This window comes from Centroberyx affinis, unplaced genomic scaffold (assembly GCF_046629955.1).
Source record: "Centroberyx affinis isolate AG114_WGS23_722 - 3 ecotype Tasmania unplaced genomic scaffold, CSIRO-AGI_Caff_v1 ptg004310l_1, whole genome shotgun sequence".
Taxonomy (NCBI): Eukaryota; Metazoa; Chordata; class Actinopteri; order Beryciformes; family Berycidae; genus Centroberyx; species Centroberyx affinis.
Genome location: NW_027282022.1, coordinates 41,373 through 113,461, shown reverse-complemented (window position 1 = coordinate 113,461; position 72,089 = coordinate 41,373). Strand labels below are relative to the sequence as shown.

General features: G+C 41.0%; 2 protein-coding genes across 2 annotated transcripts; one reads left to right on the top strand and one right to left on the bottom strand.

Annotated features, from left to right (window-relative positions):
• Window positions 1-30,746: 30,746 nt before the first annotated feature.
• On the bottom strand, window positions 30,747-36,236 carry atp23 (ATP23 metallopeptidase and ATP synthase assembly factor homolog). The gene is made up of 6 exons (XM_071543387.1): window positions 36,010-36,236; window positions 34,904-34,949; window positions 33,960-34,041; window positions 33,115-33,252; window positions 31,080-31,163; window positions 30,747-30,987 (listed from the first exon to the last, which is right to left on the bottom strand). The coding sequence occupies exons 1-6, from the start codon at window positions 36,155-36,157 to the stop codon at window positions 30,784-30,786; spliced, it is 702 nt and encodes a 233-aa protein (XP_071399488.1). The 5' UTR covers window positions 36,158-36,236; the 3' UTR covers window positions 30,747-30,783.
• Window positions 36,237-37,436: 1,200 nt separating this feature from the next.
• On the top strand, window positions 37,437-54,821 carry rpap3 (RNA polymerase II associated protein 3). The gene is made up of 17 exons (XM_071543389.1): window positions 37,437-37,939; window positions 39,370-39,507; window positions 40,138-40,248; window positions 40,754-40,881; window positions 42,338-42,459; window positions 43,744-43,814; window positions 43,960-44,082; window positions 45,417-45,544; window positions 47,004-47,125; window positions 48,199-48,269; window positions 48,949-49,044; window positions 50,200-50,247; window positions 50,299-50,369; window positions 51,166-51,376; window positions 52,153-52,250; window positions 53,526-53,626; window positions 53,738-54,821. Exons 1-17 carry the CDS (start codon window positions 37,757-37,759, stop codon window positions 53,821-53,823), a joined length of 1,908 nt encoding a protein of 635 aa, XP_071399490.1. The 5' UTR covers window positions 37,437-37,756; the 3' UTR covers window positions 53,824-54,821.
• The last annotated feature ends 17,268 nt before the right edge of the window (window positions 54,822-72,089 follow it).

Here is a 72,089-nt window from a genome sequence, read left to right as displayed (position 1 = left end):
AACTCATGAGACCCCACCAGACTTAATCAGACCCCATCAGACCCCACCAGAACTCACCAGAACCCATGAGACCCCACCAAACCCCACCATGGATGCCATCAGACCCCACCAGAACTTACCAGAACCTATCAGACCCCTTCAGACAGCACCAGACCCCACCAGAACCAATCAGACCCCATCAGACCCCATCACACCCCACCAGAACCCCTGCCCAAACCTCTATTCTCTCTCTCCAATCCGGCTCTTTTATATGATTAAAAGCAACACATACAAGAGTTTTGCGTCTTGCAGATGTTGCAATAAATCACCAGTTGGCCCTGCCTCTGCAACTGGCTGCCTGACAAATGTTCCACAATAACTTCAGCCCCCACCCCCACCCCCACCCCCACCCCCACTCCACCCCACCCTTCCAGTAAAAAAGAAAAGAGGTTTGAAAAAAAAAAAAAAAAAAAAGTCTGGAATTTCTACCCGGCTGCTTGTAACTCTTTCGGGCCAATTGTAAACTCTCAGCCGTGTCAGCACAGGTGGAAACCTGAGGGGTCGTAAATGAAAACATAAAAAAAAAAACGCCCACTGCAGGCTTTCTCTTTCCCAACAACATCTCAAACGCCCCGCCGTCCGGGCCAGCCCTCCACTGTGACTAATTCCACACAAAACGAGGGCTAAATCAGTCAGGCTGCCTGTGTCTGTGTGTGTGTGTGTGTGTGTGTGTGTGTGTGGACGGCGGTAACCGACACCCCCACGCCTATAAAAGACACAACCATAATGGCCGAGACGAAGACCGAGGCCGTGAATCACACTCTCCGAGGCTTTCAGAAGACGCTGCCTGGACAAGACCAAACTCTCTTCTCCTCTCCTGCTGCTTTTCACGCTGATACTGAAGTGTCTGGGGAGAGTCAGTCAGTGGTAGTTTGTTCCTCAGAACCTTTAAATGCAATTTTTACTATTTCTGTAGGTTATTTTAATCAGGAGAGACTGATTTTTAAGGATGAATGATGAGTTTTTATTGCATGATTGAGGTTACAGAAGAGTCTAGAAGTTACAGAAAAGGCTTTGGCCATTAGAAAGCATTATAAAATACACAACAAATAAATGTTATGATTTCTTACCTCACCTGGGAGTAGGGCTGGGCGATACGGTTGTAATCAATATCACAATATTTTAATGTTCACCCCATTGAACTGAATGGTAATGTTAGGTGTGATGCCAAATAAAAGTGAAATTTTCAAATAATATTCCTTAAAATGTTTCGTACCTCATTTTCTCAGAGTTTTACAATAAAATGAGCTTGTTATCATCAGTTCAGACAGCAGAATTGTGTGTCATGATTTCCCAAAATCACCATATCATCACCGTATGATCCCACTGAAAGACAATAAACAATACTTTTGAATTATCGCCCAACACTACCTGGGCAAAATCAATTCAATTCAATTCAGTTCAATTCGATCCAATTCATATACACACATAAAAGTTGGTAGATAGTTGAAGTCTTCCTGATTGGAATTTCGCTGAAGTTTCATTTCATATCTTGTTTGAATTTAGGGCAAAGAAATTTCTCTGCATCACACCATCAACCTCTATACAGTTTTGACCCTCAGTGCCATCCTTAGACTTACACTATATGAACATTATGTGATTAATAACCCTTATAGTCATCTAATTCTTCCTTTACTTAATTTGAAATTACCATTTCTAGTTCTGACAATCCTTATTTAAACCCAGTCAAGCTGACAGTGGAACGCCTCTCCATTCCCTGCCAGGTATGGAGGTTTGGGATATTTTCCGGTGTGTATTTTGAAGGACAGGACTGAAGGCATGAGGCTCACAGTGAGTCTGATTGTTGAGATTTATGAGGGAGACGGTCTTCCCCGCACCTGGGATGCCTGAGGAGTCTTTGTTTTGCTTTTACAGCTTTACAAAATGTCTTCTTGTTTCGCTACCGGACAGATCTGTGACACCAGGAGGCCGCAGAGGCGAAGTCAGATTCTGATGTTGTGTTTGTCAAAGAGAAAGTTTGGTCTCACCGTGGTAACGAGGTGTTTAATCCACAATACTTTATCATCTGTGCAAGTACTAGTGTATTTCCAGAATTGGCCAGCAACAGAACACTTGTAACAGTGTGAAATATTCTAAATACAACTAAATATAACTGTATTCTGAAAAAAAAAGAGAAAACAATGTTTCTGATTACAGATATTTGTTGGAAAATTATGGGATTACTTATGGGAAAACTTAAAGTGCAAGTGAGAAACTCTACATCTTTGCAAAATGTGGCACAGAAGAAATGTTGCGTTTGTTTGCAAATTTGTTAAACGGAATTTTTCCACTTTTTCTCATCTGTGCCGTTATATCTCAAATATGACAAAGCAATCTGGAAGTAGGCTAACTGAACATAATCAGAATAGATGAGTCTGGGTAATCCTTTGGATTGTGTTACAATTTTCTAAACCTAAGTCTAACCCTAGTAGCTGTAATAGAAAACATTTTTAAAGTAACCTACCCATCCCTGGATATTTCATATCTAACTATGAATTGCAATCAAAATTAATTGATTCCACAACTTCAATCAGTGCAAACAACATCTATTTCTGCATGGGGAATCATTAAAGTTTCCTCTCATATGTTTGCACAGTAGGCTACAACAGAGCAAACAGCACAACATTCAGAAACCTCAGGTATGCTCGCTAAATTTAGACACAGAGCCTGTGGTCCGGGTGTCAAACACCTCAGGAATAAATCTGCATTTAAGTGTTGTCAGATTTACAGTCTGAAGATGTTTCCAACATGAAGAGCCACAAAAAAAAATTCATACAATAAAGCCAAAAATGAACCACAAGAACAAATTTAAAATACCTGGATATTCCTTGATAACTATAGTGCTGTGGCATTCAATTTCCTGTGATATTTACATTCATAATCCCCTGAAATAGCTGAAGATTTCTTACTAGCTAGGCTATCGCTAGCTCGCTTGCTAACGTAGGAATAGCAAACAGCCTCGTTGGTACAGAAGGTAAGAAATTAAAACTGCCACACATATAGCAGACACTCGCCTCCATCTTTTCTCCAATTTTCCAACTGTAAACCAAGTGACGTAAAGTACGGCCTGACATCACTTGAATGCAGGGTAATCCCAAACAAATTGCCAATAAGAAGGTGGTCTGTGTTTAGCTAACTCATGCTAGCCTGGACGAGTCCGGGCCGGGGGGTGGAGGGGGGGCGCGTCTCCTGCCAGGGGAAACCCGAGGAGAGGTGAACTTGCCGGTTCAGTTTAAACTCCAGGTGGTTTCCGCTCATCCTGTCAACACTGCCGACGCTCCGGACGCTCCGCATTCCTGCACCGTACGCAAAGACTGCAACCGCTCCTGTGACACTGTGGAGGCCTGCAGTTATCATTTCAATTTGTCTGAACCTCTTTGATCCCCTTGACAGAGAATAACTACATCCACAGATAAATTAAGACATAGATAGATAGATAGATAGATAGATAGATAGATAGATAGATAGATAATATCCCTTGGCAGTACAAGTGTTGAATAAATTGAAGATACCACAGGATATAAAAACAGTCTAATTGCCTGCAGTTAGGGTCCAGATTTATCAGAGCCACATATACAAGATGTTGGGACACAGTGTCAATGTTCCAGGCTCGATGTGAAAGCACCAAAAACTTAAAGGGGCAATAATTAATATTATGAATTAGCGCTCTTCCTACTAACTGAAAAAAACATACAATCTAGCCATACTAAGTTATGTGACTAAATGAAAAGAGAAATCAATACTTTTATATTTATATTTATATATCTACATTTTGTACAGTAATATCTTTACTGTCAAAGGTCTTTATATTGTTCTGTTTCCTTTTGAATGTGGTTTGAATGTGAAGACCTCTATATTTGGGTTTTTCTGTATTTGTCAGTACTATTGTTTAATTAGGGTTAGGGTTAAACTATAGTGGTGGTTGGTTGGCTAATTGAGTTCCCTGCTCCGTCTCCTCTGTGTGTCACTGCCTCTGTCCTTTACTGATGAAGCTGAAGTAGCATCTTAGCTAGTCTTTGCACCTTCAATAAACTGTCTGTGTTCCAGTGAATCTTTATTTTTTTTCTTTAATTATATTTAAACTTAACATCTTTGTTGTTCAACCTTTTGTAAAATGTATAGTCCGCCTTCTTCAATGGTTGCTGTATCAGCTGGCCTATTAGACCCAGCTGTTTCCAATTGCTAATTGTCTTTAAGTAACTCCTCCCTGTAGAGAAGTAGAGAAAGCACTGATGACAGTCCAGGAGTCCAGAGGGGCTGAAACTTTTTCCTTTTTCACTTTGAGCACTTTTTTATTTATTTACCCATTTTAATATGATTAAGATCATCCTTTGCTTCCAGCCTTGCTGTGTTTTTGTTCCATTATTGTCATTTTATGCCTGTATCCAAGGTGTCTGTGTTCCTCCTACCTCACCTGAACTCCATTTTGACCAGTTTGCCAATAGAGCTTTTTCACAGCAGCCTTTTGATTTGTCATAGCAGGTAAACACAGGTGTAACTAATAACATTAATGATGGTTCCATTCCATTTAGGTGTTCCAGGGCCAGGGCCTGGTATTGTGCATGCTGGCTCATTGGACTGGCTGTGGAACACCTAAATGGAATGGAACCATCATTAATGTTATTAGTTACACCTGTGTTTACCCTGCTGTCTGTGACACATCAAAATGGCTGCTGTGAAAAAGGTCTATTAGCTAACTTGCGGTCCGAAAAAACTCTGGTTCTCTGCCCACTGATGTTTAACTTAACCAAATTATTTCTGCTTTTGAGAAATGTTTGTAGAACTAAAACTACAAGATACCAGCCCACTGAGGCCGGTCCCTGCAGCCTGACGGTCTCTGCACCAGGTTCACCAGTCTGACAGACAGACCAGAGCTTCATCAGCAGTCTCCTGCTCTGAAGCTTTAAACTCCTCATCACTCTCCTCTACCAGCGTTTCTTTTCATTAACTTTACTAACTGTGTTGATCAATCTGAAATTATTCACCACCTGTGAATTAATTTGTTAAAGCTAATTTAGAACTAGAGAAATTAATGACTGAAGTATTTGTGTCAAGTGCTTCATCGCTTTTTACACCAAGGAAAACTCTAGTTTTTCTCATCTGACCTCAAACAGCGCTCTCGCTTTATTTGCACTTACAGCTGTTTTTTGTAATTCAAACAGACAGAAATCTGGCCTTGAATACTGGATTTAGAGATAAGATAAAACTTTATCGATCTTCATTGGAAAACTGGGTCATTGCAGCAGCAAATGGTTTTGGATACAGCAAAGAAAAATAAAATGTAAATAAGAATAGAGCAAATGGGGAGGTACGAAATATAACACAAATAACCATTATAACACTAGAACGTATTAAGTAGAAATATATGAATGGAAAGAATGAAAATCTATCCTGTTCAGCTAAAAGTTAAGAGTTAAGAGTTTCCAGATGTATAAAGCCACAAAAGGATCCAAGGTGAAAATTAAAAAGCTTTTATTGATGATCCTGCTTTTTATATTTGTATTTTTGCCGTATCAATAAAGCCTTTTAATTATCACAAGTGTGTTTTTTTGTTTGCAACTGACCTCCCCTCTTTTTCCCAAAGAGCTCCTCTACAAGTTTTGAAGCCGTAGCGTTTCCTTTTTTTCTCTCTTCTTTGTATAAAGAAAACACATTTGAGTCCCAGTCTAAATAGAGCGATAGACCCACTGCCCATCAGTCTCCACCTGACCTTTGACCCCCTGGAGCACCAGCACTTCAGACACTCCTCAAACACAGTGTGTGCTTGCCAACCCCCCCACCCCCCCCCCCCCCCCCCAACCACACACACACACACACACACACACACACAGGCAAACTGTCCCTATTTACATTAACATTTGACTGATATGGGGTTTTGAAGGCCAATACCGATATTTTATGCCGATATTCATTATGTTTAAATTTGACTGTTTTCATCCCAAACAATTCCAAATATTCAGTGTTTCCTCACAAAATGTTCTTCTCATCAAGGTGGAAAAGCCTCTGAAACGACATTTAGACCATCATGGGACACTAAAACTCTCCACTGAAAGAAATATTAATTAAATTGTTGAGATCTTCACATGTAAACAGTAAAAACCTTCACAACATCAGCTATTTGATCCTTTTTTTTAATATATTCTAGCAGTTGTTTTTTGGTTTTTTTAAGCTCCCTGCCTGTATCTCCCCACCCAGCCGCCGGTCAGCCTGCACCTTCAAAAGGTGTGAGTGCCGCTCTCCAGGGGCATGATGGGAAAAGCCTTGTGCTGACAACGAGCAAACAAACACTAAAGGTTTGTAATTTCAGGCCGAGTCCGCCGCTGACAGCTCGAACAAATGAAAGCAAGCAAGGAAGGAATGAAGGAGGGGGAGGGGGCGGCCTGTCTCTTCAGGAAAAGAAAAGAAGAAATATCTCTTCTTTGTTGGTGCTAAGAGCTCTTTGTCGGAGCCAAATCTGATAGCAGGGTGTGAGTGTTTCGCTAAGTCGACCTCTCCACTGTTTACTGAAAGCTTCCAGACAAAAACCTTCATCTTGTTCTGATTATTCTCCTGCATCTCAATCAGATTTTCAATAGCTTCTCTGGGAAGGAACATTTGGACGGCCGCAGTTTATATGTTGGCTGGAATGTCTTAGCAATTAACTCATACTTTCTCTGTGTTTGCCAGTGATTAATGAGTCCAATATGGCCGTCCCTCCTCATGCGGCCCATCCAGACTCGGCTCCAGGGGGTTTTTGTGCATTTTCCTCCTGCGGGTCCAGGACTCTCGACTGTTCAGCACAGTGTACAGGCAGAATTGAAGGTTGGTCAGGTACAATAACATATATCATGGGTTCTCAAAGTGGGGGTCGGGACCACCCAGGGGTTCATGAGATACTTTTTTTCGGGGGGGATCATAAGATGATTTATGGGACAGGAAAAAGACATATTTCTTTTATGTAAATTTATTATGATGTCTGTTTCTGATTTTTCTCTGATTTTTTTTGTTTTTTTCCTTGTGAAATACTGACTCGTTCTCAGCCTCCAGGCCTCTGAATATTAATCAAATGAAACAGCCTGAAAAGCAAAAATCCTTCTTTGGCTGAACTGGACCAGAAAGGTTGAGATCCACTGCAAACTGCAATAACAAAGACACTGACTACGTTTCCCTGGACAGCAATAATCCGACTATTGGTCTTATTCTAAACAAGACAATATTCAGATTAAGTTGTTTCCATGTGTTGCTTATAGCACTCTTCCATTCATATTCCTGTCCATAGTCAGCAGGACAGAGGAGGATCACCGGAGACTCGGACAGTTTCAGACTTTACTGAAAACTTCATGATGTCCGTTTTCCTCTAAATCCTGAGCATGCTCAGTTTCAGCCTCTCCTTCTGTTTCCTGCTGTCAGTCGCTTTCTCCTGTGAAACTAGTTGGATTCAGGGGCCAGTTGCATAAAGATAGACCTGGTCTTAGACTTAAATGTTAGACTTGCTATAGACATTTATAGGTCTGTTCCTACTAGCCTACTTCTGGGTTGTTGTAGATCTCTAATGTTTCTGTCTCTAAAGACTCGCTCTCTTCTTCAGACTCTTCCCAAAAACCAAAGATTTGGCATCTTGTATGAAACAGCTTCAGTATTTAAACGTCCCACTCTGACAGTTAGGCCGACTCGTTGCCATAGCAACAAAGTTCTTAACTCAAGATTGGTGGCTAACATTCCTACCTCAAAATAAGTCAGTTGTAATATTAAAGTAACAGACAGTCTTAATGTGACTATTCCAACCTGAGAATCTAAGACCAGTCTAAGGCTTAGACTAGTCTTAAACTAGCTTTATGCAACTGGCCCCAGGTGTTTACAGTCTGAAATGCTTCAGTAATGAGACTGAGATCAGAAAACTGCACATGTCTTAATGTGATTCTGTTTACTCCACTATGACCTTACTGAGGTTCAGGGGATCAGAAAGAAAGATGCTGTTTACATGGCAGTTTCCTATTCAGACCAGAGGTGTGACCAAGTCAACTTTGCTCGAGTCCCAAGTCAGTCTCAAGTCTTGAGGCTCAAGTCTCAAGTCAAGTCCCAAGTCTAAATGTAGATTACCAAATCAAGTCCAAGTCATTAATGTCAAGTCTCAAGTCTAAATGTAGAACAGCAAGTCAAGTCAGAACAAATCAAGAGTCCAGTATCAATTTAATATCTTAAAGAAAACTAAATATCTAGGACTTTTCAATGCAATATGGTTTTAATAGGATAAAAACTTGGTAAGAGCATCATGAGTTTGATTTCTAGAATCAGTTTCAACTTCAATAAATTCAATCATTCCATACAAATTCAGAAAACAGAATTTAAATTCAGTCGTCTGCTGGAACAAATCTCATCACTTTCAATCTGAGTCATTTACACAAACACAAGATCTCAAGTCAAGACTTTAGAAACCTTTTCAAGTCATCAGAGTACAAGTCAGAGTCAAGTCCCAAGTCACCAGAACCCAAGTCAAGTCAAGTCTCAAGTTTTCTCTTCATGCATCAAGTCAAGTCTCAAGGTTCATATCAGATTATCGCTGTCCATGTAAACAGTCAGTGTGTGTTTACCAGACAGCAGAGACTCTCCTGTGTGTTTGAGTCTTGGAGCAGACTCAGAGCTGATTTCCACTGACAGTAGAAACAGTCGTCGTCACCCTGAGCGTGTTCTGGCAGGACAGGAGCTGTTGTGCAAACACTGCTGCTGTTAAAACAACCCGACCGTCTGATATTTATTGTTTGGTTCAGGTTTCACTGAGAAATGACGACATCAGCCGGCGGGACGGGGGCAGACCGGCGGGGGGATTTCCCACTTTCCCTCCGGAGAGATTCGGTCTGAGCCGATCGACGCACAGCGAATCGAAGCTGCCGATATGCCAATAAATAATCTTTAAATTTGACCGTTTTCATGGCCAAAAATTCCAAGTGTTCAGTTTTTCCCTCAGAGTTTTCTTCTCATCAGGGTGGAAAAGCCTCTGAAACATTTAGAGCAGTGATTCTCAACCTTTTTCATATCAAGGACCCCTAATTTAGTCCACATTAGAGCCACGGACCCCCATTTGATGAGATTTTGCCTATTGGACCTAAATCTGAGAATATTTTTTATTGTTAGAAATGATTTTGTCTAGAATTCCATGACTGTCTGTATTGCAGGTAGAGAGATAACAGAGAAACTATGATCAAAACAGTCATTCTTCTACATTCTCTAAAATTTTTGTAAATGAAGTAACGGTGAAGTTTAACAATTCATCAGTTTGCTGGGGACCCCCTGGAACCCCCTCAAGGACCCCTGCTGGTCCTCGGACCCCCCGTTGAGAACCACTGATTTAGAGCATCATGGGACACTAAAACTCGAAATCCCATGCTAATGAAATTCTTTTAGAGTTAGCCGCTCTTTAAAGATCTCCTATTATAGGAATTAAAAATTTTTTTCATTTATATACATATATGATCAACAATGTTTAGTGAAGACTAAGATTGTTAACATTTGATTTTGTTTGAGTTTAAAGAATTTAAAGTTATTTTCAAAACTCCATCCTTTTTCCCAGGCAGTTTCAGACTGACAAACAACGCATCACAACTGGACTTGGTCCTGATTGGCTCCCTCACTTAAGTGATTGAAATCCGTCCAATCAGGTGAGTTTGCAGCATTTGGACTGGAAAGCCTCCACTCGTTCAAACGTTTGGTCCCAGCGTTGTGAAACGTTTTGCAGCGGCGTTCGATCCTGTTCAGGATGATTCTGCATTTTCATTGGCTGCGTACAAACGGAGAGGAGCTGCTGCTGCTGCTGCTGTCGGCCAATCAGGGTTCACTACTGTGACGACTTAGTCCTCACATTTGTTCAGTTTAACTGCAAAATTTATCTACAAAGTTTATCTGCAAAACATCATGAAGAATATTATTGTGTGTCCTGAGACAGAGGAGATTTGAATAATATGGCACCTTTACACACACACACACACACACACACACACACACACACACACACACACCTATTCAGTAACTTTCCTGTGCAAGTTTTCCAGCCTGTTGTTACCTCCGCCAAGGAGGTTATGTTTTCAGTGCCGTTTGTTTGTTTGTCTGTTAGCAGGATTACGGGAAAAACTACTGGCCCGATTTTCATGAAACTTGGTGGAAGGGTGTAGCATGGGCCAAGGAAGAACCCATTAAATTTTGGAGCGGATCCGGATCCGACTCACGAACAAGCAATAATAGCACAAACCTCGGCGGAGGTCTGTGCTCTCCGAGTGCCTTTCTAGTTCTGTATCTGTGGTCAGGAGGAACCTGCATCAGACCAGAGGTGAACATCATGACCGGATGATATCTGACACTTCAGTATCGGCCTCATATCTGCTGTATACTGGTCTGACCCGCCTGAAACACTACAGAGAAACACAGTTAATCCGCCACAGGCTGAGTTAGTTGTGTCCATCTGGGCCCACCCAGGAGAGACTGCAGCCATTTGTGTTTTTCATAAGCTCTTCTGTCATCTGCTTTGAGACACACACACACACACACACACACACACACACACACACACACACACAGTACCCAGAAGATTCTGTGAAAAATTGTGATGGAAAATAATTGATACAATACATTATAATTTAAAGATGTTTTCTGATTTATTAACTTCAACTGAAAAGTAATTTCACATTTTACCTTTAAAATATTTCCGATTTTAACGATTAAAAATATTTTTACAGCTGGATGGAAATGGAGCTGCTGCCTTTATTTTCTTTATTTCTCTTTTTCTGTATTTCTCTTTCTCTGAAGACAAATAGACAAACAGTGTGTGTGTGTGTGTGTGTGTGTTTTGAGGTTTTAATGTCCTCGGTCATAAACCTCCTCATTCACTCTGTCTCTCTCTCCCTCTTCTTTTTGTCATCTGTATTCTGTATTTGTCTCTTATTTAATTTCTCCACTTGATCTCTCTCTTTTGTGCTTAGCTCAGCAATATGTCACACACACACACACACACACACACACACACACACACACACATACACACACACTCTCTCAGCGCGAAGACGAGGGCGGAGGCGGAGGGTCGGCATCATCGCTCTTTCTTCATAGCAGATCTTCAGATGTTCAGCAGACTGCAGGCTGGCAGGCGGGTCCAGCAGCAGTCTGGATCAGGTCTGGATCAGGTCTTGGCTCCGGCTCGGTTCCTCAGACAGAGATCCGGCTCTGCTCCCCGCCCTCCAGCGCCCCCCGCTGGGCAGGACAGGACAGTCACAGGCTCTTCAAGTCTGTTTAGAGTAGTTTGGGGGGAATGTGGTGAAGCTGGTGCTCTTAGTTTAGTTTATTTGTGCCAGAGGTGGGGACTCGAGTCACATGACTTGGACTTGAGCCAGACTGGAGCATGTTGAATTGCTTGAGACTTGACTTGAGGCATGAAGAGAAGACTTGACTTGACTTGAGGCATGAAGAGAAGACTTGACTTGACTTGGGTTCTGGTGACTTGGGACTTGACTTGACTTGGGTTCTGGTGACTGATGACTTGAAAAGGTTTCTAAAGTCTTGACTTGAGATCTTGTGTTTGTGTAAATGACTTAGATTGAAAGTGATGAGATTTGTTCCAGCAGACGACTGAATTTAAATTCTGTTTTGTGAATTTGTATGGAATGATTGAATTTATTGAAGTTGAAACTGATTCTAGAAATCAAACTCATGATGCTCTTACCAAGTTTTTATCCTATTAAAACCATATTGCATTGAAAAGTCCTAGATATTTAGTTTTCTTTAAGATATTAAATTGATACTGGACTCTCGATTTGTTCTGACTTGACTTGGTAATCTTCAGTTGGACCTGGGACTTGACTTGTGATTTATGCATCAAGTCTTGAGACTGACTTGGGACTCGAGCAAAGCTGACTTGGTCACAACTCTGCTGTTCTCACTCAATCTCCAACAGTTGAACCCAAAAAGCGATGAAAACACAACAGCAGCCACACTGCAGTGGCTCTACAGTGAGGAAAGTGATGGAATGATTGGACAGAAAGAAAGAAAGAAAGAAAGAAAGAAAGAGAGAGCGCTGTGTCTCTCTGGTCTGAATTACTATCATTACAGTAATGGCTCTGTAATGTTTTCTTTCCTGGACCGGTAATTGTCAGCGAGTCTCTGTTCAGAGCTGCAGGTGGACGAGTGGCTGCCCAGCCTCACTGTCCGGGACAGAGAGGGAACTGAATTGCTTTCTTTTCCCCAAACAAACACCTGGCTCCTGCAGCCGTCTGAGAAGATGCACTACACTAACAACACCGAGTCACATTTGACACATTTGAAACACATAAATAAAAACAGAAAAAAATCATCTTTTCTTCTTCGGACAACTATTGACCCTGGCAAGAACAAGAAAACACTGTAATATTCCTGTTGGGATTTATAGTGTGTCTCCGATATTCAAAACCAGTATTCAAGTCTCAAGTTAAGTCCCAAGTCTAAATGTAGATTACCAAGTCAAGTCCAAGTGAAGTCCATGTCATTAATGTCAAGTCTCAAGTCTAAATGTAGAACAGCAAGTTCTAAGCGAGGTGGAGCTAGTTTGAACTGCTTTATATACAGTTAGCTAGTTTGGTCCAGTGGTTCCCTAGGGGTCGGGCCCCTCCAAAGGGTCACCAGATAAATCTGAGGGGTCGTGAGATGATTAATGGGAGAGGAAAGAAGAAAAAACAAAGTTCTGATACACAAATCTGTTTTCAGTTTTTGGACTTTTTCTCTAATCTTTGATTTTTGCTGAAATATTGGATCATTTGAACATTTATTGAAATGAAAGCATGTGAGGTTTAGAGGGAAAAATCACTATTTGGTGGAGCTGTTAACAACTCATAGACATCTGAAATGTGACCCGACTACACACTGCTTTTTGTAAGACGTCAAAAGACAAAAAGGTTGGAAACCACTGGTTTCATCTTTAACAATGTGTTGTATTTTAAAAGCTTGTTATATTATCCATTGTGTCAAATCTCCATCTGAAAAGTAACTAAAGCTGTCAAATAAATGCAGTGGAGTAGAAAGTACAATATTTCCCTCTGAAATGTAGTGGAGTGGAAGTATAAAGTGGCATCAAATGGAAATACTCAAGTAGTACTCAAGTACAAGTATCTCAAAATTGTACTTAAGTACAGTAAATGTACTTAGTTACTTTCCACCACTGTCAGCATGTTTTGACCCTTTTAAACTTCCATATCGCCCGTATGAACCTCCCACACCGCCCGCCGGTCTTAAAACCGCCACATGTCGCTTCAAGTCAGGGATTCCCAGACGTTTTCAGGTCCAGGACTCCAGACACTTGTTCAATCAGATTTTCCCCCGAAGAACCCGATCTGAGGAGACTGTTGTTGTTAGTTATGGTGTGGAATTGCGTCACTGTCTGTTTTGTGGTGGGGGCGATGATGGAGGAGACGGTGAAACATACAAGCAAACCAGATTTCTTGAGCCTTTGGAAACCGCTGGCTTTAAAGGAAAAATCCATCAATCTGTCATTTTCAATCAATTCCCCCGAGTTATTTAGTGATGAAGTGTCATTCACTGTTGTCGGTGAACCCACTCTCCCTCAACCTGCCTCGTCTACTTTTAACTTCGTCTAGCGATTTCCTACATTTCCCAGAATGCTTTTCAACAACCCAGTCCGCGACATTAACATTACATTACACACCTAGTTTATTCATCAACCATTTCTTTAAATTTTTGCTTAATGATGCTGTTTTGACAAAAACGAGTAAATTGATTATTTGACAATTACCTCTCGTCCAATCTGTAAGGCAAGAGCCTGGAAGACGTTCAAATCAGGCAGTCGGTCCCTCGAGTGCCTTGGCTGCGAAGAAAGTAATAAACATAAAATAAAAAGTCCCAAACCCACATTGGTACGTAATATGTTGGTTGCAGTTGTTGTTGGTGTTGTCACGGTAACGTGATATGTCGCAAAGTGCCGTCCCATTCCTGTTTATACCATTTCGAGCCCTTGCAGCCTCTCGCACTCAATCACTTACCAGCTGATGTCAATTAAGTCTGTGAGGGTTCAGGGTTCAGGGCTTAGGGGGGACACTGGGATTGGACCAAAGTGAGAGTCACAACTCTTCCTCAAACCCCAGCCTGTCTCTCTGCTGCAGTGCATTCTGGTCTCTCTCCTGCTCCTGTGGGTGGAGAAACTGGTCTCTCTCCTCTTCTCTGATGGATCTCTCCCTGTGTGATTGTTGATCGTCTCTCGGTGCAAAATGGCGGCTCTAAAAAGAAGAAGCCCTCGCTCTTTGATCCTGAGGGACTGACACCAAAACCTGACGTTTACCGCTGAGGTTTTACATCCTGAAACATTTTCTCATATCAAACTATAAATATCTGGAGGTGACGTCACCTCGTCTACGATTGGCCAGTTATCCACCAAGAAGAAAAACACAACTAACTGCTGAATGGAGCCAGGAATGCAAAGTACATCATCATCATCATCATCATCATCATCAGCTGTTTGGGTGGATTTTTCCCTTAAGTCATGCAGGTCTAAACACACTGGACACGGAACGAAGCCACATCCAAGGTCTAGATCCAAAAACACTTGGGTTCTTCAAAGAACATGTTGCGTTACACGAGTGACACCGAAACGCTTTCTTTCTCTCTCTCTCTTTTTCTTTTTTCCTCACCAGCGTCTTTCTCTTCGCTCCCAGATGGTTCTTCTTCTTCTTCTTCTTCTTCGCTGGGTTCTTCAAAGTCCTCGCAGACGAACGCACATCAAACGGCGAATTCCACGTCTTTGAAAGTGTTGTAATTACCGGCGTGAGAGCGGCACATATGTGGCACATGCTGCACCAATCACACAGCGACACCTGATTTTAATCAGTGCACCGCGGCTGCAGCCGGCGCTTTGACACCCGCAGAAACACTGCAACCTAAACAGTTGGAAAAAGAGGAAAGGAAAATGAGGAAAAACTGTAATTTTGTGTTTCCCGAGAAAAGACTTAGTGACAGGAATTGATTCTCATTGTTTGTGTTCAACTTGTATTTGTATTTACTGTTTTGGTTGTTCTTCTTCTTCTGAATTTGAAAAATGGGTCCTAACATCATGAAAACATCTGTTTGATCAACACCACAAATAAAGAAAAATGTCAACTTATCCCACGTTTGGTGACAAAAACTGTTTCAGAGGAGAAGCTGCATTCTCAGACTTCACCACAGGAAAATGGTTTTCAACAAATCAACATAATTTAAAGTGGTGATCAGTATGATCCAGAGCTTGGATTTTCTGTTGATGCAGTTTGAGTTCCTCTCTTCTTTGTCTGTTCAGCCACGGTGGCTATCACTGCTCATGCTAACTACCCAGTTCTTCTTCTTCTGTTGATTCCAAACAAACCGGAAACGTAAAACGCATCACTTCCTGTGCGGCAGGAAAGAGCGACCAGACTCCGGCTGTTTAGAACAGACAGAGGAGAAGATTTATGAACTGGATGCAGGTTGGATCACTGTTGAATTATGGAAATCAGAGATGGAGAGGAGCAGAACAGACATTTATTAATATGAAAATGTCAAGGACTTCTACTTTAACTCTCACTATCTGGGGCTTTTATTTTGAAAAGAGACCACATCATGTGTTTTTGCTAGGTATTCATATATATTATTATTATTATATAGTCACTTGCTTATTGTTCTGTTGCTGAACCAGACTGAACCAGGCTGAACCAGACTGAACCAGACTGAACCAGGCGGAACCAGGCTGAACCAGACTGAACCATGCTGAACCAGACTGAACCATGCTGAATCTGACTGAACCATGCTGAACCAGGCTGAACCAGACTGAACCATGCTGAACCATGCTGAACCAGGCTGAACTAGGCTGAACCAGACTGAACCATGCTGAACCAGGCTGAACCAGACTGAACCATGCTGAACTTCAGCCTTACAAAGCATCTCCATGTTCTCTCAATGAGCAAAACTTGCAAACAGCTGCATTTTCCATCAGAACTGGTTTTACGGACATTTTGTTTTCTTCTTCTTCTCTCTGACAGGAGCGACGGGCTGCAGAGGCCGAGTCTGATGTTAAGTCTGAATCCATCTGGTTCCACTCCATTATTCAGCTGAGATTTCCTACATGTTAGCGGTTTTCTGTGTGGGGGGTATGATTTTCCCCAAACCAATCACTAGTGACTGACGTATCTGAACCAATCACTAGTGACCGACGTATCTGAACCAATCACTAGTGACCGACGTATCTGAACCAATAACTAGAGACCGACGTATCTGAACCAATCACTAGTGACTGACGTATCTGAATCTGAACCAATCACTAGTGACCGATGCATCTGAACCAATCGCTAGTGACTGACGTATCTGAATCTGAACCAATCACTAGTGACCGACGTATCTGAACCAATCGCTAGTGACCGACGTATCTGAATCTGAACCAATCACTAGAGACCGACGTATCTGAACCAATCGCTAGAGACCGACGTATCTGAACCAATCACTAGAGACCGACGTATCTGAACCAATCACTAGAGACCGACGTATCTGAACCAATCACTTGTGACCGACGTATCTGAACCAATCACTAGAGACCGACGTATCTGAACCAATCACTAGTGACCGACGTATCTGAACCAATCGCTAGAGACCGACGTATCTGAACCAATCGCTAGTGACCGACGTATCTGAACCAATCGCTAGTGACCGACGTATATGAACCAATCGCTAGAGACCGACGTATCTGAACCAATCACTAGTGACTGTTGTACTGGCCGCTCTGACATTCCTTCAGTCACATGATGCTGCAGCCAGTCAGCCTCTACATGGTTACCAACTGACCCAAGAATGTCGTCCATTTTGACAAAAATATCGCCTTTGCAAAGACAATCTGTTGGTTAAGGAGATTTCAACAAATCTATTCTGTTGAAATGCCAAAGAAGACGCTGCATGAACGGTTCAAACTTTAAGGCCTAGTCCACTCTAAGCTTTATTTCTCCGTTTTGTCCTTCCATCCACACTAAGTCTGCGTTTTCAACCACCGAAAACTGAGCTTTCTGAAAACGCTCTCCCGAGCGGTGACGTGTGATGGTCATGTGATCCATCAGGCTGAATCAGCTGGTTGTGTCTGGAGAGTCGCCCCAAACTCAGAGAAGAACGACTCTACTGTGACACTTTTTTACTTTTTGATTTAGGCATTTTTTCAGAAACTTAACTTGCTGACAGACTTCGTTCTTCATGATCGCTCTGCAAACAACAGCCTTTTATAAATGGCGCTAATGTGGACGATACATTTTTGACATGAAAACGCGTTTTTCAGATTTACCTGGATTAGTGTGGACTAGGCTTTAGTCCCGCCCACAAGGAGTCTGGAACAGAGTGCAGAGGCTCAGGGAAACACCTTTATCAGCAAGGAAAACAGATGAACTGTCTGTTTCTGCTATAGTGGATATTCAGCCTGATGATCATCATGTGATCTGTGAGGTAAAACCGATCAGTGTGTTTATCTAACTGGTGGATTGTGATATCGGTCACTTAAACTCACATTAAAAGAATACATTTTTCAGGATGAAAGGTTGTATCATGTTTAAGTTTGTCTCAAAACAGGTTGATTAAGAAAGAGAAAAGAAAGAGGGATTCCAAGTTGTAACTTTTGTTTTCCGTGAATAAAACCCCCTCAACACTGAATAACACTTTGCACATAAGAAAAACTATTTTGGTGGCGTAAGACGTTAAAAAAAAACAAAAAAACATGCACTAAAAAATAACAATGTTCAGACTCATTTTATTTCCACATAAATGAATAAACACATAAACAAACAAATACATACATAAATAACTAAATAAATAGCCTTTGAATCCCTGTATTGATAACAAATATATCTATTTAAATATTTATTTATTCCTTTTTTTTAATCCATGCAGGGATAAAAAAAAAAAAACATGCACCATAATAATAACCATAATAACCACAAGCACTGTAATAAACTATATATAATAAACTATTCACCCATCAGATTGAACTGGACTCAGGTTGTTGTTCCTCCGCATTTCCCCTCCTGTCCGTCTGTGCATTCATTTTAATAAATAATGCTTGTAGGAGCGTGTGAAACCACAGTTCAGTTTGTATTTACAGTGTGTTGTGAGTTCCAGAGGTGAACACACACGTTAACGGACTGGATTAAAGCCGGTGTGAAGGGAAGTGGAGTGTGAGGCAGCAGAGAGGCAGCAGAGCGCCCTCTAGTGGTCAAACACCACATCCAGGTCCACTGACTCTCAACCTTTTTCATATCCAGGACCCTAATTCAGTCCACATTAGAGCCGCAGACCCCCATTTGATGAGATTGTGTCTCTCGGACACAAATCTGAGAATATTTTTATTGTCAGATTTGATTTTGTCCAGAACTCCATGACTGTCTGTATTGTAGGTAGAGAGATAACAGAGAAACTATGATCAAAACAGTCATTCTTCTACATTCTCTAATTGTGTTCACTTCTTGTAAATGAAATATTGCTGAAGTTTAACAATTCATCAGTTTGCTGGGGACCCCATGGAACCCCCTCAAGGACCCCTGGTGGTCCCCGGACCCCACGTTGAGAACCACTGTGTTAAAGGAAGTAGATGTTGCCTCCACAGACAGGCTGGATTCAACAGTAATAGGAGAAAAACGTCATTTACAACACGAGTCCAGATTCAATCAATAATCAATTCTATATTTGTAAATATATGATTTACATATATGATTCGATATTATATTGTATTGTAATATTACAAACATCTTCCTGAGTTGCAGCCTTTTGCACAATCCTCATCTCAACTGTTTCAAAGCTCCAAATCTCCCAGATAATTTGTTTCCCCTAAATAGAAAATTATTGTTTCAGCTCATTATCACAAGCTGGTTGTGTTTCAGATGATGTGACAGATAATCTGCCAGTTTTCATTTCATTTCACATCATGTCATTGTTTTTTTTATTTGACTTTTAGTGTCTTTTTCAGTGAAAAAAAATGCAACATATCAGATAAAATCACATCTCAGATAAATTAACTCTTATATCATTAAATTAATAATTGATTTGATGCCTAGAGGTTTAACAAGCAGCTTTGTGACGGGAAGATTTTCCATTTGAAAATCCCAAATCCCTGAAATCCTCTTCCCTTCCCCAGCAGCTTCCCTTGAGCAAGGCAGTGAATCCCAGCTGCTCCCGCTGAGACTGATACTGGTTTTTGAAGCCCGATACTTCTAGACTGAAGTCACCGATAGCTTGATATGTTGTCCCGATAAACAATATCTTTACATTTTTCCATTTTCACGCCAAAAACTTACAAGTATTCAGTGTTTGCTCCAGAGTTTTCTCCTCATCAGGGTGGAAACATTTAGACCATCACGGGACACTAAAACTCTCCACTGAAACCAGACTTTCCACCACTGGTTTTAAGTTTCGCCTTGAAAACAGAGGCCCAGCTTGCCTCTCTAATTTGAATCACTCTGTTTTCCACTGGAGTGCCTGCGCCGTTTATTCACAGCTAATTATTTGCTTGTTTCACTTTGATTCTCCTCTCTATTGGAGCCACCAAAAGGTCTTTGTCTTGTTTACGGAGCGATCTCGCACAAAGATCAGTGTGTTAATCTCTTCTTCTGCAGTATATGAAATAAGCAGGGTGCGTTCGGGTCACGTTAAGTGTGTGTGTGTGTGCGTTGTTCTCTGCGTTTACTTTTTAATTGCTCTCTGGCTCGGGCCGCGAAAACGTTCGGCACAACAGCTGATCAATAGTCTTGAAGCTGGTCGGTGTCCTTTCTCGCGCGGCGGGGACTAATGAGAGCGAGGAGCAGAGAAGAAGAAGAGGGGGAGGTCAGATTCCTCCTCACCCTCCCGGATAATGAACCCCACGCTGAGTGAGGGCCAGCGCAGGTTAACTCGTATGCAAATGGTAATTAGACGGAGCGTTTGAATGGAGCGGCTGGCTGGAGGCTGGAAGACGTGCGCTGATATGGATCAGAAGTCGGTGCTTTGATGATCAATCGCGGCGCCGCGGGGTTAGATCAGCCGTGTAACTGCAATGAAAGTTTCTACTCTCCTCAGCACCTGAACACTTAGTTGGTCCAGTGCGGTAAAAAACACATATTGATATTCACAAAACGTCTTCGCATGACCCAAAGCATCAAACACACACGATTTACGTTTAGCTGGCGCTCTTCTAACCAGCCAGTCTTTACCATGTGCGTTCAACACCCAGCGCGTTCTGATCGGTTTCTCTGAGCTCTGCAGTGTGTCCTCCTTCAGTTCAGTCGGTTTGTCCAGGTGAGAACGATGACCTTTGAACTCCGGTGGCACCAAATAACGACCAGCGAGAGTCTCAGTCCTCTAACAAGAGAACTGCGGTGCGGTTTGTTAATCCGACCGACTACAGGAAACCGCCCCCAAAACGCAAGGGATTATGGGTAGAAGGAGACGGATGCGGTCCCTCATGCTTGGAAAGCCTAGCAGAACAAAATGAAGTCTGGACTGATGCTCATATCAGCTGTTTCTTCATGTGTTCTGAACTGGTATGAACACCACAGAAGAAGAGACAGACAAATCCATCATGTTAGATAAAGTTACAGGACGACAGGTTCAAACTCTGTCCAATAAACAAGCTGCTTGTGAGTCACGTGACTTTTGTTTACAGGCCCTGGTTGCCTTGTAATTGGTTTTAATCGAAATGAACCAAATACAAGAATGCAACAAAGTGAACTTTTCCACTCTGGTTCAGACCAAAGAAAACAATCTGTAGGTGTGACCTCAGCCTCAGTGTCTTGCTCAAAGACCCTTCAACAGACAGGGATCAAACCCTTGACCTTCCAGTTACGGGACAGTCTCTCTAACTGCCCCCCATGAATCTCATCCGCCGGGTGAGAGACAGGTAGAAGTCGGCAGAAATCATCTCAGTTGAAGTCACGGTAATCCCTGCGGTCGCGGACGTTCAGGTCCAGTTGCTTCGCGGCCGCCGGAGCTCGACCACACAGCCGTGACAAAGCCGCAGATTGGAGGACGGTTATCTGGACGAGGTCGGGCTAAACTGGCTCAGCGGAGAGAAGTCCGGCCCCCGCGGGCGATCCGCCGCTCCTCCCGCCCCGTGAACCGCGGCTCCCATGGCTGCCGCGCGGCGCCGGGAAGGCCGGCCGGGCGTCTCGCAAATGGGACAAACCCGGAGGACGAGGTGATCCTCCGACGTCCTTGGAGTTTCTGAATGACAAAGAACTCAAAGGCAGCGGAGATTAAACCGCATTACAGCGAGAGGCTTTCACTTGGCTCACAGGCTTGTAGAGTCCAGTCTCGGTCCCAAAGTCCGGTCCCCAAACCACTTTTCTGACGAATTGGACTTCGAATATTTTAGGGTCTTTATAGGGTCTTTAGTTTGATATTTCTGCTACTTTTTGGGTCTTTAGTTTTATATTTCTGTTGGTTTTAGGCTCTTTAATTTGATATTTCTTCTAGTTTTTTTTTTTTTTTGGGTTTAGTTTGATGTTTCTGTTCGTTTTTGGGTCTTTAATATTTCTGTTGGTTTTTTGGGGGTCTTTAGTTTTACTTTCCTGCTGGTTTTAGGGTCTTGTTGGTTTTAGGGCTCCTATTTTGACTTGGACTTGTTTTTGGCCACTTTTGGATGTTGACTTTGACCTATCTAAAAAATATTTTTAAAAAATGGGTAATTTCATTGATTCTTCAATGTTTGGTTCATTTTCTCCCCACCAATGCAAGCAAATGTAAGAGATTTCACCTGTAGAACCCTGTGTATGTATTGGTCCTCAAACATCTATGCATTGATTAGTCAAAATCCAATGCATTGATTAGTTGTGTGTTGAAGGGCAAAGTACAGTGTGGATTTGCAGATAGATCTTCATCTCTGTTCATCCTTAAGAAACTCCTTAATCATTATTTATTCTTTTGGAAAGTAATATTCACTGTTTATTGCTTATTTCGGCCTTGAATAGAACTCGATTTGCTTGACTTGGTGTCGACCCCCTTGACCCGGTCTGGACTTGAACTCGACTGGAACTCGACCGTTTCTTGGACTCGACTAAGGTGGTCTTGACTGCAGTCTTGCGGATTCAAGTGACCGGATTCTTGTTCAACCTGTTCCTCAGACCTTTTCTCAGGCTCATTCCAACTCTTTGTACATTTCACTAAACATCGGACACCAGGGGAAGGTTTTCTTCTGTTCTGTTTTCTTCTGAGTGTGTAATGTTGTCATGTTGTGTGTGTGTGTGTGTGTGTGTGTGTGTGTGTGTGTGTGTGTGTGTGTGTGTGTGTGTGAGCAGTTGCTCTGAAAACAGTTTTGAGCTCATTGCCTCCTCCTATTCTATTCTGTTCTATTCTGCTCTATCCTGACCTCTTCTCTTCTCTTCTGTTCTGGTCTTTCCTGTTCTGTTCTATTCTGTTCTCTTCTGTTTGTTCCATTCTGTTCTGTTCTCTTCTATTTGGTTCTATTCTGTTCTGTTATCTTCTGTTTGGTTCCATTGTATTCTCTTCTGTTTGGTTCCATTCAGTTGTGTTCTCTTCTATTTGGTTCCATTCTGTTCTGTTGTCTTCTATTTGGATGCTTTCTGTTCTGTTCTCTTCTATTTGGTTCCATTCTGTTCTTATTTACTTATTCCTGTTTTCAATGTAGACTTTTTGAATTTTACTCAGTCAGTTTCAGTAAATACATGATTCAAGATACTTTATGAGGATCTTATGGCAATACCAACAGTATTTTAAAGATCAGATTAGTTTGAAGCTATATATATGTATTTTTTGATTCCCAACATAGAGTAATGTTGTTTTTTGATGGGTAGAATTCATCTTTCACCAGACTCAATATTTACTAAGAAGGAACGGAGATACTTCGATATAACAGTGATGACTCTCTGTAGAGGAGTGTGTGTGTGTGTGTGTGTGTGTGTGCATGTGTGTGTGTGTCAAGGTTAGCAGAGTTCGTTGTAAGGATTTATTAATGAGCGCATGGCTTGAGGGAGAGTTTAAAAAAAACAACAGAGGAAACAGCCCTGCTCTTACCCCAGGATATTGTCCGGTGGTTGTTATGTTAATCGCTTAATTAATACCACGCATATCATTAGCAAAATGAAGATTCAAATGCCAGCAAACGTTAATTACTGTTCAAGAACTCATCTGCATTTCGGCGGTGAATGTTAACAGTCTGCCAGCGCTAATTTGCTCCAGCTCTTCTCCTCTGAGCCAGAAACTGAGAGAAGGACGCTGTGAGTTTAACTTTAGAAACAACAGGGAGAAAACATTAGAGGGATAATAATAATAATAATATTTACTGAATAATCTGTGGATTAATTACAGTATCAGTATCATCTTTTAAGTCACTCCTTAAAACTTACTTACTTATGTAAAGTCATTTTCTTACTGTGGTCGTTTTCCTTCTCCTCTATTATTTTATATCATGATTCTATTGTATTTTCTCTTTTTTCCTTGTTTTATTCTCTTACTTTATTATTTTTGTTTACTACCTTTTATTCCTTTAACTCTTATGTTTATGATGATTTTTGAACTCTGGTTGGTTTTGTCTAGTTTTGTAAAGCACTTTGTAACCTTGTTTTGAAAAAAGGTGCTATATAAATAAAGTTTATTATTATATTATTATTATAAATGTGTTGTTAACTGCTGTAACAGATAATATGTGAAGCAATATGTGTTTAAGTGGTTTTGTTTACATGGGTGAATGTTGTTCAACTGTCCTGCCAGAACCTGCACTTACTGTCTTACAGGATGTTTAGCAGTATCAAGATGTTGGTGTGTGTGTGTGTGTGTGTGTGTGTGTGTGTGTGTGTGTGTGTGTGTGTGTGTGTGTGTGTGTGTGTTAGGGGGATTTCCCCATATAATCTCCAGTCTTTTTTCTCTTAATAAAACCTCACTCAGTACGCAGCTAATCCCAGGCTTACTGGTCTTATTGAGACGACGTGGGAAAAGGAAAAAGCCACTAAACTAACTTCCCACCTCCTTCCTCTGCTGTTTGACTTGAAGAGTGAAAACATGACGGGCCACACATGACGAGTCAGTCAGTCTGTGAGTATCTGGAGGGCTTCATTCCAAATTGACATTGACATTAACAAAATCACCTGTGAATATTTCAAGGCATGACTATGGTCTTTAGATACTCCTTACTAGATATAACTAAGATACTAACTTCATCAGTAACCCTCTGTTTTACTTTCATGCCTGCAGTCATTTTGTAAGAATGGTTGTAAATGTTTTCAAATGGCGGACATCTTGAAATGAACTCTTCATTTAAAGAAAACACTTTAACTGTGGCAGTAAACTCTGGAAGACCAAGTGCAACAAGATGCAAAAATCAAGAGGATCTTACCTTGCTTTACACCTGCTGCTGGTTAGTTACCTATAGATAAATGAATACTTACTATAATCTAACGTAATTACTACTCAGTCATTGCCTGTTATGTTCTTAAAGGTGATGATACACAGGCAAATTGGGTAAAATATGTTCTCACTGAAAACAATGGATCAGTTTGAAAACTAACCAAGCTTGATCAAAGAGCTAGCTTTGATGGCAAGGTTTCAACATCAACCAATCAGAGACAGGAAAATTGGTCAGGTGACCTCTCCTCAGCCCAAAATACTTTCAAATGGTCCAACAACTAGGAAATAATAGCTGTGATTCTTTTTTATATAACATTACATAACATTATATAACATTTTATATAACATTACAACTAGCTAGCTAGCTGTTTGTTAGCTATCTAGCTAGCCTACATGTTATGAAATTGCAGTGGATAACTTTGATAAAATTATTCAATTATTAAATTTTCAGTAGAAAGGAGGCGGCCAAGATGACAGTGATGGAGTTTGTTTATGCAGTTTGTTATTTCATCCATTTTCACTCCTCCAACTGTCAAATTTATCAGTTATCATTGCCCATATTACCCAGTTGCTTATATTCATTGCCCATTACCGGAAAATTTTGCCCCAAATTTGCCCTAAAAATGACCCTACAGGTGTATCATCAGCTTAAGAGCCATGTTCGAGTCCCTCTGTCTGTGTATCTTCTGATTATTATGTTAACATCCTCACATTTCCTGTTCAGTCATGGTGGCTATCGCTGCTCATGCTAACTACCCAGTTCTTCTTCTGCTGTTGATTCCAAACAAACCGGAAAATGTAAAACGCATCACTTCCTGTGCGGCAGAGGATTTTTAGGACAGACAGTGGAAAAGCTTTCATCAACTGGATATACTTGAATTAGTTGAGTTAGAGAGGGAGAGAGGAGCAGAACAGACATTTATTTATATGAAAATGTTGCAGATTACAAACTAAAGAAATGTAGTTTGTTCATTTGTCAGTTCCTTACATACTTGCTAACTTACTTTGTTATTTAGTTAGTTTGTTTTCCTGGAGGCTGTGTCTCTGTCTGTCCATGGTTTTGTTTAATGAGACATTCACTGACATTATCACTTTTTCATATAATTGTAAAATTTAAAGGTAAACTCAGCTCAGCTCAGAGTAGTGAGTGGATTGCTATGAATAACGATAATATTTCTATATTAAAAACATTATGTTCAAGTAATGGATGATGCTAATTTGAGACTAGTATAAGAGTTGGGTTCAAATTACATAAAAAATAAGTGATACAGAGGTGATTCAATCTCTGCCAAGCTTAAACACCTCGTTAATTAATCCCCCACCCGCACTCACACTCACATAATTAATTGATTTCCAGCCGGTCTCAAGCAGAGCCTCCCTGCTGGGACTCTTAATTGTCAGGTTAGATGGTCGGCCTCCAGAGGATTTGTGCTGTGAATTATAATGATTTCAACTTTTTCCGCCTCCATCAGACTCTTCTGTTAATGAGCTGCAGCACCGTCCACAGCAGATGCAGGTGATGTTGACTGGTGGATCCTCACTGTGTCACCTGAGGATTTCAATCCAGTAGAAACAGAAGCCGTTCATTTTTTGTTATAGGGAAATTTGTGAAGTCATTTCAGATTTCAGCAATTCTAGCAAGAGTTTAATAAATTTACTAATTTGTTATTTTAAGTTAATTTTAGGTTAAAATAAGCTATACTGATAGTAATACTACTAATTATAATACTAAATACTACTCCTACTACTTAGGGCTGGGCGATAATTCAATATTATCGTTTATCGTCTTTCAGTGGAATCATATCGTGATGATATGAAGATATTTTAATATCGTGACACATCTCTGCTGTCTGAACTGATGATGACAAGCAAATTTTACTTAAAAACTCTGATAAAATGAGGTATGGTAGGAATATTATTTGAAAATTTCTCTTTTGTTTGACATCACACCTAACATTACCATTCGGTTCAATGAGATGAACATTAATTTGATTATTTAACGTGATTTTGCATACATGAACCATATCGTGATATATATTATCGAGAAAAATCCTTATGATTATCGTGATATTGATTTCAACCATATCGCCCAGCCCTACTACTACTACTGCTACTACTAGTATTACTACTACTGCTAATACTACTACTACTAATTCTACTCGTATTACTACTGCTGCTACTACTAGTAGTTCTATTACTACTACTACTACTACTACTAAAACTATTACTACTATTACTATTGCTACAACTACTTCTGCTCCTACTGTTATTTAGTTGTATTTTGCTGGTGTCTGTATGTTTGTGGCTCTTCATCTTGATATCAGTTATCAGCTCTCCTGTCAGCTGATAAAACAGGTTCAGGTCGGCCATCTTTAGATCTGCTCTCCTGTCCTCCATCAGCTGAATGTGATTGTTCTCCTCAGGCTAAAGAACAGGCAGCCGGACTCAATATATTTTCTTTGTTCAAGCGTTTCCCCGGAGAGCTGCAGACGGGACAGAGGGGAGCTGCAGACGGGACAGAGGAGCTCCTCTCTGCTTCCTCTGTTCCTTCATTAGAAACTCGTCCGAGACCTTGAGAAGGAACCGTTTGCCTCAAAGATCTTTTTTTTTCCTCCCCCAAAGTTCATCACGCATTTTTGTGAAAAGATACATTTAAGTGCGCGAAAGCATACTTCCTCGTCTTCATATCAGCCCATTAATACCAATATCTTATTCCTTTTCAAACCCACAGCTAAATAATTCATCGCTCGGCGGCGGCTCCGCCCTCCGCGGCGCAGGAACCTTAAAACTTCACAAAGACGAGCCACAACTAAATCTGCCATTATTCTAATTAATGAGACGAGTTCATTAGTGCTCTCAGGGTTAATGTGTTGTCCTACAGCAGATTAGTGGAGGGATTTCGGTGTTGCTGGAGCATCCTAATTAGATCACAGCGGGCGCCGCCTGCTTAAATAGATGGAATAATGAAAGACGGCGCTCCGCTCAGCGGCGACTCGATTACGGCGCCGTATCTCAGCCCATAAAACACCCAACATTCACCTGGAACACCACGCAGGGAAATGAGTTCAATTACATGTATCAATAAAAGTGTGACAGCACTTTGTTGTGAAGTCTGGTTGGGACTCCAGGCCCCAGTTTAGTGGGACAAAACTGCCATCTAAAGGCCTGAGGTGGTACTGCAGCCACACTGTGATTTAAAGGTGAAAGAAGAAAGATTTTTCCTGTCCCATAGCACAAAACGACCATAATAGACCTGCAGGGGGTTGAGAGAGTTGATCAATACCAGTGACTCAGTGATTAGTCGACCTGCTGCTGAGATTTCTGGATTTAAAACTGACTTTGACGCTGAGGAACAGAAACTGAAGACACGTAAACGACTGATTTCTGCTCTGAAGCCTCAACAGCCTAACAGTTTTATTTTTATTTATATTAATTAAACTTATCTTTTCAGCTCAGCCTTCATTTTAACTGTTTACTATCATTCTGTTCTTTTAATGCAATTCACTTTGTCTAATTATCTTTTGTTTGCATATCTTTCTGTTTTTACTTGATTCCATTATTTTAATGCAAAGCGTTTTGCTTGCTCTTTTATATTTAATATTTTTAATTTGTCTGCCATATATTAATGTAAAGCACTTTGAGCTGCATGTTGTGTATGAAAGGTGCTGTAACTCTTGATACATCCAGTTTCTACTACAGCCACATTATCCAAGGTTGAGCTCATGTTTAACATTTTTGTTCATTTTTGGATCGCCTTTAATTAAGAAGGACAACACACTGATTTTTGGACATGAATCTCTAAAATATAACAGTATATTGTACCATTCTTCTGAAAAAGTAGTATACTTATGCTAGTAAAATAAAAGTAAAATGTAAGTATACTTGCTAATTTTTTTTGTTGAAAATAAAGTATACTAAGGATGCACTGAAGTTAACTAACTAAAAGAAGTAAATTATTTTTACTTTTTTTTTTTTTAGGTTAAAATAAGTATACTGAAAGTGCACTGAAGTAAACTGTCTTTCTCCCATAAATATCTCCTCATACGGACAAGGAAAAATGTAATTCAGTATATGAGAGCATGCAACAGAAATCTTTGTTAAAGTACCGTACTAAACCATCTACACTGTTTTCTTTCTCTGTCTTAATACTCATGTTATTTATTTTTATTACGGTCATTTACTTATCATCATCACTTTTGTACCATTTGCTTTATATAGCCTATTTTTTAATATTTTATTCTCTTTATCCCTTCGCTGCTGTAAAGTGTCTTTGAGTACCATGTAAAGCGCTCTAGAAATAAAATGTATTATTATTTACTGCAGCTTTAGAATAATTCACAATTCACAAAACACAAACTTGTTTTTTGCGTGTACAACTTCATCAAACACGTGTAATAGTTGTCACTTGATTCGTAAACAATAACACAAGTAATTCTCTTGTTTCACATGATTTCTTATTTACTTGGGAGTGTGACATTGCACAAATCCAAACATCTTTTGTTTTCTTGTGTGTTTAATTCTCATTAATCCCAGATCCACTGCCTAGAAGCAGTTTTTTTTTTCCAGCCAATTTTTCTATAAGCTTCTCAAATTAACTTAATCTTCTTAGCTCGTCTTATTCCGCCCACTCGCCTTGTTGTCTGATCCCACATGAATCTGCCTTTCTGTAGTGTTTCCTAGACTTGGGGTGTAAAGAGATAAGTGGCATATTACACTCCAACACCACACACACACACACACACACACACACTTCATGATTACGATGCAGAGGGCGGCGTCTGCAGGCTGTGTGATAGCCAGAAGAAGAAGAAGAAGAAGGAGAAGTGTTGGAGGATTATGAGGCTAATTCCCCATATAACTTTTCCCTTATTAATCTCTGGGGACGGAGACGAGATTCTCTAAATGCTAATGTCCAATAAAGATGTCAGCAATGACATTTTGCCGCAGAGCGAGTGCAGATCTGAGTCTGTTGACCGTGTTGTTGTGGAGGAACTTTCCTCAGTTCACTCGTCTCATGTTAATTTGACTTAGAAATGTCTTTAAAGTCGATATTTTAAATCTGCGTTGTGTATTTACTTGCTTTTCTTTGGTTTGGTACTCTGTGTATAAAAGTATTTTGTGCCAAGGTTGAACATGCGAGACATCCTTCTCGTCTTGAACAACTTTGCAGAAAGTAGATTCTTACTTTATTTAGCCTTTAATTTACCGTAGGGCTGCAATGATTATTTTCATTGTCGATTAATCTGTCGATTATTTTCTCGATTAATCGATTAGTTGTTTGGTCTATAAAATGTCAGAAAATGGTGAAAAATGTGGATCAGTGTTTCCCAAAGCCCAAGATGACGTCCTCAAATGTCTTGTTTTGTCCACAACCCAAAGATATTCAGTTTACTGTCATAGAGGAGGAAAGAAACCAGAAAATATTCACATTTAAGAAGCTGGAATCAGAGAAGTTTGACTTCTTTTTCTTAAAAAATTACTCAAACCGATTAATCGATTAGCAAAATAGTTGGCGATTAATTTAATAGTTGACAACTAATCGATTAACCGATTAATCGTTGCAGCTCTAATTTACCGGGAAGTCCCATTGAGATTCAAAACCTCTTTTCAAAGAGAGAACTACTAGACACTAGAAGTTAAAAACAAATCAAGAACGCGAGAAATTTTAGATTAAAAATACACCAAAAATCTGAGTTTTTTTTTTATAAGAATCATCTTTCAATTCAAACACAAGTTGATTCCATTTGTCTTCAACAACTTTGTCGAAAGTAGATTTTTATTTAGCCTTTATTTTACCAAGAAGTCCCATTGAGATTCAAAACCTCTCTTCCAACGGAGACCTGGTGCTAGATACCAGAAGTTCAAAACAAAGCAAGGAGGAGAGAAATATCGGGATTAAAAAAAACAAACCAAACATCACAGCTCTCTTCATACGAATCGACCTTTAATTCGAACACAAGTTGATTCTATTTAAGTTAAGCACAATCCGCTCTATTTACAAGAACTTTATGTTTTCAGTCACTGGCGGTCCATGAAGCATCACTCAGCAGAGACATTTATGGTCAAACAAGAAACACTGTGTGGTGTATTTCCTTAAAAGCACCCACTGATCACTTAAAAAAAAACAAAAAAAACAAGACAAAGACAAACCCACTGGGGCTTAATTTAATAATTTTCAGAGCGAAATCACTCTCTACAATCCCTTTATACAGAATTACCGTCCGAAAGGTAGAAAATAAAACGCGGCTTCCGTCGGCTCCTTCAGCTTTTCCCCGGAGGAAGAGTTCGGGTGAAACTTCCTGTCCGGAGGCGTTTCACCATCGTTTCGGACACAGAGTCATTCTGCGAAGACGCCGGACTCTTCGCCGACAAGCACCTCGGGGGGGGGGGGGGGGCGGGGGGGGGGATTCAATCGACCGGAGCGCGGCGGCACTAAAGGTTGGCGTAATACCGATCTCTGTTCTCGTAATCTCTGTGGGCGAACTTGGCGTCCTTCTTGCCGTGCGGGATCCGTCCGAACGGCGCGTGGTCGTTGAAGCACGAGTCGAAGACCTCGTCCACGATCTTCTCCGCCTCCTCGCGGCTGATCTTCCTCACGGCCAGGATGGAGCGCAGGGCCCGGCCGCGGACGCACGCCTGTTTCCCCGCCAGGAGAGAGAGCGGTTAGCTGTGCGGGTTGAACCAGAGAGAGAGAGAGAAACTTTCTGCCCCGGCTCAAAACACTTTACCTGGTGATGCTCCTTCAGGCCGAAGTTGAATCTGGCGACTTCGTTGCTGAAGGCGCAGTCTCCGCTGAGGTTAGCTGCTCGAATCTGAAAATATGAAGATGAACAATAAACTAGGGCTGCAACTATTATTTTCATTGTCGATTATTTTCTCGATGAATGGATTAGTTGTTTGGTCTATAAAATGTCAGAAAATGGTGAAAAATGTGGATCAGTGTTTCCCAAAGCCCAAGATGACGTCCTCAAATGTCTTGTTTTGTCCACAACCCAAAGATATTCAGTTTACTGTCATAGAGGAGGAAAGAAACCAGAAAATATTCACATTTAAGAAGCTGGAATCAGAGAATTTTGACTTATTTTTCTTTAAAAAATTACTCAAAACGATTAATCGATTATCAAAATAGTTGGCGATTAATTTAATAGTTGACAACTAATCGATTAATCGATTAATCGTTGCAGCTCTACAATAAACACTGGGGATAATCAGTGATAAAAGTTTCATAGAACTGTTAGCGCATGATTAAGACATTCAACGTTTTTTGTGATTCCAATATGAAAGTGGAGACACGACTTTTTCTGCATTATTTAGCTACAAAACGTTCCAAAAATGCAATTGAGGGAGAAAATGAGGAGTTAAAGGGTAACTTTGGTATTTTTTTTATTTATTTCTTTATTTCTTTATTTATTTAAAAGGGACAATGTAAAGTTCAAACATAAATGTCACCGTTTGATGCACCGTACCAGATTATAGCTGCAAGCTAATTCGCATCTGTAGTCCCTTTTTCAACCTGGACCCTATTTTCCATCTTTTTGTGTCTAAGTGACTAATGAGGACAACGATTTTTGAAACTGGTCCAGTATTGAGCGAGATCGCTTCAGCCGTGAAACAGGCTGCAAGGTGATCCGACGGGCAAACTGAACCGTCAATGTACGTCCACTAAAAGAGTTTGTTTTGTTTCTGCCTCTGACAGGCTCAGACTGTTACTATAAGAGTCTGACAACATTATGGAAAAGACGCTACAGAGAAATGAAACGTGTTTCTTTACCTTTCGCATCGATCCGGTCTGTGTGTAACCAAGTCTCTAATATTATTATCATTAGTAGTAGAAGCCTATCATGATATTGGCGTGACCTGGCCCAGCCCTGTGTGGGCGTAGGGCTGTGCAAAAAAAACATCAATACAGCTGAGTATTGCAATATTCTTTTCCATGATACTTTATCGATTTTCCAGCCCCTCATATCGATACATTAAAAAAAAATATATTCATGTTTTAAACAGATTTAAAATGTCCTTAAATTTCCCTCAAATCCCTTTGAATTAAATAGTTTTGACTCAATTTGTCCGCTGAGTTATCAATATAATGTGATGTACATATTAGACCAGTGGTTCTCAAAGTGGGGTCTGGGGACCCCCAGGGGTCCTTGAGGGGGTTCCAGGGGGTCCCTAGCAAAAAGGGGAATAATTTATTTTCACTATAAGTCCATCTATAAGTAACACAATGACAGAATGTATGACTATTTTGGTCATGGATTTAATACACATCCTGTAATAAAACATCTAAAAGCAAAACTCTTATCAGATGGGGGACCCTGGGACAAAATCTTATCAAATGGGGGTCCGTGGTCTAATGTGTGTCAGTTTAGGGGTCCTTGATGTGAAAAATTTTGAGAACCACTGTATTAGACTACCAGGTGGTACACAGCAAGTTGTATTTTCAGCTCTATTTTTTTTAATTTTCAGTAAATTATGTAGAGTATTGCAATATATCATGAGACAATCATATGGTGAGGTCCTTGCCCTGTGTGGGCGGGCCCGGCCTCACCCCGCCCCGGCCCGGCCTCACCCCGCCCCGGCCCGGCCTCACCCCGCCCCGGCCCGGCCTCACCCCGCCCCGCCCCGGCCTCACCCCGCCCCGGCCTCACCCCGCCCCGGCCTCACCCCGCCCCGGCCTCACCCCGCCCCGGCCTCACCCGCCCCGGCCTCACCCGGCCCGGCCTCACCCCGCCCCGGCCTCACCCCGCCCCGCCCCGGCCTCACCTCGGAGCAGGCCAGGTGCCTGAAGTTGTTGAACCAGTCCACGTGCGCGCGGCAGTGGTCGAAGGCGTGGATGAGCTCGTGTGTCACGACTCGGTTCATGTGGGCCTGCTGGTGGATGTTGTTCTGACACAGAACGATCTGGAACCAACACACACACATCATCGGCATCTCATTATATACACCAATGACCAGGTTTCAGGGTTCAGGGGTCAAATTACAAACTCATCAATTCCGATACAACTGAGGAACTGGAATTTGAAAAAATCTACAGGAAACAGAATTGGAATTGAATTTCAGGAAGTTTAATTCAATTCAATGAAATTCTGTGAAATTCCATGTTTTTTTGTTTTTTTCTTCTCACATACCTGAGATTCCACATAGTGTTATATATTATCAATACTGAATATCATAACATGTTCTGCATCACACACCAGCTGAAAGGCTCCTTTAACATGTGATGTAATCCACATTACGACTGAATGTCAGGCTTCCTACACATTTTCAATTAAAAAATTCCATACTTTTTCCCAGACCTTGATTTGTGTTGAAGATTTTGTCTGGTGTTCAATATGATTTACACAGACAGACATCTTGCCCCTGCTAACTAGGTCATATCACTGTATAGATGAAGATTGTTGAATGTTTTGATTCATAATGTTTAGAGTCAAGTCAAACTCTCTTAGAAGTGAAATTTCATGGAATTTAATGGAATTCAGTTTCTGTTTCCTGTCGTTCACATTCAATTCACATTCTGTTTCCTCACAGCTGGGAGACTTTCACACTCTCACTGCTGGAGTTTAACAGTCCAATCTTTTTTTTTTTTTCCTGCCAGACCTCTTCCTCACCTGAGACGAAGTGGCGTCGAAGCCTCCGCTCACCGTCCCGTCACAGTCTTCACAGGAGAAATGTCGGTCTTTGAACACTGCGCTGTGTGAAGAGGAGAACACACAGCCGGTCGCAAACATGGAGCCATTTCATCTGTGTTTTAACAATTAGTTTAAAATAGATTTGAGCATCCGACACATCCGCACATGCTGCCTCTCTTTCTTTTTTCCTTTCTGTTTTCTCCTGTCATTGTTTTGCCCGGCGCCTATTACACGCCAAGCCGTCCCGGGGGTGGGGGTGGGGGGTGTTTTTGCATTTTTTTTTTTTTGTACATGTGAATCATTAAGCGTATGCATGAATGAATGAAAACAAGCAGTAAAAAAAAATGTATGAAAACATCAGCTAGAAACGGAGGAGAAGGATGAGATATCTCCTGCAACTTCTATTGTTCTGATATTTCATCTCTCCCGGTTAGCACTATCCCCAAATCATAAGACAGTCATGAAACAGCCTGCGTTGCCCCTTAAACATTTTGCTAAATCATTAATTAGGGAGATTTCACCACTCACAACCGTGTTTTTTGTGGCTTTTATTTTGAAAAGAAAATGCACTTCAGCGACAAGCCTGGAAATGTGGCGAGCTTCACTGAACTTCAGCTTGAGAGGGAACTGGGAGTTCAAAATAACTGACGAAGAAGAGGCCTGAGCGTGGAGCGGGCCTGACAGCGGAGCTCTGCAGCTGGACCCTCCTCGAGTTTTTCCTACTAAGGTTTCTCTTGGGAGTTTTTCCTTGTGTGCATTAGGGTCTAAGGCCCGGGGTGCCGGGTAGGTTAGGCTGTAGAACAGGTAGAGTGTTTGTCTTGCTAAAATCTGCTCTTGTTGGTCTTCTGCTTTTCGATAAACTTGTCCTATATCATTTTGTTCACCACTGTAACAATAACATCAAGGTTTCCCTCATTACCTACCATCCTGAACTCTTCATGGCTCCCAGCAGCAGCTTTGCATACGGACCTGAGAGAAGACAGTCATATGATAAACAGATCAGCTGGTGACACAGTGTACAGCAGAGGAGGGACCAAGTCAACTTTGCTCAAGTCCCAAGTCAGTCTCAAGTCTTGAGGCACAAGTCCAAGTCAAGTCCAAGTCATTAAAGTCAAGTCTCAAGTCTAAATGTAGAACAGCAAGTCAAGTCAGAACAAATCAAGAGTCCAGTATCAATTTAATATCTTAAAGAAAACTAAATATCTAGGACTTTTCAATGCAATATGGTTTTAATAGGATAAAAACTTGGTAAGAGCATCATGAGTTTGATTTCTATAATCAGTTTCAACTTCAATAAATTCAATCATTCCATACAAATTCAGAAAACAGAATTTAAATTCAGTCCTCTGCTGGAACAAATCTCATCACTTTCAATCTAAGTCATTTACACAAACACAAGATCTCAAGTCAAGACTTTAGAAACCTTTTCAAGTCATCAGAGTACAAGTCAGAGTCAAGTCCCAAGTCACCAGAACCCAAGTCAAGTCAAGTCTCAAGTCTTCTCTTCATGCAGCAAGTCAAGACTCAAGCAATTCAAACTGAATCGAGTCCAAGTCATGTGACTCGAGTCCTAATGTCTCGTGTACAGTAACAGTTACATTTACTTGTTTTTGTTTTGTTTATTGTTGTTGTTGTTTCCATTGTATACATCAGATAATTGTATTTTCTCGGTGAGGTAACGTTATTTTTTATAATCCCACTTGGGTTTCAAACCTCTCCAGTACATGCCTATTTTGTATTGTCTTTATTGTTCTTTTTAATGATGAGAATAAATAAAACCCAAAAGCTACAGTAACAGTCACAGCTGATGCTAGTTAGCCTTCCCTCACACAGCTAGCTAAACTAGCTGATGCTACATCAAAGTCAGGGTTAAAACGTTAAGGTCAAATGGACAGTTCATGGCTGTGGTTGACATCAGGAACCGGACTGACATCATGCAGAGAAACCAGTTTATCAGACGAGATATCGTCTGTTTTCTGGGAGAATGACATTTCAACATTGACTAGCTAGCTTAGCTTAGCTTACTCACTAGTTTCCATTGCGAACTGCAGCATGACCCGACACTTGTTGTTGAAAGTGAACAGGCTTTCTGCGATGGATCCTTTCTTATACTTCGACTTGTTCCTCTCCGGGAATAAGTCGTATCCGTAATCCTCCTCTTGTTTAGTCTGATCCATGCTGTCAAATGTTTTCTGTATGCTGGCGATGTTTGCATGAGTTCTCCTGCGTTAGCTAACGTTAGCTAGACAGAGAGGTCATCATCACTGTTTTGCAAATCACGTGGTAAGTCAAAGGTCGAGTGTTTATTTATTTATTTTATTATTATTATCCTGCACCGCTGTCATACATTAGAATAAAAGTCAAGCAATTTAACTATTTTCCAATAAAAAAAAAAAAAAAACTAAATGTAAAAATGCTTTCCCCCCCCCATTACAACGTATTTAACAGACGGGGACACTCAGGCAGCTTCCGTCAAAGATCGTATATTGAGAATGTGCACCAAAATCATAGTTATGGAAAGATTCCCCTCGTCTTCTCCTGCCTTCAGCTCATGTAGGAAATATCAGAATTACAGCAGAACGACATGAAGGAGCAACAGAGTGGGAAATACAACTCAGAAAATCAGAATCTAATGCTGTAGCTCTGTCTTTATTAAAAACCTTAAAGACAGATGTAGTGTTTGGTAATTTGGCTTCAGTCAACAATATTTATCGGCCCAATAAACTCAAGTTAGCCTAACAATCGTTTTAGGGAGTAACGCAAAAGTATTGTAATAAATTACTTTTCCCAGAGAGTAGGCTAATAATGAAAGTTGTAATAAGAGGAACCAGTAACGTGTGATTCATTAGGGCTGCAACTAACGATTATTTTCAGTGTCGATTAATCTGTCGATTATTTTCTCGATTAATCGATTAGTTGTTCGGTCTATAAAATGTCAGAAAATGGTGAAAAATGTGGATCAATGTTTCCCAAAGCCCAAGATGACGTCCTCAAATGTCTTGTTTTGTCCACAACCCAAAGATATTCAGTTTACTGTCATAGAGGAGTAAAGAAACCAGAAAATATTCACATTTAAGAAGCTGGAATCAGAAAATTTTGACTTATGTTTCATAAAAAATTACTCAAACCGATTAATTGATTATCAAAATAGTTGGCGATTAATTTAATAGTTGATAACTAATCGATTAATTGATTAATTAATCGTTGCAGCTCTAATTCACTATTTTTTTCCAGTAACTAGGCTACCTCAACACTGACTACACTTCTGCTGGTTCACAATGCGGCTACACTACAAGGTGAGCGCATGCGTGGGGGGTGGGGGGGGTTTACAGTCGGAAAGGTGTTTTTTTTTTTTTTTTTTTTTTTTAATTGAGTGAGTCATCTTCTCAAACATAGACGATCTTTGATTACGTCCAACGCAGCAGCAACGCGCCGTCGCTCCTCTGCTGTCATGGCGCCGAACATAAACAGAAAGTCAGGAATGGCGACACGTTACAACAATATTTAACTAACAGCTGAACTGTGATTGCCAACCGAGAGAGGAATCAACTGTCAGGTACTTCACTGTGTTTCTGTAGCTGGCGACTCATTTTCTATTCACTCCATCGGCTTCTTGTGTGTGATGCTACTGCTGCTAGCTAGCTGCTAGCCGCAAGCATGACAGCATGATTCTCCATTCGGAAGCGCTTTCCTCCCGGCTCTAAACACCGAGCGACCGAACAACTTTCCAGAACATTCCCCAAAAGCAGATGTGTGTTTCTTAGGACGGTGACGGTATGTCCGCGGGGAACAAGGCGGTGGAGCTGCAGCTGCAGATGCGGCAGAACGCGGAGGATCTGCAGAGCTTCATGAAGGAGCTGGACGGCTGGGAGAGAGACATGAAGCGGAGAGACGAGCAGCTGAGAGCCGGAGGAGGAGGCCCGCGGGACGGACCGCAGGACGGACCGCAGGACGGACAGGTGGGTCCCGGAGCCTCCGGCACCTTCTGACAGACATGTGACTCAAGTCATTTGGTCCAAGTCTCAAGCAAGTCCCAAGGCATTTTTTCTTGGGCAAGTCAAGGCACAGGTTATGTCGAGTCGAGTCCTTAGTTAAGGCAAGTCAAGTCTAGGGCTGCAACTAACGATTATTTTCATTGTCGATTAATCTGTCGAATATTTTCTCGATTAATCGATTAGTTGTTTGGTCTATAAAATGTCAGAAATGGTGAAAAATGTGGATCAGTGTTTCCCAAAGCCCAAGATGACGTCCTCAAATGTCTTGTTTTGTCCACAACCCAAAGATATTCAGTTTACTGTCATAGAGGAGTAAAGAAACCAGAAAATATTCACATTTAAGAAGCTGGAATCAGAGAATTTTGACTTATTTTTCTTAAAAAATTACTCAAACCGATTAATCGATTATCAAAATAGTTGGCGATTAATTTAATTGTTGACAACTAATCGATTAATCGTTGCAGCTCTAGTCAAGTCCCAAGTCAAGTCACTTTTTTCCCCTCAAGATACTGCAGTCTTACCTGCAGTATCCGGTCTTTATAAAGAGAAAAGACAAGGTATTAGTACCTGTCTAATAATGATATTATTGGTTGGTTATTGATTGTACGTGGCTAACGTTAGCTAACATCAGCCTCACAGACACTTACTGATCAGAATGAGTCTTCAGATGAGGAACAGAGTTTGATGTTGTAGTCTGGCTGTCAGAAGTCTTTGATGAGCAGGTCTTCATTCAGCAGTTCGACCTTTTTCCTTCACGTGAAATTTCTGAATCCCAAAGTGATGATGATGATCTGATCTGATCCATAGATCGTATAAAGATCTGATCATACTGTGTGTGTGTGTGTGTGTGTGTGTGTGTAACCACCAGAAATACGAAACAGTCTAGAGAAAAAACCGTCAGGTAGCGAGGAGCTTGACTGACAGGTTCGTCGTCCAATCAGGACAAAGCCATTCCCAGTGTGCGCTCGCACACCGGGTAACGTCACACACTACAGACACTTGGAATGTGAACATTGACAACGTTGAACATTTTAATATTTTATATTTAATATTTAAACTGAAAACAAAAAATGAACACAAACAAGTCATTCGAGTCATCATGTCTCAAGTTAAGTCACGAGTCTTTAACTTCCAAGTCCAAGTCGAGTCTCAAGTCATTTATTTTCTGTCAAGTCAAGTTGCAAGTCATCAAAACAGTGACTCGAGTCGACTGGAGTCCAAGTCACAATGACTGGAGTCCACATCTCTGACTTCTGCCCCATCCAGTCAGGTGTCAGGAACTGTCTCTCTCTCTCTCTCTCTCTCTCGCTCTCTCTCTCCTGTTGTCTGCCTGTCTCTCTCTCTCTCTCTCTCTCTCTCTCTCTCTCTCCTGTATGTCTCTCTCTCTGTTGTAGAAAACACTCCCACCCGTGCGCAACAGAGACTACAAAATAAAGAAGAGAGAGAAGAAGAAACCCGCAAAGACAGAAGAAGCCAAGCAGACATCGAGGATCAAAGCGTACGACTATCGATCATGGGACAAGTTTGATGTGGTAAGTCAGCTGATCTGGATGCTGCCGGACAGACTGTACCGACAGTATCCCACAGTGTCCCACCATGGAGGAGAAGAGCGGAGGGGAGGAAAGAGGGGGAGAGGAGAGGAGGAGAGGAGAGGAGAGGGGAGAGGAGAGGAGAGGAGAGGAGGAGAGGAAAGAGGGGGAGAGGAGAAGAGGAGAGGAGACAAGGGGAGAGGAGAGGAAAGAGGAGAGGAGACAAGGAGAAGAGAGGAGAGAAGAAGAGACGAGAGGAGACGAGATGAGAGAGGAGAGGAGACAAGGAGGGGAGGAGAGGAGACAAGGAGAGGAGAGGAGACGGGGAGAGGAGAGGAGGAGGCTATAAATTCTAGTCTATTAAATTAAAGGGAAGGTTCAGTGATATTTTTTTACCCTCTTGATCACTAACCATGTCCGTACAAAATCTCATCAAATGGGGGTCTGTGGCCCTAATGTGGACTGAATTAGGTATGAAAAAGGTTGAGAATCACTGGACTAAGGTGTGTGTGTGTGTGTGTGTGTGTGTGTGTGTGTGTGTGTGTGTGTGTGTGTGTGTGTGTGTGTGTGTGTGTGTGTGTGTGTGTGTGTGTGTGTGTGTGTGTGTGTGTGTGTGTGTGTGTGTGGCGGCAGGACAAGGCTCTGTCAGCGATGGATAAGGAGGAAAGTCCGGCGGAGTCGAACGAGTCGGACTCAGAAGAAGCTGCAGTGGATCAGCAGAGAGCGCAGGCTGAGAAGGAGCAGGTCAGTGAGAGACCAGGCGCAAAAAAATATAACTGACGAAGAGAAATTCAATGAGGATACGATGTGATCAATTAAAGTTCAGTGACAACAAAGTCTGACTGTGCAGAATTCTGTTTATTTCTGAGACTCAAATCTTTCCAGCGATGCCATTGGCTGCTAGAATGTAAACAACAATTTTAAAAATGTCATTACAAAGTGACAATAATATAATTTGGATGGAGAGCTTGTGAAACTGTGATGGTCAAGAGTCTCATTAGTGATTACTACAGCAGAATAACATGGAGCTGATATCACCATTCATGTTCCTGACAGCAGAATAACATGGAGCTGATATCACCATTCATGTTCCTGACAGCAGAATAACATGGAGCTGATATCACCATTCATGTTCCTGACAGCAGAATAACATGGAGCTGATATCACCATTCATGTTCCTGACACAACAGAGGGACTGACAGGTTTTTGTATTGAGTTTGGATATATTGTCCCATGTTTTTTTTTTCAGGGGAACGAGTTTTTCAAGGAAGGGAAATATGACGACGCCATTGAGTGTTACACCAGAGCGATGAGCGCCGACCCGTACAATCCTGTCCTCCCTACAAACAGAGCCGCCTGCTTCTTCAGACTCAGAAAGTAAGAAGACTTCATATCAGAGTCGATCCAGTCACAGTTTGAATAGCTTGAGACTTGACTTGACTTGGGTTCTGGTGACTTGGGACTTGACTTTGACTTGGGTTCTGGTGACTTGAGACTTGACTTGGGTTCTGGTGACTTGAGACTTGACTTGGGTTCTGGTGACTTGGGACTTGACTTGGGTTCTGGTGACTTGGGACTTGACTCTGACTTGTACTCTGATGACTTGAAAAGGTTTCTAAAGTCTTGACTTGAGATCTTGTGTTTGTGTAAATGACTTAGATTGAAAGTGATGAGATTTGTTCCAGCAGACGACTGAATTTAAATTCTGTTTTCTGAATTTGTATGGAATGATTGAATTTATTGAAGTTGAAACTGATTCTAGAAATCAAACTCATGATGCTCTTACCAAGTTTTTATCCTATTAAAACCATATTGCATTGAAAAGTCCTAGATATTTAGTTTTCTTTAAGATATTAAATTGATACTGGACTCTTGATTTGTTCTGACTCGACTTCTGATTTCTGAAAAAACAAAATAACATGGAACCAAATTCACAGAATTTCACAGAAATTCACAGAATTTCACAGAATTTCATTGAATTAAATTCAACTTCCTGAAATTCCAATTCAGTGTCCTGTTTTTCAAATTCCAATTCAATGTCAGTTGAACTGACAGCAGAATTTTTGCATCACGATATCAAAACCTCTTCATATCGTTGTCATTTGATTCCACTGAAAGACGATAAATGATATTATTGAATTAAGGGTTCCTATGCAAGTCTGGAAAGTCTGGAAAAGTATTAAAAATGAATTTGATCATTTCCAGGTCTTGAATAGTTTGGGAATTTGAAAAAAATGTCTGGAAAAGTCTGGAAAATGTTGCGGTTCAGGTCCGATACACACATCATTCTAGCTTTTATGTTGTTGTAGAGCCACTTTGAGCCCACAGTTTTTGTTGATGTGAAGAATAATGTTCAGATAGAGGGACGCTCTTATTACCCAGCCGCTGTCAGCATGCATTATATCAAATACCCACCAAAATCAAATCCGGTCAAGAACATAGGGTCTGGGTAAAATAAGGAGTTTTAAAATGGAAAGCGTGTAGGAACCCTGCCAATCATCTCACATATTCTGATATTTGTCTCTGTGAAGAACAATCTTCATCTATACAGTGATATGACCTAGTTAGCAGGGGCAAGATGTCTATCTGTGTAAATCATATTGAACACCAGACAAAATCTTCAAAACAAATCAAGGTCTGGGAAAAAGTATGGAATTTTTTTAATTGAAAAATGTGTAGGAAGCCTGAGAATTATCGCCCGGCTCTAATGGAAAGTTTGAAAATGCAGAAAGCATCCGGTTTGTTTCTCCTCTGTTAATGTGTGTGTGTGTGTGTGTGTGTGTGTGTGTGTGTGTGTGTGTGTGTGTGTGTGTGTGTGTGTGTGCCCCTGCAGGTTTGCGGTGGCGGAGTCGGACTGCAGCCTGGCCCTGGCTCTGGACCGGAGCTTCCTGAAGGCGTTGTCCCGGCGCGGGGCGTCCCGCCTCGCTCTGCAGAGGCAGCAGGCGGCGCTGGAAGGTGAGGAGGGTTCGACTTAGGGCTGGGCGATAATTCAATATTATCGTTTATCGTCTTTCAGTGGAATCATATCGTGATGATATGAAGATATTTTGATATCGTGACACATTTCTGCTGTCTGAATTGATGATGACAAGCAAATTTTACTTAAAAACTCTGATAAAATGAGGTATGGTTGGAATATTATTTGAATATTTCTGCTTTGTTTGACATCACACCTAACATTACCATTCGGTTCAATGACATGAACATTCATTTGATTATTTAACGTGATTTTGCATACATGAACCATATCGTGATATATATTGATATCGAGAAAAATCCTTATGATTATCATGATATTGATTTCAACCGTATCGCCCAGCGCTAGCATTACAGCTGAAACAATTAGTCGATTAATCGAGTGGTTGATCAACAGAAAATCTTTCATAATCAATTAATTGTTTCAGTCATTTATCAGTAAAAACTCTGAACATTTTGTGGTTCCAGCTTCACAGATTTGCTGCTTTTCTCTGTTTCATCTCTTTATTAAATGAATCCTTTGTGTTTTCTGTCTGCTGGTCAGACTGAGGAAGAAACCTGAAGAATCACTTTGGACTCTGAGAACTGTGATGGACAATTGTTATTATTTGTAACATTTGATAGATAGATAGAGAGATAGATAGATAGAGAGATAGATAGATAGATACTTTTATTAATCCTGGAGGAAATTTAGGCAGCCAGTAGCTTAAATACGGCACACAATTAAATTCACATAATAAAAATTGACCTGTATAAAGTAACTGCACTGTACATAAACATAAGGTACTAAAAACTTTAAACTACATGGTCCTGTACATATGGAGATTTTTCATGCAGTAGATAAATAAATAATTCCACAAAGCAAAAAAAAAGATTGTGCAATGACAGTAAATAAAGTGACTTAAAGTGCATAGTAAGCAGGGCTAAAAAAAAAAAACAGTGAAATAAAGCAAAAGCAGAGACATAGAGCAGAGCATATAGACAAAATTGGATAAAGATTAGATTTAAATAAAATAAGATCGATAAACTTTATTATCCCACATGGGGAAATTCAATGCGGTGAGACAATAGAGAAACATAGAAACACAAAAGACAAAATGAGATAAGACTGTCCACTCCTTGATAATCAACTAACTGATCATTAAACAAAGAAATAGCAGTAACGGTAAACGATTAATCGATTAATCTAAAAAATCATCTAGAGAGTAATCGATAATGAAAACTCTTGTCAGTAGCAGTTGTGATGTGAATGTTTCTCTCCAGACTATGAGGCGGTTCTGCAGCTGGACCCGGAGAACCAGGAGGCTCAGAGCGAAGTGCGGAAAATAAAAGAGGTGAAATATATATATTTTTTTTCTGCTCAGTTTCATCTCTGCAGTCTGTCTTCTTCTTCTTCTTCTGTCTTGTCTCACCTCCCCTCGTCTTCCTCTGTGGTTTCAGGCGTTGGAGCGTCAGGGCGGAGCCGCCGTCCGGCCGGAGGAGGAGGAGGAGGAGGAGGAGGAGGAGGACGAGGCGGCGGCGGAGGTGACGGTCGACCCTGAGCAGCAGAGACTGATGGAGGAGCAGCAGAGGAGACAGGAGGCGGTCGTCCAGAAAGACAGAGTGAGCCAGGCAGAGATTTACCAGCTGTGGAACAGGGATGTCGCGGTGGGCGGAGTCACTGGTGGCATTAGCCCCACACCGGGAATACCGTTATTTTGTAAAATAAAAGCCCATAATCAGAGCTTCCATGTTCAAGTTCGGCTACAAAATGATAAACGGACATTAGAGCTGCAACGATTAATCGATTAGTTGTCAACTATTAAATTAATCGCCAACTATTTTGATAATCGATTAATCGATTTTAAGAAAAATAAGTCAAAATTCTCTGATTCCAGCTTCTTAAATGTGAATATTTTCTGGTTTCTTTCCTCCTCTATGACAGTAAACTGAATATCTTTGGGTTGTGGACAAAACAAGACATTTGAGGACGTCATCTTGGGCTTTGGGAAACACTGATCCACATTTTTCACCATTTTCTGACATTTTATAGACCAAACAACTAATCGATTAATCGAGAAAATAATCAACAGATTAATCGACAATGAAAATAATCATTAGTTGCAGCCCTAACGGACATACTAACAACATACTGATCGCTAAATCTGATCACTAATATGACAGATTAGGATGAATAGGATTAATTATTTGTCTTTACCTAGTGACAGTAATGTGTCCGGTACAATCCAATGGGAGCCTAAAGAAGGGCGATGTGCCAGAATCTGACCGGCACTCACATTAACTCTCTGAGTGTTGAGTAGGGCTGCAACTAATGATTATTTTCATTGTCGATTAATCTGTCGATTATTTTCTCGATTAATCGATTAGTTGTTTGGTCTATAAAATGTCAGAAAATGGTGAAAAATGTGGATCAGTGTTTCCCAAAGCCCAAGATGACGTCCTCAAATGTCTTGTTTTGTCCACAACCCAAAGATATTCAGTTTACTGTCATAGAGGAGGAAAGAAACCAGAAAATATTCACATTTAAGAAGCTGGAATCAGAGAATTTTGACTTATTTTTGTTAAAAAAATGACTCAAACCGATTAATCGATTATCAAAATAGTTGGCGATTAATTTAATAGTTGACAACTAATCGATTAATCGTTGCAGCTCTAGTGTTGAGCAGTGTTAGAAATCTCTGATTAAAAAGTGTTTCCGTTTACAAATGCCGTTAACACAGTTTGGAGAGGAATTTAAGTTTGACTTTCATCATAGTGAGGCTGAGTTTGACAGCGCTCAGACCCTCTAGTGGTGACAGGCGGTATAACCTGTATGGCCGGTATGGCACCACTGTGACAACTCTACTATGGAAGCCCTTTGAGGACATACGGTATATTCACAGTGGCGGTGGCGGTCTTCATGCCTCTGTGTGTTCCCGTGTGTTCCCGTGCTTCAGGGGAACGCGTACTTCAAAGAGGGGCGGTACGAGGCGGCGGCCGAGTGTTACAGCAGAGGGAAGGAGGCGGACCGGCTGAACGCCCTGCTGCCCGCCAACAGAGCCATGGCCTTCCTCAAGCTGGAGAGGTGAGCAAACCACGCAAACATGGCCGACTGTTACATCCATAGAGATATAACACGTATATCTCTATGGTTACATCACTCTAATTCTAGACACAAACGTGGCTGTTACAGTTGGAGCTCGACCAAATTGGGTTTTTGAAGGCAGATATGATATTTTTGTGTCATATTTTTTTGCAATATTTAGTGTTTTTTTTCCATTTTCATGCCAAATAAATCCCAGTATTCAGTGTTTCCCCCTCAGAGTTTTCTTCTCATCAGGGTGAAAAGCCTCTGAAACCTTCAGAGCATCATGGGACACCAAAACTCTCCACTGAAACCAGACTGATGAGATTCGTTTAGTGTCAGCAGCTCTTTAAGACAATATTCCACTTAGTTTTAACATGATCGGATGCAGCTGGCTAGTTTGTAGCGTTTGGACTTTTACTTCCATTCATTTGAATAGAAATTGACATTGAACACGTTGACTGAGGAGTTTATATTCTGGTTTTCATGGCGGTCAAGTGCCAAATAACCACCATGTTAAAACTAAGTGGAATATTGCTTTAAGGCAGAGTGGCACCACACCTGTTGAATGGTAGAGACACTCTGGGAGCCATCACTGCCTTTACATGGAGAATTCATTTACAAAAACGTTGAAAATGTCAAAAGAAAATAAAATGTTTTCCAGACTGTTTTTCTGTAGCTGTGGCCAATATCTGATATTTAATAAAAGGTCGATATCAGCCTGATATATCGGTCTAACCTTAATTACAATAATGAACCAAGAAGAAAATGATTCTGTTGCTCGGTTTCAGTCGTCTGAATATTGTTCTGCAGTGTATTAAAGGATCAGGCTGGTGTTTTTTAATGCATTTCTTACCGTCAACAAATCCTATGAAAATAACAAAATCAGCAATGAATTTGTTTTGCCAGCAAGTCTGGTCCATGTATCCTGGTCCCAGTGCAGCCATGTCCCAGCAGCCATAGAACTCCATTGTATTAAAAAACGATTAAAAACCCGTCACAGAGCCATGCTGCTGCTCTGCAGCATATTTCATCATCACCATGCACCGGGCCGGACCACTTTTTCCTCAAACAACTTAATAATCCGGCTGTAAACACGTTTTCCATCTCAGGAAAGTAGTTCCGTAGCACAGAAAATAGTCCCCGGCGTAATGAAGAATTTGTTCCCATTTGAATTTGATTTGGTAATAACTACAACAGCCTGACTTTTCATGGTAACAGTTAGCGATTTTTAAAATGTAAACTATGTCTTTGTGAGCTGAATTTAAAGGTTTTTAGCTTCCAATTGGAGCCAATGACTTCCTGGTTGACGGCTAAAAACGGAACGTGGGAAGTCAGAAAGTAACGGGAGTAGAGCAAACACATTGTTGATTTTGTTATTTTCAGAGGATTTGTTGACGGTAAGAAATGCATTAAAAAACACCGGCCTGATCCTTTAACCTGGTTCTGCTTGCTGCAGGTTTCAGGAGGCGGAGGCAGACTGCAGTGAAGCCATCTCTCTGGACAGAAGCTACACCAAGGCGTTCGCCCGCCGCGCCACGGCCAGAGTGGCTTTAGGGAAACTGACCGAGGCAAAACAAGGTGTGTGTGTTGCAGTGCTGCGGGTAGTGTGTTGGGTCGTGTCTCTTCCTCCATGATAAAACCCCCAAATCAGTGATTCTGTGATCTGTTGCTCCGGTAGAGCAGACCGGAGAATTGTGTTTCTCTCTCTCTCCATTCACTGCCATTGTCTGGAGGAACAGTCTGAAAATCACTTCTAGCACATAAAGGAACGCCGACACAGCAGATTCTGATAATATAGAAAAAACTAGTCATGCTGCTGAATTGTGTTTCAGTGAATCTCTTTCTTTATGTTTATTAAACCTTTCGGTCTGAACAAGTGGAACACTGAAATCCGGTCGGAGGAAACTTATGATGATGGAACGAAGAAAATAAAACGTTTACCAATAATTGTAAATAGAGAAACAAAGTGTGAGACAGGAGTTTGACAAAGCAGATTCTGACAATATATAAAAAACAAGTCTCTTCATTTTTTCTCTTACTATTATTATTATTTATTATGATATACTATATGTATTATTATTTAATAACAATAATAATAATAATATATTAGACTTGTATAGCGCTTTTCTAGGTACTCAAAGACGCTTCACATACAGGGTAAAATCATTTAATAGGTACATTTATAATAAAAAAAATAAAAGACAAGAATAAAAGTAGGTAGTTAAAAACTAGAGGAATCATGAGATGGAGGGAAGGGATTTATATCTATTATTATATAATGCAACTATAATTTAGTTGCACTTGTGTCATGATGATGTTGTACAGATGTTGGACAGTTGCTGCTTACAGACGAGGCTCAATCTGTGTCTCTGAGGTCTGATTTAGTTTTGATTTAACTTCAAGAAAACATGAAAGCATCAGAGCAGAGTTTCCTTAAAGGCTCCGTCAGATTCTGCTGTGAGACAATTTCATTATCACACTTCCATCTCTGCTTTCCCAAATATGCACATTTTGGTCGATCATTTGATTTTGAGTCAGATTATCTGTTCCCAACCCACCTGAAGTAGTTAATGTTGTATTGAATTATCAGCTGTTTAAGTGTGTAAAAATATTAAATTGGAAGTGTGTGTGTGTGTGTGTGTGTGTGTCAGATTTTCAGGAGGTGCTGAAGCTGGAGCCGGGGAACAAGCAGGCGCTGAACGAGCTCCAGAAACTCCAGATGGTTTGTTTTTAATATCGAATTATATCCAGTTATCAGCTCAAACAAAAAAGACATTTTTACCCCCTAAAGGAAACACAGAATCAAACGGTGTTACTTCTTGGTATTGAGTATTCACTCTCACACTGTGACACTGTCAACCAGGATACGATTAAGTGTGCCTAGGGCTGGGCGATACGGTTCAAATCAATATCACGATAATCATAAGGATTTTTCTCAATATCAGTATATATCACGATATGGTTCATGTATGCAAAATCACGTTAAATAATCAAATTAATGTTCATCTCATTGAACCGAATGGTAATGTTAGGTGTGATGTCAAACAAAACAGAAATATTCAAATAATATTCCTACCATACCTCATTTTATCAGAGTTTTTAAGTAAAATTTGCTTGTCATCATCAATTCAGACAGCAGAAATGTGTCACGATATCAAAATATCTTCATATCATCATGATATGATTCCACTGAAAGACGATAAACGATAATATTGAATTCTCGCCCGGCCCTAAGTGTCCTTACCTCTCCAAAGATAATCACAACTTAAAGACCTCTTGTCGGCCTCACCGGACAAAAATATGTATAGCGCTATAACTTTGTAGACGAATATCAGACCTGTTGAACCTTTTTTGTTTTAAGCCGCTCACTTTGATCTTTTCACTCCCCTGTTCTCCTGCAGAACCCGGGTCCCGCCGCTCCTCCGGAGACGGAACCGGACGACGCTCCGAGGAGAACCGTCCAGCCGGTCCACAAACCGCCACACCTGCAGTCCGCTGTGAGTCCAGTCAAGGGTTTTCTGTTCTGTTCAATAACAGGATTGGAATCTCAAAATTGATTTCATTTTTTCAAGACTAGTAACTGAGATTCTGATCGTTCAGGTTGGGATTTGGATTCCAACACCATCAGTAAAAATCTAGAAGTATTAGCAGTAAAATGAACTAAAGTATGAAAAGTAAAAGTCGTCATTCTGTCAGAGAGTTAAATTATTGAAGCATGAAGCTGTCAGAAGTATTTTAATGTTGTCGGTGTAACTGCTCCATATACTGTTGGAGTTTAAACTCTAACAATGCAACATATTTTATGAGCTTATCGTATGTTTTGCATGTAAAACCTTATTCTGCAAAGTAACTAGTAACTCCAGCCGACAGATAAATGTAGAGGAGGAAAAGCAGAAAGTCTCACAGGATGGAAATACTGTGGAAGTAAAGTGACAGAACCTCAGTACTTCTGGACTGAAGTACAGAACTGGAGGATTTGATAATAAGTTTCTTTTTCAAAAGTCAAAGGCAGAGGAGATTAGCAGTTTTGATTCCAAAAATCATCTTGATCCCACTGGAATCGAGGAGGAAATAAAGACAATGTTTTTATATAAAAGCATGAAAGTGTGATGCTGATGTGTGAGGATGAAGGGAAAATACAGTTTATAGATCCCGAATAGAGATTTAAAATAGTATTTAATGTTTACATTTTATTAAACGAAGAAACCCTTTAAAACAAAGTCTCATCTGCTGGACCTTGATTTTTAACAGCGTCCTTGAATTAATGAATGAAAACAGTTTGCAGAGAAATGGAAAGTTTTGTTTTGAATTATTTCAGTCCAATGAGACTTTGAATTTTGTCTTTTTTTTATGCATTGTATACGTACAAGTGAATATACTGCAGATAAGTAAATCAAAGACAAAATAAAACTGCAAAACTTACACTTTTCTTCTAGTCCCTTCATGTCTTTTTGGCCCGACAACCTGCTGTAACATTATTGGTCAGCAGGTGGCAGGATAGAGTCTGTCAGTCTAAAGCTTGATGATCTGGATTCTGTGATCCTGGTCTTGAATCAGAACGATCCAATCTGACAATTTTGTCACCAAGATCAGTCTAAATCAGAAAATCTATAAATATATAAACTCGACTCTGAACGTCTTGTTCTCGTCAGAAACCACTGAGGAGAATTGAGATAGAGGAGGTTGGTGGAAAGCTGCTGGTGGAGGAGGAGGAGGAGGAGGAAGAGGAAGTGAGGAAGGCCGAGGACGAGGCGTCTCCGCTCTCGACTTCCCCCCGCGCCAAGATGATCCGGATCGAGGAGATGCCGCATTCTGCTGAGCGGTGAGTTTTTAAACTGTTTTTACTCATTAAAACGTTACTTCTCTTCTTCTTCTGTCCCTTTATGATGTTTTACTTTGTTTTATTTATTGTTTATCTATACAGGTAGGTCCCACTGAGATTAAAAACCTCTTTCGCAGGAGAGATGTTGGTTATTTTGTTTGTTTTTCATGACCCTGAACTGTTTTAACCATGGTTGTATGAACTGCGCTATAATAAAAAAGGAAAGTAAAAGAAAAAATAATCTGATGTGTTTGACACAAGTCTCGTCTCTCCAAGTGTCTGATTATGCACATTTATTTTCTTTAACCTTTAATTATCCAGGGAAAGTTAACTGAGCATGCATGTGCTTTTAAATAATAATAATAATAATAATAATAATCATGATGATAGTAATAATAAACTTTATTTATAGAACACTTGCCTTAACACAAGTTACAAAGTGCTGTACAGAATAAAACGAAAGACAATAAAAATTGATTGAGAATAAAAGAAGGAAAGACTATAAAATCTTAAAAGTTATTATGAACAAGTATGTTATGAAGACAGATTTAAAAGAAAATGCAACACAGGTAAGATAATCAAAGCAATAAAACAATAAAAATGGAATGAGAATAAAAGAAACAACAGTTTAAAAGAGTACAGCACAAAGACTCTTCTGTCTTCTACAGTTGGGGGTTCGCTGCCTTGCTCAGCGGCAGCTCAGCAGTAAAATCTGAGGCAGGAGAGTTTCTCGTTCCCAGTAACCTGAATACTTCATAAGCTTCTTCAGTCTGACAGCCGTTCTCCTGTTCTCCAGGTCTGCTGCTGCCGGGCGGACAGAAAAACCGTCTCAGGAGAAAACCGGTCCTCCTCCCGAGCCGCCGGCCGCTCCCTCCTCCTCGCAGACGGACGTCCCTCCTCCTCCTCCTCCTCTTCCTCCTCCGCCGCCGCCGGCCAGCAGCTTCCAGCTGGAGGCCGACCTCCGCAAGATCGGAGCCCGGCCTGAAGCGGTCTACAGATATCTGAGGGTGAGCTGGGAGACGAGCCGTGTCCAGACTGTCCGCGCCGGCCGACTTTTTCCTCAAACAACTTAATAATCCGGCTGTAAACAGGTTTTCCATCTCAGGAAAGTAGTTCCGTGGCACAGAAAATAGTCCCCGGCGTAATGATGAATTTCTTCCTATTTGAATTTGATTTGGTAATAACTACAACAGCCTGACTTTTCATGGTAACAGTTAGAGATTTTTAAAATGTAAACTATGTCTTTGTGAGCTGGATTTAAAGGTTTTTAGCTTACAATTGGAGCCAATGACTTCCGGGTTGACGGCTAAAAACGGAACGTGGGAAGTCAGAAAGTAACAGGAGTAGAGTTATTGTTATTATTTTCATAGGATTTGTTGACAATAAGAAATGCATTAAAAAACACCAGCCGTATCCTTTAAACCAAGGTGGTTTAAACCTGAAATTTAAAATATCAGATTCTATGTTTTTTTTCTATATACCCGACTCGTATTGGATGTGGGAAAAAATCTGAATTGAGCTGCCTGTCTGAACCTTAAATGAAGCTTAACTGACGTGTAGTAGGCTTGGGCCGATATTCGATAATATTGAATATCGCGATATTCTGTGAATATCGTGACCCAACCCCAGCGAACAGCAATAATATCGTATATATCAACATGTTTTGGCGGGACAGAATTGCGATATTACATTTTAGATATGGCCCAAGCCTAATGTTGTAGCCTGCTGTATTTTGGTTTTGGCTGAACTTCTCAGCCTTGTGTGTCCGTCTCTCGTCTTCCAGCAAGTCGAGCCGGAGGATTTCGCAAAGATCTTCCAGAACTCCCTGGAGCCAGACCTTCTGACTCAGATCCTGAGGACGCTGCACGGTTTCTACACCAAGTGAGTCCTGTAAAAATGTAAAAAAAAATCTAGAAATATCTGACTTGGATAGTGTACACATCACTGATTTGGGCTTTTAGTCAACTAGTATCTTACATTATACAGTTTTCTTTCTTGTCTGGAAAGTCCTGGAAAATGAGCTTCAGAACTTCCAGGTCTTGAAAACATTTGGTTTTGAGCATCGCATGACCTTAAATCCATCAAAACACCAGCATGGTAAATGGTTAAACAGAGATCTGATCTGTAAAGCTGCACAAAAGTTTGGAAAAATATCACTGTTCAGTCCTGATACATGACTAGTGATCCGATTCGATGCGCAATCTGAGGTTCAGGATCAATCCAACCAGGATACGATGTGATCAATAAAAGTTCAGTCACAACAAAGTCTGACTGTGCAGAATTCTGTTTATTTTTGAGACTCAAATCTTTCCAGCGATGCCATTGGCTGCTAGAATGTAAACAACAATTTAAAAATGTCGTTACAAAGTGACAATAATATAATTTGGATGGAGAGCTTGTGAAACTGTGATGGTCAAGAGTCTCATTAGTGATTACTACAGCAGAATAACATGGAGCTGATATCACCATTCATGTTCCTGACAGCAGAATAACATGGAGCTGATATCACCATTCATGTTCCTGACACGAGACGGATTGGCACTGTTTTGTATCGCGATATATTGAATTTCGATATATAATAATAATTACAGACCCCACTGTCATTTCACATGTTGTAAGGAATAATCTTCAGTAATAGAGTGACTTGGCCTAGTCGAGTGTCTTTTTACTCAAACACCATCAGCAGAAATCACATGAATACAACCAGAGTCTTAAAATGGAGCCAAGAAATGCAGGTCTGGCAAGGCAAGTTTATTTATGTAGCACATTTCAGACACATCGGCAAGTAAAAGTGCTTTACATAAATGAAAGAAAAATGAAGACATATGTCATAAAGTGCATTAAAATCACATAAAACAAAAAGATAAAAAAACATAAAGATATAAAACATAACAAAAATTATAAATGTTCCGGTGCAGGTGAGCGTTGCCCTAAATTTCTTAAAAAGCCCTGGTGAACAGAAAAGTTTTAAACCCTGATTTAAAAGACTCTAAAGTGGAGGCAGACCTCCGATTTTCTGGAAGATAAAAACTAAAAGCTGCTTCTCCAGGCTTTGTTCTGACCCTGGGAACAGGGAGCAGACCAGCACCTGAAGACCAGAGAATGTGTGGTATCTTGTGTGTGTGTGTGTTTGTTTAACCTCAGTTCACTTCACAGGAACGAAGCCCCGGCCGTCACGCTGCAGGTCCTCAGCAGTCTGGCGAGCGTGAGACGCTTCAACATGGCCGTCATGTTCCTGTCCGCTCCGGAGAGGACAGGTGCACTTTGTTTTATCAGTGACATCACACTTCCATCACAACCTCTCCTCCCAGCAGTTTCTTATTATCAATCATTGTCACACTTCTATTTTTTTTTTTTTTTTTTTTCAGTACTTCAAGAACTGTTTGCCTTTCTTCTCCAAGCGGACCTGGATGGATCCTCGGTCTCGGCCTTACAGAAGAAGTACGGCGTGTGACGCCGCAGTTCAACGCAAATCTGCAACTTCAATAGACTTTTGAATGTCACCGCCGAGCGCTACATTGGATTTAAAGCCAACTAAACAATTTAGTTTTATTCCAATACTGAATTACCTCTTGTTCATCGAAACATCAGTTAAATTATGAAGCATCCATTAAATCGGACTGCCGTGTTAGTGGGCCTGTTCCTGTGGAATTACGATGGCACTGTCTTATTTCTGTGTTTAGTAATGCTGCATTTGTTCAGTCGGAGGGCAGAAATTCCCAGTTCCAGTTTGTTAAAAAATAGGGGAGAAACATGGATCGTTATTTTACTCAATTTTCAATCCTGTTGCCCATGCAGCAGCTAATGTTAAGTCAATGATATTTGCTAATATTTACCACGTAATTTGAGGATTGTACATGAAAAAAGTAGAAGTATGGACGTCCAGCCCAGTCTGGGCTCAGGTGCTGAATGAAGGCAAAACTCATGGAAAATAGAAAAATATTTGCACACTGAGCTCTAAGCTTTGATGTTTGGACCGGCAAGATCTTTTTTAGGCAGTGAATTTTTTTGTGGGAGCTTGCATTCAATGTGTATTTTCCATTTTCCATGAATTTTGAGGATTATTAACATGTTCAGAGTGATGCTGTGCAGCTTTTACAGTGCGACGTCACATAACTGCATGTCAGAAACCACATATCTTGCCTGAATTTCCAACTTGGAATCGCAACATTCCTCTGCATTTTTGCCAGTAGGAAGTAGGGAATTTCCGACTTTCCGACGCTTGGTGAACGCAGCATAAGGGATTGATTTCTGCAAGTACAAAGCCTGGTTTGAATGATCCTCTCATCATACAACTTGAGTTTCAGCGTAGTTTGACTGACTGTACAGAACCTAGCGAACGATGGATGCGATTCACTTTGAAGTCTTTGGTAAATACGGACTTTGATCCGCGTTAACGACTCTTTTTCAGAAAACCTGGACTGAGCTACAAATAAAGGCGTATTTTGTTCAGGCTGTTGTTGAGTCAGTTACTGGTGAAAATCCTCTTTTACTGAATGCAATCTCATTTCATGTCACACAGATGATGAATGAACACTGGATAAGCATCAAAAGTGGTTCGTTCTTTATTGAAGGTAACAATGCACACTGTATGGAAAGATGAATGAGACTATACGTTATCAAAGCAAACAAGATTAACTTTGTGTGAGGAGGACCAAATAACATATAACTCAAAGTGCACAATGCTTTTATGTAGCTATAAACGTGTCATGAATAAAACAACCAGAAGTACATCTTAGTGCTTCATCTAGATTGCACTGAGCCCAGTCCTTCCAGTGTCTCAACATCCACACCAGTGAGATTCTGCAATGAAGAAAGCATGAATACTGAGTTATAAATGGGAGTGTAAAGACCGCTGAACACAAGGCAGAAGGCGTAGAGAAGAATTACGTGACGTTTCAAATAGGCCACGCCCACTGAGTGCGGTACAAGTGAAGTACCTGTTCAATTTCTATGGTAAAAAAACCAAACAAAAAAAGATTTTCTGTGGTTTCATTCCAATTCTGCAAAAGACCCTTTCCTACATGAAACCTTCCACTTGTCTCTTAGATATTCTCCCTACTAATTTTTTTTAAATAGTCTTTGATATCGTTAGCCCCTCCATTCTGTCTATCAGTAACAGCTCTCTGACCACTGGCTTCTTTCCATCCAGTTTTAAACATGCAATAGTCCAACCCCTCCTGAAGAAACCCAACCTAGATCTACAATCCCTACTACAGGCCTATTTCAAAACTGCCCTTTCTTTCAAAAATTGTAGAGAAGGTTGTTTTGACTCAGCTGCTGCCTTTTTTGAACCACAATAGCCTATTTGAGAAAATTCAATCAGGTTTTAAACCACTTCCAGCACAGAGACTGCACTGCTCAAGGTAACTAATGACCTCTTGCTAGCTGCCGATGCAGGTGACTGTACTATCCTGATCCTCTTAGACCTAACTGCTGCCTTTGATACAGGAGATAATGCAACCTTGATCGACTGCCAAAGGCACTGGGTTGGTATCGCTGACACAGAACTTCTCTGGTTCAGCTCCTGTCTCACCAATAGAACGTTCTCTGTCACCAATCATTCGTCATCCTCATCACATTCCTCCTGCGGGGTTCCGCAAGGTTCAATTTTAGGCCCTGTCTTATTTTCCTTGTATATGCTCCCACTTGGTCACATCATCCGCAAACACAACGTCTCTTTCCACTGTTATGCTGATGATTCCCAGATATACCTCCCCCTCAAACCTAATGACCCTGACCGCCTCGACATCCTTCACAACTGTCTCACAGACATAAAGTCCTGGATGTCCCAGAATTTCTTACAGCTCAATGACAACAAAGCAGAAATCTTGGTTTTCGGTCTACCTACCGCTACTAATTTAATCTCAAATAAACTTGGTGGCCTTTCTACAAACGCGAAGCCAGTGGCCAGAAATTTAGCGGTATATTTTGATTCCAACCTGACCTTTGATGAGCAGGTGAAGAGGGTAATGCAGTCCTGTTTCATTAATTTGAGAAACATATCCAAAATCAAACCATTCTTATCTCCTACTGATTTAGCAAAGGTCATTCATGCCTTCATCTTCTCCCGTGTTGACTACTGCAACTCCCTCTACTCCTGCCTCAGTCAAAATTCCCTCTAAAACTCTGCATTCTGGATGAGCTGGAGACGTACTCCAGCTCATCCAGAATGCAGCTGCCAGAGTTTTAATAGGTGCCAAACATAGAGATCACATCATTCCCATCCTTGTGTCCCTCCACTGGTTACCTTGATTTCAAGATTCTTCTGATCACTTTTAAAGCTTGTCTTGGCCTAGCACCTACCTACATTTCAGATATGCTAACCCCTTACGAGCCTGGGCGCAGCCTGAGGTCTTCAGGCAGAGCTCTGCTGGCTGTTCCTCAGTCAATAGGGCATTTGCCATTAGAACCCCTTAGAGCCACACTGTGGAACAGCCTGCCAGAGGAAATTAGGCTAGCAAATTCTGTGTCTTCTTTCAAATCACTTCACAGACTGGCCTTCAATTGTTTCATCCTGTTTTGAAATTATGTGCTTTTACTCTGTGCTATCCATTATTGTCTGTCTTTTGTGTTACTGTCTGTCTTCTGTACCACTGTCTGTTTTGTTTTTTTTATTTTTTTCTCTTGTTTTCTGTAAAGCACTTTGTAGGCTAGACTCTGTTTTTAGAAAGGTGCTATACAAATAAAGTTTATTATTATTATTATCAAATTAAAAAGTAAGGAGTCATCTTTTCACGTCTGTCAAACAACTGCGTGATCAATTTAATTATCTGGAAGTCACTGAATGCTAACTAGCTTGCAAAATTGCGTACAAGAGAGGAGTCACCACATAGCTTAAATGGATTCCCATTCATGGATTCCCAGTCAAATCAACGTTCCAGGATGGTTGGTGCGGTGGCCATTTTTATGTGTACCATTGGGCTAGCTTCTATATAAACCAACTTATGGCAAGTAGAGTAGATGTAGGGGTTTTACAGCAAGAACCGAAGCAGCTTCTCTGTCTCCTTGCTGCCATGGATTGCTAACATGCTAATGTTGACTAGAAGAGCAAGAGAGAGAAGTACAGTCTGTGATACTATGTATCACAGACTGTACTACGCTGTAGCTAACTGTAGCTAACAGCTACGCTGTAGCTAACGCTCATCGCTAACGTTAGCTTTCAGTTGAGTTTTGACTTTGCGTTGTCACCACAGCAACTAACACTTAAAATTCCATTGTCATTTTATGCTGTATTAGCCAAATTACCATGACAGTGTGCCGTTCTATCCATTCAAGTTCTGTACGTTAGCATTTTGAGACTTCAAGAAAAAAACATTTTAACGATCATGCTGTTTGAGAACTGAAAAGGTAACGAGAATGTTTTTTACACCATATTTTTACATAAATTATTAGAACAGAAAAAAAATGTTTTGCTCATAGAAACTGAATAGATTTCGCACTTGTACCACACTTTGTAGGCGCGGCATTTTTGCAGCGTCATCGCCATTCTTGTCTATCATCTATGGACTCAAACTGGAAACTACATCCTGCCTGAGACGCCGAGACTCTTGTTGACTGTCACCGCCTTTCCAGAGACTGTGTTTTGCGCCTGGCAGCTGATGGACTTTATAGAAACGTCCTGACTGAGGGTGATGTCGATCCCGCTGCCGGTCCTGTTCCCCCCGTTCACACTCCAGCTGAAGCTGCAGGAAGGGACGCACTCGGCCTCGCACCTGAAGCTGGCACTGACCCCGACCTCCAGAGAATCCGGACCTGAAATGGCCGCCTTCTCCGGTCCATCTGCAAGAGAACAGAAGCTTTAAGAAAAAAACAACATTACCTGGGGATGGACATTTTCTTCAACTCGATATTTCTAATTTTAGACTCCGTAAAGCAACAAATCTTCCTCTTATTCATTAATAGGCTACTGTTTGTCTTGCAGACATTTTGACCTAGCATGTCTTGAAGACAACTCCATAAGCAATGGCTAAGTCCAGCAATGCAGCATTTACGGTAACAGACAACAACTAAGCAATTAACTAAGCCTTATGGAGTTGTCTCCAAGACATGCTAGATCAAAATGTCTGAAAGACAAATCAACTTAGTGAATAAGAGGTGTTTTCTATAGATTTGTCTGTTGGACGCTCAGATTGGAGGAGTCATTGGGGAGGAGCTTGGTGAAACATTGGTCCCACCCAGCTGTCTGACAGACGGAGACGGGGGACAATTTTACACAGGAGCTCACAGACCGGCCAGGTTGATAAACAGTTGACTGACCTCACTTTACAGGATTTCTGGGTAGTGAAGTTCAAATTTTCAAACCATAACCTTCTGCTGTCATTTGGAGCCGCCAACGTGCGATGTTGTCCAGTGCAGCTTTAAGTGTTTAATACTCTTGTGTGATGTTCACACTGCCTTTTGTTGATGTTCATCAAAGCAAACAGTTACCTTGCATCAGTAGATTTGCCAGGGGTGTAAAGAGCGCTAAGACATCCTACTCAAATTTTTTACGTTCATTTTACTTAAGTCGAAGTACAAATATTGGTATAACAATCTACTCGAATGTAAAAAGTTGTTTAAAATATACTCAGAATAAAAGCAAAAGATATGTTTTTACAAAAGAGCATTGCTCTTATGATCTTTCTCATGCAATGGTAAGAGGACAGAGTTCAAACTAGGTTATTTTAAAGAAAAAAGCTTTACAAAATAAAGTGCATAAGTAGACTAACGGTAGATTACTCTTCTCTGCTGACATTCACTCTAATGGCTCCGCAGTTGGCAGTTTCTGATGCAAAGCTTAAAGAGAGCCCTAACCCTATAACATTTGTACTTGCAATGGATTTAAAATATAGCAAAGTAATTCAGTCAAAACTTACATAAGTTAAAGTATAATCACTAGCTTCAAAGACTACTCAAGAAAATAAAGTACACATAAAAGCTCCTCAGTTACAGTAACAAGAGTAATTTGTTACTTTCTCCTTTGACATTTGCTTACCAGGTACGACCACTGTTGTCTCAAAAGTGTTGATTTTCATGGTCACTGTGTTTAACGCCACACACATGAGGACTGCCTGGTTCGGAGGCGTCACAGGTGTGAAGAGGATGGAGGCGTTGGTGTTCAGCAGCCGCTCGTGGTACAGCCAGGTGAAGGAGCAGGCGGGCTGGCAGTCCGCCGAACAATGGAGCGCTGTTCTGGATCCAGGCAGGACGAACAGCTCCTTACCCACCGCGCCTCTGTCAGCTCGGACTATCTCCACATTACTGGGCCCAACTGGGAAGTGTAACACCAAATGTTATAGAGTGGTCCAGTGATGAACCACGAACAAGTCTTTTCCATATTATTACCAGTCAGTAAAGGCTTGAACCCCACTTTTGATTTCCCAGCCAGTCAAGGATTCAAACTGGCGATCTCCCAGTCCCAAAGCCCACTTCTCTAACATCTAGACCACTGTTGCCCCAGTACATATAGATGTGAACAGGATGACCCTGGTATACTCACAGTTCACACCAATCTGGTAGTCATCAGACTTTATGGAGGATCCCCCCTCTGACACCACACACTGGTACAGCCCTCCGTCCGACCGCAGCAGAGGGCTGAAGGTCAGCATGGTGTTGTGGGCGGACAGAGAGACTCTTTTGGACACAGGTACCGGGAGGCCATTTTTGAGCCATGAAATGGAGGTCGGGTTATGTGAGCCGACACACTGCAGAGAGAAAGCCTGACCTGCCAGTGGTGGAGCCTGGGAGGCCGGACGCACAGAGATGGGATCTGAGGAGAGAGAAGGAAAACGATCAACTGAAGAGAGAAGATGCGATTAGCTGCTTGTTCCTCCCACCCATTTATTTACAAAGCTGCACTAGACAAGATTTTAGTAAAAATCCACCCATCTCATCAGCCTAAATCACAAAGTGAGGCCGCAATAGAAAAGAGTGTCCCATCCCATTAGACGTTGTAGATTGATCCTATTTGTCCAAATTAAATTCTGGTGTTGGTATGGTCACTGGTGGGAATTATTCTCTCGTCTCTTTGGTTTCCATTGGTATAAAGCAGCACAGACCAGTTTAGTGACCTCACCTTACAGGATTTCTGGGTAGTGAAGTTAAAATTTTTCAAATCGGTACCTCTTGGTGCCATTTGGAACCGCCAATGCACAAAGTTCCCTAGTGCAACTTTAAGTATTTTATACTCTCTTTATACTCAATTACAGTAACAAGAGTAATTTGTTACTTTCTCCTTTGACATTTGCTTACCAGGTACAACCACTATAGTCTCAATAATGTTGATTTTCATGGTCACTGTGTTTAACACCACACACATGAGGACTGCCTGGTTCGGAGGCGTCACAGGTGTGAAGAGTATGGAGGCGTTGGTGTTCAGCAGCCGGTCGCGGTACAGCCAGGTGAAGGAGCAGGCGGGCTGGCAGTCCGCCGAGCAGCGGAGCGCTGTTCTGGATCCAGGCAGGACGAACAGCTGCTTACCCACCGCGCCTCTGTCAGCTCGGACTATCTCCACATTATCAGGCCCAACTGGGAAATATAATATCAGATGTTATTCATAGTATTCTCATGATTTGTTTGTTTGTCTTCTGGGTTTGATTTTCACACAAAATAGCACATGAAAGCAACGCTGTTTAGCAGCCGACTTGGAAGTCCCGGATGTCAGACTTTCCCACCAGCACATGAACGCACCAACATTCCTCTACTGTCAGCCACTAAGCGTCTCTATTGGAGCAGTTGGGGGTTCAGTGCCTTGCTTAATGGCACCTCGATAGCTGCTGATGAGGGAAGGGAGAATATTCCTCGTTCACTTTTCCTACTCAGATTTTCCCTGCCAGTCGCGGGATTCAGGCACAAAGCCCGATTCTCTAAAGGCCAAGTTATACCTGCATCGAATTGCCGCCATAGCTACATAGGTATCTACAGCGGTGCAAGCATTTATAGTTCTGCATTGGTGATTCTGTGCCCACCGAAACACTAGATGGCAGTGTGGCACTTTAGCATGGAAGTAATAACAGAAGAAGCAGTAATGTGTTATATCTCTATGTGTTCACATTCTTTGAAACTGGTGTTCTAGAATATTTTTCACCACAAATTCAATGACATTTGGTAGTCTTTATAATTCGGAGATGAGGCGTCCTACAGTTGAACATATTTACAAATCTTGTCAGCTTGTCTCTCTTCGATCTGCTCCGTTGTCTACGCTATCGGCGGACATCAACCGGATACAGGTAGGAGGAAATACGAAGTAAGAGGAAGTTCTGGGGACTGCCCATTGGACCGATAGCCCATTTGTCCAACAGCCCGTTATCCCGGAGGTGGTTGGGTTGAGGCATGGGGTCACTGAGGTTAGGGTTAGAGCAAGCTGACGGTCAAGGCTGTCAGAAGCCACGGTTGTGGATGGAGCCAAGCATGGAGTTTTCGGACTATTGGGGTTTCGGAACAATGGCATGGCACCGGACGTTCTTGCGGTCTGTCTTACATTTTTGGAGAGGTGCGGTGGTAGCTTCCGCGGGCTATGCTGTAGTTATGGTGTAGGTTCAACGCAGAAGCATAAATTACCCTTTACATTTAAGCCACTGTCGCCCCCAGTACAAACAGAAGTGAACAGGATGACCCTGGTATACTCACAGTTCACCTTCATCTGATAGCCAGCAGACTTGATGGAGGATCCCCCCTCTGACACCACACACTGGTACGGTCCTCCGTCCGACTGCAGCAGAGGGCTGAAGGTCAGCATGGTGTTGTGGGCGGAGAGAGAGACTCTTTTGGACGCAGGTAGCGGGAGGCCATTTTTGAGCCATGAGATGGAGGCCGGGTTCTGTGAGCCGACACACTGCAGAGAGAAAGGCTTACCTGCCAGCGGCGGAGCCTGGGAGGCCGGACGCACAGAGATGGGATCTGAGGAGAGAGAAGGAAAACGATCAACTGAAGAGTGAAGATCTGATTAGCTGCTTGTTCCTCCCACCCATTTATTTTTAAAGCTGCACTAGACAAGATTTTAATGTAAAAATCCACCCGTCTCATCAGCCTAAATCTTGAAGTGGGGCTGCAACAGAGAAGAGCGTCTCATCCCCACTGATTGAGACGTCGTAGATTCATCCTATCCTCCCAAATTAAATTCTAGTGTTGGTACGATCACTGGTGGGAAATCTTCTGTCTCTGGTGGGTTGGCCGGTGCGGTCGCCCGGTCTGGGTCCTATCGGGCTTTTGTGGGGGCGGCTTGATCGTGGGGTCCGTGGGGGATGCCCTGTGGGCCGTTTGCGCCGGTGGTGGATGCTGCGTGGGGCGTGGGGTGGGGCTTCGCCGGGTGTCTTGGGGGCCTGGTGGCTGGAGTGCCTGGGGTCTGCGGGGCTGTCGCTGCTGCGCATGGGGGATTCTTTGATGGGCGGGGGTTTGGGGAGTGGAGCAGTCGTTTGGAGTGGAGGTATTGGTTTGTGGCATTGTTGGTGTCTCGGCTGTATTTCTGATCAGTTTGGTGCTGCCCTGGTGGATTGGGGTATCGGTCTCTTTTGGGAGCATGGAGATTTCTTGGTGGTTCCGGACTCTTGAACAGTAGTGTAGCCTACTTGTACCTGTATCTCCATTTTATTGCTTTCTTGTGTTTTGGCACACACTTTTATTTAAAGTTCCATCTGTTTGTAATTGTATCTCTGTTTATGTGTTAGTTGTACCTGTCTACCTTATATATTACCTTTTATGCCTATTTTCTATTATTGCTGCTTTTGCGTTTTATTGTATGTAAAGCACTTTGTAAACATTGTTTTTAGAAAAGTGCTATACAAATAAAGTTATTACTATTATTATTATTATAATATTTTACTGGCTCGTTGCACAAAATAACCATAATACATCAGCAGGGGTTCGCAAGTGTTGGTGATCAATGCCAGTCGCTCCACTGGTGCCTCAATGGTTGCTGAGATTTCAAGCTTTCTAAACCAGCAGTCCGGTCCGTACTCTCTGTTTTGGTGGAAATGCTCCACACCCCCGCTCGCATTCGGATCTTCTTTCAGTTTCACTTGTGCAACCAATGGAAGAACGTACAGTGACCAAATGATTGGCTTTGCAAAACTCTGCAACAAAGCCTAAAAAGCCTCATTCTAAAGCCCCAAAAAAAGCCCAAAGCACCAAAACCCCAGTGAACACTGCTGCAGCATTTCAGAGTCAGCTTAGGACTTCAAGACCGATGCAGACTTGGCCTTGCATTTGTTGGACAGGTAAGCAACCTGTGATGTAGCTAACATTAGCCACACAAGCTAACTAGCTGTTTCATGTTGATTCAACCTTTAATTAAGCTAAAATAAAAATGAAACATCAATAAAACATCACACATTTTTGAGCAATCCAATAAAACCCATCCAATAAAACTGCTTTTCTCTCCCTAACTGATCTCCCATTGGTCACGCTCCAACACCCTGCTTCACAAGGAAATACATCACATGCAAAATGCAGTTTCATTGTTGCTGTGGGTTATTGAGACCACAAGGCCCGCTACACCATGACAAACAAACAATGCAGAATCCCCAATAAAATAATACAAAATCTGTCCAGCTGGACATCAGACTCACCAATGACAGTGAGGATCTTGGTGGAGTTGATAGTGGCTCCAGATGCGGTGTTCTTGGCCTTGCAGGTTAAAGGTTCACTGCCAGAACCGTCGCCAATACTGATGACCAGCTGGCTGGCGACCTTAGGCTTTTCCCCCTTGTGGAAAACTGGTAACTGGATTTGGTCGCCGTGGAAAGTTTTGCCGTTGAAGGTCCAGGTGTAGTCGCAGGACGGAGTGCAGGTGACGTAGCAGGTGAACGTGTACTTTCCTCCCATCGTCACTGTGCTGGGGCCAGTGATGGAAATGCCAGATAACCCTGAAGCAGGAGTTTAATAAAGTCAGTCTGAATGCATTGTGTAAAGTGGACATGGTTGCAGCAGAACATTAATAATAATATAATAATAAACTTTATTTATAGAGAACTTTTCAAAACCAAAGTTACAAAGTTCTTCACAACAAGGAGGAAGTGCAAGAAATAAAACATGTAGTGCAAAATAAAAACTTAAGTATTTTAAATATTAAAATTCAACTTCAACAACTGAATAATCTTTTGGCTAATGAAACTCTTTCAAACTCACTGCATTAATGGTGATGAAGCTAAAGTAAGACAAGGAGAGGAGAGGAGACAAAGAGAGGAGACAAGGAGAGGAGGAGAGGAAAGGAGAGGAGAGGAGACAAGGAGAGGAGAGGAGACAAGGAGAGAGGAGGAGCTTATAAATTCGAGTTTTATTTATTGAACGTGTTAATTGCAGGTAATTTCTTCCACTTACTTGCCACCCATAACTGCAGAGTTTTGGTGATGAAGAGATGTGACACGCTGTCCTGAGCCTCGCAGATCAGCGTTTCAAAGTTGGCGGTTTCAGGCGGCGTGAGTGACGTGGTGTTTCCTCGAGCCGTGGCGAGCGTCTCTCCCTCCCACACCACGCTCCAGGTGAAGCTGCAGGAGGGGAAGCAGTCAGCCGAGCAGACGAACTCCGATTCCACTCCGATGATCAGCATGGGCGGACCGCTGATCTTTATATTCGATGGTCCGGCTGAAAGAGACAGGAGCGCTCATAAAAAAATTTAAAAAAACTCAGGAATTTGAACTCACCTTGGCCTCGTTCACACTGCAGGACTTCATGCTCAGTTCTGAATTCCTGCTCATATCTGATTTTTTTTTTGGTTGACTGTTTAGATCTTTTCTAGGATGAAACCCAAATCTGATACCAACATGAACTGACAGCCGTGTGGAAAAGACACACACACATGCTCAGTGTTGCATTGACAAAACACATCACATCTGTTTCTGTAACTACTTCTCTGGCTTTCCAACACATCACATTACAGTCTGGGTTTTTGAGTTTTGACTGAATTCATGCATCTACCCAAATGCTTATCAATTGTCTATTTGTGTTGTTTTCCATTGCTGTATATTTTTGTCTTCCATGCAAACGCTGCTCAGCCAAACTGCTGTGGGCTTCAAATTATGACAACTTTAAGGAAAATGATGTAGAATTTGCTCATTTTCAGGCAACGCTGACAAATTTAGCTTTCAACGTTAAAAAAAACACAAGATTTCATGTAGGTTGCATGCTTCTGGATTCAGTTTTGTAGCACATATCCATGCAGTCCACATCAAAATTGAAAAAATGCGACTCCCTGCAGCTTTTTGCTGTTCACACTGATTAGAAAACATCAGATCTGAGTCACATGTGATGGGAAAATCAGATTTCAGGTTTCAGCCGCAGTGTGAACGGAGCCGGACGGCTGCGTTACCTGTCACTTGCAGCGTCTTTTGGACAGAGGCTGATTTGCGTGTGGTGGGGTTCTCCACGGTGCAGGTCAGGACTTGCGGCGGCTCTCGTTCCTTCAGCAGCAGGCTGAGCCGCGGCCCGTGGGAGGTGAGGCCGCCCCGGGTCCAGGTGAACCGGCAGGCGGGCGAGCAGCTGGCCCAGCACCGGAACTCGTACGGGACGCCCACCGTCACCGTGTCGACCCCGCTGATCACCGCTGAGGACGGCCCGTCTGCACAGGAGCCAAGCAGGACTCTTTCAAACAGACTGAAGCACTTTGTAAATAACGTAACACTTCTGTGCTTTGCATTTAATTTTTGTTCTGGTTATGTTTTACCTGCTTTTAATTATTTCATTTTTTTTAATCATTTTTTCCCCTGGCACTTTGAGATTTCCTTTAATTAAAAGTGTGTTATAAAAAATATATTATTATCTAATAATATATTATACATAATATACAAATAGATAGAATTTAATATACAAATAGACAAATATAAACAAATAGATAACAATAATAATAATACCAATAATAATTCAGTCAATTAATTTGTAGATTTTATTCAAACAAGTGGAAATCTTTGCCATTAAAAAAGTTTTTTGCATCCAGTTCATAAGGAAGTTGTTGAGAATGAAGACTCTATCACTTTTATGTGAATTGCATTTTCAATTTACATTTTGAATCAAGTGAACGAAAACAAATGGACCTCAGGTTTTAGTTGTAGCATGGACTTTTTTGAAGTACAGTGCAAAAATATTATAACATGCATTACATATATACATACATTAATCAGAGAAGTGCAAAACAAGGTTGTCCTTTTAAAATTATTGATTACCAAGCGTGCTGATGACTGACAAAAATGTTTTAAAAAAAGGAAATATATTCTTATGTGTAAGAAAAGTAACTAAAAGGCTCTTACATGGCGCTTTCAGCACGGCTGCTCCCTGCTGTCCCTCACTGGCAAAAACTCCTGTGGTTTGAAAAAAGAAACAAATGGAGAATAAATGAACATCATTCATTTTCTGGCAGTTCATCTCACGTGACAAACATAAACATGACACCAAGTCGTTTAATTTGAGTTTTCTGTGTTTATTTGATTTTGCATGCCTTCTTTTTTTTTTTTTTTTTTCTTTCTTGCTTTTATCACTATATATCACTATATTGTTTTCATTTTATGGTAATTAGGTGAGATACTATTTTTATTTTTTCCTCACCTGCACAATCTGTTTAGCTGCATGTTGTGTCTATTTGTTATTTCCTTTGTGCGAAATAAACTAAACTATCGGTATGACAAAAAAACTGAAATAATCAGCATCTAATACTTGAAAATACAAAATAAGTGCAGTGCAGTTAACATAATAACACCACAATTGAAATCTAAAAGATGTTTGGACCGTTTCTGCTAATTTCCAACCCAAGTCCCTAGTTGGGCTTTTAAAGAGACTACAACTATCTAAAATGTCTTGTATGGGCTAATAAAAAGTACAGAAATCACATGAAATAGTTTAAATTAATCAATTAAAATCAATTAATAAATTAATTAAAAGTTAATAAATTAATTAAAAGTTAAGAGATTTGTATCAGTATGACAAAAATAGCTAAAGCAATCAGTATCTATCTTGTAATACTTATAAAAATGCTAAATAATCACAACATCTGATGGAACAGGGGTGAAAGCGTCTTACCTGCCAGGCAGGTGAGCAGCAGACAGACGGAGAGATGAACCATGGTGCCGCAGAGAGACGGATGTCAAAGCCGTCTGCAATGATCCCTGAAGACCGATCCTCACTCTTATAACTCAGAGGAGAACGGCCTCGCTCAATGTTATCAACCGCTCATACAGAACACAGACAACGAGATTACCCAACATTCCCGGTATCGGAGCGCGTGCGTCGGGCCTTGACGTCGGTTATCAGCCGGGTCCTTTGTGCTCGGCGGAGGGCGTTCTGCTGCGGTTTGCGGTTCTTTCTTTTGTTCCCGCCGAGTTGATTCAGGCGTTTCACAGATCTGACAATAGTACGCTTCTTTCTTCTTCATATCTGCCTGTAAGACTCTGTGCTCACTTTTATCGCTGTCCTGATATAATACAACTTGAGCTGTATGCCAGATCTGATATGCCTTTTCGGTTTTGTTTGCTGATGTGTTGACCTTTCAACAAGTGGCACACGCTTTTATGTTGGCACTGTGACAAGTTAAAGCTGCACTAGGCAAGATTTTTGTGTAAAAATGCAGCTGTCGGATCAGCCTAAACCACAAAGTGATGCTGCAGCAGAGCGGAACGTCTCCTCCCCACTAACTGAGACGCTGGGGATTCTCCCTGTTTGTCGAAATTAAATTCTGCTCACTGGTGGGAAATCTTCTTCACACAGGAAGAGACCGATCCAAACTGAAGAGGGAAATCCAAAAATGTCTCCTGAGCTCACAAATTACTGTATTTTATTGTCAAATTCAAAGTGAGCACCCATATTAATGTTTGATGTCATGATAATAATGAAAAATGCCATAATATGTGCCATTTTAACTATAAATGCTGCATGTATTACACTGTGCAGAATACAGACAGAACAGAGACTAAGGTGGACATCAAACATTAATATGGGTGTTCACTTATTGAATTGGACAATTAAATACAAAGTAATTGGTTTAAAACAGTATTTCTACTGATTTAAAATCTTGCGCTTTTATTTTGAAGGATAAACGGCCAAACTGGAAGTCTTGTGTCTGGTAATTGGAGCTAGTCTTACCTATCGAGGCCGGGTTGCGCGCAAAAGTGACATATTTTGAGATCAACAGCTATAGAAATGATTTCAGTTAAATAACGGTGTAAATGTCGGTCTTTTCAAGTCACTTTGAGATCTTTTGGCTTCAACAGACTTGGATTATGCTGGAAGAGCTGCATGGAGCCATTTTATGGTCATTTTCTGTTATTTCTTGAACTGTGAAGACAGGTCTCCAGCAACTTCAGTTGTTTTGGAGACCGCCACAACGTACTTCACCTGGCAGGCTCCGGGACTGTATGCACTAACAAACTTTACCCGATTCAGATTTTGTGCTAATTTCACGACTCATTATGAGATCATGTTGAAACCCCACCCCATATTTCATTCACTAGCAAGACTGTCTATTCATTATAGCTTATAGTTTTCCCTTTCTCTACTGTAATCTCCCCACCTACAGTACAGACAGTTATGCAGGTCTAAATTAAATTACGTTTTAAATAAGAATATCTATGGGGTATCTGAGGCTTTTGAAGTTTCATCAAATGTTTCATATCAAACTGACGTTGACTTGAAAAGATTTGGGAACCCGTGACTTATACACCAGTGGCAACAAGATGAATGATTTACAGTTTATGTTTTTATCAAAAAAAAAAAATGCAACAAAGAAATTGTCTTGACACCCAGATCTTCTGAGGAATATACTATTTAAGAAACAAGCAGTGTTAGTACAGGCATAGCAGTGATTATGGACAGAAACTAACACAAACTTTGATTGAGTGCCTTTCAAGAAGTGTTTATCAATTTAACTGGGTCACTGATATGAAACCTGGGTGGGTCGTTAACTGTAAAGGCTACGTGTCAATACAAGAGTACAGCAAACATGCACCTGATCACCTTCAAACACACAATAAATGTGTGGAAAATTGATTGGACCTATGTCTTAAAATGTAAATAAGTGAAAATTGAAATATAGGACAATAGCAATTTTACAGGTTATTGCAAGTTTATGGTAAGGAGATTTTTAACATATTTCCAAGGGAAATGTGAATATCGTCTGCAAACGATATGTGTCACACTTACAATTACAACATTTAATGAGAAGAAATTAAATGTTTAGGTTTTGTGATGTATGGAACATCACTAGACAGACATGCTGTGTTTGATTTAATGTTCTAATTGCAAGTATGAGATGGTTCATGAGTTTTTTTTCCATGTTTGGTAACCAGGAGAAAAAAATATTACTCTGAGTCCAATGTGACAAAAATTAATCAGTGCATTTTATTAAAGTATAGGCATTATCAAATTTTACTTCAGCAGAAAGCTGTTGGATCACAAATTCATTAACTGTTCTCAGTTCTCCATAAATGTAGTTACAGCTTCCAAATCCTCTTAACTTGAAAAAAGTAAATGATCACAAATAGCCTGACTTGATTAAAAAAAAAAAAAAACTTGTGTAAATATCTTAAACAATCACTTGACAAATCATGACCGTACATGTGCACACTCACTCCTGCACACTTTGATGTTAAAATACCTTATCATCAAGAGCAAATAGGTTTACTGTCAGTACATGAGACACATGGAAAAGAGCCATATGCAACGGCGACTATGAGTCCTTTATAAATCTCCTTCATCACTGCAAATTCAGTTACAGCATAACTAGAAAAACTTGTTCTGCTCTGTGAGTTGGAATAACTAAACCCATTCAATAACAGACAGACAGACAGACAGAGAAATTGTTGTTATTATGATAGTGAACATATTTTAAGTATAGTAAAATAATTAAAAAACAATTCAAGGTATAACAACCAACCAAATACATGAATACAATTTATGATAAAAAAAATATTAATTCTAACTTACTAGCAGGAAAACATTAATAAGGAGTATAATAAATAATGCTAATAAAAGTCCAAATAAAAAATAATTAACAAACAAATAAATAGAAAGAACGAATGAAACAAAGAAAGAGAAAGAAACATAGAAATAACAGACAAACAAAGAGACAAACATTAAATTAGAATTTACTAGTATAACAAAAATAATACAAAAACAATTAAAGGGATAATGAATGAATGAATGAATGAATGAATGAATGAATACTGATGATGCTAAATGAAGACTGGCTCACCTCCTTATTCAACACTCTCTCCATCTGGATCACAGTGTAATCGCAGTGCAGACGATGAAGGCGAACAGCAGCAGACCTGAGGTCAGCTCAGGCCGAGCGGACAGGTTGTGATCTGCCGTCAAACAGGAACACAAGAAACGTCACACTGAGACACGCAGGCCACACAACAACATGACACGTTAAATTAATATCTTGACCAGCACTTTATAGTTCGTTATGGAGCTGTGATTTTGCGTTTTACTTATCTACCTCCCATCCATACAGTTTTTAAGACTGTGGCTGACTTCTTTGAGACTGTGTTTTGCGCCTCGCACTTGATAGTGACAGACTTCACCCGATGCTCCACTGTCATCTCAATCACATTGCCCTTCACAGTCTGACTGTCCACAGACCAGAGGTAGCGACACGAAGGCGTACACTCAGCGGTACAAAAGAACTTAGACTTTCTCGCAACTTCTATATTGTCCGGGCCATTGATATGAATCTCAGAGGGACCAGCTGAAAGAAGATAGATCGTTAATGAGAAAATGTATTAAACTCATAATTTATCCATGGACAGTAAATTATTATACAAATGCAAATTTGATGGACAACTTGATACACTTCTTTATTTTAGTTAAGTAAAATAAAGAAGTTGTTTAATTTTACAATAGAGGGCTTTGACGTAATGTTCCCTCTGGCAGCCATGTTGGAGGTCCACAGCTGTTGGGCAACAGAACAGCCGACAGCATTTCTAAACGCACAACTTGTCTGTCTCAAAACTGAATAGACATGGTGATTATGTGCTGTTTTTGACTAGGGACTGATCATTTCAACACTAGCTAACAGCTTGTTAGCTTAGCTACTAGCTAACATATCTAGAATCAGCTAGCATTAGCATGTTCACATTAACATCAGTGTCTTTGCTGGCTAGTTAGCTAGCTAACAGTTTGTTCAGGTTAACTGAGCTGACTCTTCTCAAGCTACAACTCTTCATGTTTTGGAGTAGAGACTAGGGCTAAAGACAAGACAGTTTATTGTGTCACAGTAACCTACATTTGGAAACAAATCCACCTTATCACACTATTCACTTTTACTGAGAACGTTACTGAATGGATCTACAGCCACACCACAACAAGCTGACTCAGCTGCTCTCTGTTTCTAGCCTGGTTTTATATGTTTAGACCTTATTAGTGCACAGCTAATTCTCCAGTGGACCTCCTTGATAGAGCCAGACATGGCTGCCATATTTGCAACTGCAAAGCCTCTATAGTCCACTGAGGGGGCAGAGTATAAGAGGGACTGGCCGCTCTGGTCAGAAGTTTCACTTTCCCCACCGGTATTTCATAAATTCAGAGCTAAATCATATCTAACACTAAAAGTCTCTTCAGATGGGGTTCTTGGGACAAAATCCTACCAAACAGGAGTCTGTAGAACTTGGGGGTCCTTGACATGAAAATGTATGGCAACAGTTGACTTACATGTCACTGTTATGCTTCGGGCTGCCGCGACAAAGAGCCCGGACACAGAGTTGGTGGCTTTGCAGATGAGGGTTTTAGAGGTGTCCATCTCTTGAGGAGTAACAGAAA

Coding starts and splice junctions, on each gene's coding strand:
- atp23 (XM_071543387.1), bottom strand. CDS start 36,157: ATGGATCAGACTAAACAAGAGGAGGATTACGGATACGACTTATTCCCG. Junction 34,950..36,009: donor GCAGTTCGCAATGGAAACTA/GTGAGTAAGCTA, acceptor GTCTTCTCTCAG/GTCCGTATGCAAAGCTGCTG. Junction 31,164..33,114: donor GGCACCTGGCCTGCTCCGAG/GTGAGGCCGGGG, acceptor TCATATTTTCAG/ATTCGAGCAGCTAACCTCAG.
- rpap3 (XM_071543389.1), top strand. CDS start 37,757: ATGTCCGCGGGGAACAAGGCGGTGGAGCTGCAGCTGCAGATGCGGCAG. Junction 37,940..39,369: donor ACGGACCGCAGGACGGACAG/GTGGGTCCCGGA, acceptor TCTCTGTTGTAG/AAAACACTCCCACCCGTGCG. Junction 47,126..48,198: donor ACTGACCGAGGCAAAACAAG/GTGTGTGTGTTG, acceptor TGTGTGTGTCAG/ATTTTCAGGAGGTGCTGAAG.